A 72,089-nucleotide genomic window follows, 5' to 3' on the forward strand; every position below is an offset into this window, starting at 1 on the left:
AATTTCAAAAACTTTGATGCTCTAAGCTGAAGGATAAGGTTCCCCTTTGCCTTATTTATTTTGCAGCGGCTTGATGGGCACTCAAATAGAGGCATAAATACCCGAGCAGTCACTTCCTGATTTTGTTGCAATGAAGAAAGAATTAAGCATATAATACCAATGGACATTACATATTGATACAAAATATTTACGACATTAGAAATAAAGAGAATAAAAAATTTAGTAGGTCAGAACTAGAATATATACAGCAGATACTTGACTGGAATTGTATGACATGAGCCCTCAGTTTTATATAACTAATCATTGGGAACATATATGATGTGATTGTCATGAAAGATTGTTTCTCATATAGAGTGAAATGTCTGTGTTTCAACTTTCAAGCATGGCAAATTGCCAAATTTCCATAGAAAGAATGACATAGGAGTTTGATACATCTGTATATACATAGAGCATTCATATGATTTGAATTAGCTTTTGTTTTGTATTTGAGCAATAACTGAAGAAAAATAAAACCTGAGAAGAAACTATATAAGCAGCTATAGATTTTCTGGAGAGATGTTAGCAAGATTGACAATAACATTGAGACCACCAATGGGGATTATAATTCTTCCCATGAAAATAGAAATTAAAGACAAGGAAGAAAGAAAGAATCAAGTTCCAGTGGGAAATCCCAACAGACAAATTCCACTACAACATCTTGGCATATTGATGGCTCTAGTTGTTACTGTCACACTTCCTAGACGATAGGGGAAAACATCAAGATTGCTGCAAATTAAAAATATTGGTGCCTCCATAGTGTCACAGGTGCCATCTGTGAGATACACATTACAGACTACAATACTGATGCTAGTATTCAAAATATAGTTTAGAAAAATGAACAATAGAAAGGATCATTGCAATAGTCATTAAATACATCAAATCAAGGGGTAAGATGATGCAAAAGCATATTTTCCAAATTTACGATACCTGATAAATTTCAAAGCCACAGTCTTCGCATGTATAAACAGCAACTTGCATCAAGGGCTTAACATCTGAGCAGCGTGTAATAATGCCAGAAATCTTTACAAGTTGGCCAATACTGGATGCTTTAACTTGTCTTATGGTCAGTGGGGTTCCCTTGGAGAATGCCTTGATGTAGACTTCACTGAAAGCCAGAAAGGTTTTCTTGTTAACAATGGATGGAAACGAAAACAAAAGGAAATAAAAAGAACAGCCAGAGAAAGATAAGAGACCAAAAACTTTGCCTATAAAAATGAAACAGATTATCAATGGCATAATGATGACATTATCAATAATAATAAAACATAATCCCATAGAGGCAACCAATGAGACAAATAATTTACTATGCCGGTCAAACTATAAAAGAAAAAATTAAGCAGCATTCCACTTTTATAAACAAAATATTTGTCACATGTATCTGAACTGTGCAACCTACTTCAAGGGGAATTAGAAAAGCATAAATCTGCAGTAAGATTAGTTTCTTTGCAGAAATGTTACATTAGATTTAGTCGGCTCCTTTCAAATATGTCCCTCGCATACAGTTCAAAAACATTTATATTTGGTTAATTTGAGTGTTATAATATAACCTTGGATATTTCGTTGGGTTAGATGATCTTAACACACACCTCAAAGATCACCCCAAGTTTACTTCTAATTATGATATATTCTACTGAACGCAATCCTATATCATAAATGCTTGAAGGAGCAACACGAATCACGAGAAGCATTTGGAAAGAAACAGCCAAAAACAACACATCAAAGATAAAACCCGAGTCCTTCATCGTTCTAACATACTTACAAGAACCTCTTGATTTCCGAAGGCATCTTTTGAAGCGGATCAGTGTTATCAGCACCATCCGTCCCATCATCCACCCTCTGCGTCATCAAGATGTCCCGATCCTCATCCACCGGAAACACCTCGGTCGGCTCCGGCATGAGCTCGTCGATGGCCTCCGCGAAGATGCTGATGTAGCGCCTGGTATTCTCCGTGACCCTCTGCAAGAACTCCTCATCCAGATCCTTGAACTATCCCCAAAACCAAAAGCACCATTAGATCTAGGGCAACAAACAAAAAAAAGGAAAAAGTCGGACAGTTACATTGAAGATGTCGTCGAGTTCGATCTGAACGGCACGGAGCTTGCGGTTGGAGACATCTTGCTGAAATGCCGGTTAGGGTTAGGGTTAGAAGAAGAAGAAGAAAGGAGGGGAGAGAGGGGGGGCAAGGATACAGCTTACGAGGAGCTTGAGGTACTTGGGCTCGCCGAGGGCGTCAGCGAAGTTGGTGATGAAATCCTTGGCGAGGGCTGGGGATTCGAAGGAGAAGAGTGAGACCGAGGTCGAAATCGTCGGGAGAAATGACAGAAGTCGGGAATTTGGAAGTACCTTTGTCGGCATTGAAGTCCAGATTCTTCATGGCTGAGAGCTACCAATCGATCGCGAGAGAAAGATGGACGGGATTAGAGCAAGAGAAGGGAAGAAAGGGGGCTAGGGCTTTTGGCGGGCGCGAATGCTGGTTTTGGCGGGAAGAAGAGGAGGGAGCCGAATGGACGGCAGCGATTGTTTTCTAATGTGACCGTGACGGAGAAGCGCCGCCAACTTAAATGTGTCGAAGCGCTTTTAGTCTTCAGACCCGAGTTCAGCAATGAATGATGAAGTTCAGGTGCAACCGAGTCATCAAACAGAAGTGAACTGCACTTGCCGGTTCGAGCATGGTAACCATGTTTTATTATTTTCTTTTCAAAAAAAAAAATCCAACTCTTTTTGAGTTTTTCCTTACTGGATTCCCAGGGTTTTTCTGGATAAGAAAATGTCGAGAATTTTTATTCAATTACTCATGATTTGATTTTGAATTTTGTGGCTTATTAACTGATTGTTTGAAGTTTAATGATGCTAAATGTTATTATTAGTGATTTTTTGGTACTACTTGTTGTTCTACTTCTGTCATGCTTGTTTTCATAATTTAAAATACATCAATATTACATTCCTTACTTTTGTCATTATTTCTAATACCGTGCTTATCAAATTCTTTGAGAAATGAGAACTTTTACGCTATTCTCATAAATTCTAAATCTGTATCTATCACAGAGTTGTTCTCGAATGATAGCTTTCTAGTGATGATTGGTGAAAGAAATTTCCAATGATGGGCACATGTCTTCCTAACTTTAGGCTATCAAATGCTGACATTCTCGCAGCTTCAATGGACCCAAGCAAATGATCAGTGCTAAAATAGTTAGTTGCTTTTTACTAGCAAGAAATAACAATGTAGACAGACACTAAAATGCTACATGAAGCTCTAGGTAGAAAATTCATGCTACATGTGCATATGGATAAAATTACTTCTAAGCCAGGTTTGCTATGCCTAATTTAAAAAAAAAAAAAAAAGAATAAAGACAGAATATGTCAAGATATGCTTGAAGTAAGTTTCCTAAGTCAACAGAGAAGGAAAATTCCCTATCTTTGCTTTCGCAAAACCATGTTAATATCCTAGATAAGTAGAATGGTTCTATAAAAATTTTATTCTTTGGGATAATGCATAATTTTGAGAAATGAGCATTACCCATATTATATGTGTTTCTGTAGATGCATAATTACACTTATCAGCTAGATCAATAAAACCATGGTGAAGTGGTGGTGGATCAATCTTCAATAAGAACGTTCTTAATACACTAGAGCCACAATTAAATGTGATAGTTATCCCCCAAGGTATATCCTCAGCACCAGATCGGCTCAGAAACTGAAGGATTTTGAATCATGGTCTAAATCAGACATTTGCAGCTCCTCCACTCCTTGAAACCAAAGTCTGTTGCTACACCCACAAAGGCTGATCTCTTTACCATCTTTCATGCAGCCTTGGTCTACTTGTACAAGTTTCAGGCCTCTAAATTCCTTGCCACCAACAATTGCAAGCTGAGAGATTTCCTCAAGCCAAACGCTTTGATCATATTAACCTTTCTCCCTTAATATACTCTGTAAACTAGGATAGGCTGACGTGATCAAACAATATCAGTTATAAACCATTACCCAGTTCTCTTTTTCTAGCCCATAGTATTCATCAAGACCTATATCAGTTGCTTCTGAGAACTTCAAGTGGGATATCAACCAAAAAAGGTTTGGCATGATAATGCAAGTAATATTAGATTGAAGACAAACCAATAATGCGCAGTCCAGAGGAAGTATTAGATTGAAGACAAGAAAGAATGATTTATATAACAAAAATGATTACAAAAAGTGATCAATCTAATAACTTTCAACTCGAATAAGAAAGTGTTACAATGAATCTGCATTAAACTAGTAAAAAGTCTGGTTATCTGTTTGTATGCAGTAAGAAGAGTAGATAGCCGATGCCATGCCTGCATTTCCCCTTGAAAAAAAAGCCAGGCAAGTTGCGCTAGTTCAAGTCATCCTCCTGGAAATTCTTTGACAAACTTTTAAAGATTCTGATAAAACGCACATATAATATAAACAATAAGGGCACATGAACAGAGTGAATGCTGCATTTAATATGGTCGCCCATCCGACATTATCGGGAGATGCTTTACAAATAAACCAAAGGCCCCTTGGCCTTGATTAGGTTCTGGCATTCTGCCAACAAAATCAGAAGAAATTAGTATATGCACCAATAAATGCAGCAATGTTCTGCCAGATACAAGTATCTCCACAGTCAACAAGAAAAGAAGCATATGGTATATAATATGAATATTCCATTGAGCTTTATTACTATCCAGTCACCAACCAATTATTGGGTGATGAAAACTAACATGCTGCACCACCAAATGAGAATATGCACTTCTTGCCACTAGCCTTGCTTCTAAAAAGGTGTGAGCTCATGTTATCTTTATAACATATGGAAACTTCGCAAATCCAAACATTGTTGGTATTACAAACAAACACTTTCAAATGCTCATGTTGTCATCAGGTGAAACCAAGGATTGCTGAACCGGCGAGTTCAAGGCATATCGAACTGGATCGGTTGGTTATTGACATGGTTTGGCTCATATTTTTAACATAGTTTAGCAGTTTTTAACCCATTCTAGTTCATTTCTATGCTAATTCGATTTAGAGCTAATTTAGTCCAAGTCTTCGAGTCTTAAATTCACCCTCGTGATGGGAGAAAGCGATCTACACTTCAAGAGCAACACCCTTTGCCACCCCCTGATGGTTTTGGAGTGCGCTCCCTCTCTCTTTGCCACTCGCAACCCCCTCCACCACTCAAGGGTCAATCCAAATGCCACTCACTTACTCTCACCGATAAGCCCTTTCTCCCATATTCATCGTGCCGCCCAAACCATCCGATTTGGGGCATACCAAGGGTGAACCATTACGATTCCACCCCTTGGTTTGGAGAGGGAGAGGGAGGAGAGAGAAAGAGAGGGAGGAAGAGAAGAAGAGGGAGGGGAGAGAGAGGCCAAGAGAGGGGGAGAGAGGGTTTGAAGGTTCTCATCTCCTTCGCAAGCCATGGGGGGTCATCTCTATTTCAGCAAAGTCCTAATTTTTTCAAAAAATTCTTAAATGAAGTTGGCAAACTGTTTACTGACTTAAAAATTTTCAAATAAGAATTAGGACTCCACCCCTGTTTCATTTTGAATCAAGGGTGACCCCTATAGCCTGCAAAGGAGATGAGAGTTTCCGCATCCTCTCTCTCCCCCTCTCTTGGCCTCTTTCTTTCCTCCTCCCTCTCCAACTCCCTCCCTCCCTCTCTTTTCCTCTCTCCACTTCCCTCTCCAGCTCTCCCTTTGTTGGAGCAACATAGCAAGGTACCATACCATATCATACCACCGAGCAACTAGTATAGATCCTAGTATCAATAAAGCCAACCTTGCCTTCCTCCCTCCCTCTCTCTTTCTCTCATTTAGGGTTAGGGTTAGGGTTCCTCCCCCCCCCCCCCCCCCTCCTCTTCTCTTTGGGTTAGGGTTAGGGTTTAGAGAGCTCCTCCCTTCTTCCCTTTCCCTCCCCTCTCTTTCTTCCTCTCTCCTTTTATCCCTCTTCCCCTCCCTCTCCCTATTCTTAGTACACCCAGGAACGGCATAGTACAAACCGATATGATGCTGAACCGGTCACTGACTGGTATGCCTCCTAGTACCGATTCGGCAAACCTTGAATGAAACACATTTTGGCCTACCAAAATACTTGGTCTGCCAGATAAGAGCAGAGCAGCAATGAGGTCGGTTGGGCCGAGAGCAACTATAATTCAGACTCATAATTAGTTTACTCTGGATTGAGGGACACAACATCACCTAGATATGGAACGCTATATCTGGTGGAAAATCGGTATGTATTTGCAGCTCAAGTTCAATTGGGTTGAGCTTTGTGTCACCTGGTTTTTCTATATGAACCAATCAGATCACCCACCTTATGATGACAACCTGCTGGTTCAGTAGAGAGGTCGATTTAAGTCTAGACTACACCCGTGGCATGTAATAGGATCAGGTTAAACTTCAGCCTAGTTGTTTGCAATCTAACCTACAATAAGTAGAATGAAGCCAAGAGAATAAATTGAAAGCAAACTGCAACAGAATGGTCAATATATCCTACCTATTTTTCCAAGTTCAACGGGAATGGGAATTTGAGCTCAGCTCCCTGTTCTTGGCTAACTTGGCATTTATGAGCTTGTCCAATATCGGGGGCTCCAAGGGAATTGGGTCAAGGCACCTCTCATGAGAAGCACTGATTACCTACAGCAGAATAACAAAGTCTTTCATTTAATGCAAAACATTTTCACATTTAGATTTGTTTAATATTGTTTAAAAATACTGAAACAATTGCTCATAGAAAGGAAGATCATGTTGATTCTTGTGAGAAAACAAGTATCTCCAAATAATGCAAGTAAGATGTTACAGATCGGAAGGCAGTAAAACCTCAAGTCCAGAGCATTCCAGCCAAGTTGCGGCAATTCAAGAAAGGGTACGAACAACGTGGTAAAAACTAAAAAGAAAAGTCTATCCTCACCGTATCTTTTAGAATGCCTTGAAGATGTATGCTCATTGTTCATCATGTAGTAAAACATAACTTGCAACTATGATATAGGTTAGCTTGTGTTTGATTGATTTGACATATTGACTATCTGAACTCTAAAGCAACATTCTGACCAACTTGGGAAATCAAAAAAGAAAAAAGAACAACTAGCTAGCCGAAAAAAAGGCTCAAGCAATATGCTTGCAAAAGCCAGACAGCTATCTGAATTGTTTTTCAGTTAAAAGCAAAAATAAAAGCCCCACACATAACTTGAGTAAACCACAGAAAAAAAGGAAAAAAAAAGTTGGCATATTCATTTTTAAATAAAGCTGAATACCTGACTTCCATAGTAGCATAAAGCAGGTTTGAGCAAGAAAAATGGTGAAGTCAACATTGTAGTGACAAAACATGAGCCATCTTACCTCTTTTAGGAGGAAATCTATGGCTGCCTCATCATCAACAAACTCTTTCAAGGGATTCTTCAGGAATTCAATATCTAACTGAATCTGCTGGAATCCACTTCGATTGAATGTTTGGAGCCGTACAAACTCTTGCAAGCTTTTTAGGCAGAGTTTTACTATAGTTGATAGAACTGACTCCTGTAAGTCATGAGTAAAGTCAATGCACCTTTTTTAATATAATATTAGCACAAGACAACTGAAGTTTATATTGACTGTATTAACTGGCCAGCCTACTACTTACTGGCCAGTTTACAACCTTCTAAAAACAAAGTTTATAGATTTAAAAAGCTGAAGGTAACCTTCGGCGTTAAATCCGTTGGATTATTTTTCCTTTACTCAACCATGGAAATAAGTATATTTAGATAGAGAATAAATTGAAATTAAGCATTTTGGATGAGTTATTCTTCACAAAAGAATATGATAAGCTTCAGCTGATGATGTCTAAAATATAAGGCAAACAGCTATAAAGAAGAGGACAATTAAATGACAAGATTGTCCCAGCCACCCTTATCAGCAAGAGACTTGCATACAGACTGCCAAGATTGATGGAAGATTGCCATAGATTCCTGCTAACCAAGTATTAAAGCATCTTTTTGTCTTCAAGCCAAAATCGTTTTGCATTTTATCAAAAAAAAGAAGCAGTTGACCGTCAAAAAAGTTTACCGTTACTGTTGCTTCTCATTTTAGATAAATATAAAAAGCATTTGTTGGTCATTAAACAGAAAAGGCATTAATTTTCTGTCAAATCCAGGTTTTCTGACATCATTATATTGTTTTGTGCAACTGGCTCATTTTACTGATTATGTGCAAACATTAATTTGATCCACTTCTGGTTTTGAGTCTGAAATATCTCTTTATGATCACCTTTTATTCAATTAAGCTAATGCCAAAAGAAGGGGTGTGGGGGTGTGTGTTTGTGTGTGTGTTAATAAGTTGTGACTTACAATCAGTAGACTCTCACCTGTGTGTATTCAACTTTTGTAAAAATCTCCATTTTCTGCTCAAATAATTTTGCAAGATGACTTTCCAAAAATTGGCTTCTAGCACGTTGTGTATTTGACCGGGTTAATTTATCTTCACGCATTGGATTGCTTCGAGAGGAATTAGTACTTCCTGTGCTGTCAGAATGCCGATGCCTTCGAATAATCCCACGAGGTAAAATCTGTCTAACTTCAACTGCAACAGCTTCCAGCTATGATAAAAATACAGACAGTAAAGATCAGTTAACAAAAAGCCAATCATCATCACACAAACTAAGGGAACAAAACAACTCCCATATGATTCCTTGATTGTTTTCAGAGAAAACTACTTTATAAAATTTATAGCCATTTGGATATTTTATTTCTTGTTGACAAGATTCAAAGTTACATTAATATGTAAATCTAAAACAAGGCAACAATGAAGGATTTCAAAGACAAAAAATGCAGTACTTGAAAATAGACAACTAAGCACCAGTCACTTAGTTCTGCTTTCAATTACAGAGCGATATCGCCAAACCTGATGATTGTAACTAGCGAAGTTGCTAGTTTGATCCCAATTACTTGGTAAGCAAAAGATGATACTATGCTGCAATCCTGCTAATCCCAGCACAATGATAACTGTGTAAAAGATGGTTTCTGTCTCCTCCAATTCCATTCATATCTCCCTTTCCTTGTGTCCTCCACAACAGGGTAGGGATTTCACATGCACAGGGGAAATAAGCATCCAAAAAGCACCTTTCCTAGTTTGCTTTAAACTTACATTGAATATCTTTCATTTGATCATTTTCTGTTTTAGATTTTCGACTACTAATATTAACATATATTGCTTCATTGAGAACCTATGCACTACTGTAACAATAATCAAAGATTTCTATGCCAAAATTTGCATCACATGGAACAAGTATTAGGAATACATTACGCACGTGACATTTTAGTGTAAAGCAGATACTAAAATTCTTTTTCTGTTAATGGACCTCTGTGTGTGTGTGTGTGTAACACAATCATGGTAAAGTATAAGCAGAGATCAAGTTAAGGTATAGGTATCGAAATAGAGGATGCCTACCAAGGATATAGCCCTCACAGCAGCAATAATATACAGCCTGCATGTGACATAGGAATTCTAATTTTATACACTATAGGTACTACTGATGTTTGTCGATGTTCACTTCAGCACAAAAATAGCTGGTATAACCAGTTAAAGATCATGCAGCATACTTTTGAGTCTATAAGTAAATAGAAAGCCAGATTTTAGCCTATAATTTTATGATTTTGATGGTAACTGAAAGTGTCACATATTTGCTCAGTTACACTGTCATAAGTCCACTATGTTCTGAAGAGTAATAAGAACTTGAAAATTAGAAAAAAATAAAATAAAATTATATATATGTATATGTATGTATGTATGTATATGTGTGTGTGTGTGTGTGTGTGTGTGTGTGTATCTTAAGTGAAATCTATTTGATAATCATTGATCATTTTACTTTCAACATCTTACTAATAAAAAGATCAGCATTAACACAAAAGACACATTGTTTAACATGACAGTTGAATGTTTGTAGTAGAATAAATAAATATGTGCTTATGTAGAGGCATTCAATCCTTTGTTATTTGATGCAGAAGATTCCGATTTTTTCTCTTTTGAACTCGAGCAGTTGTTTCATTTTGGTCAGAGCATTCATCTTGTGATTATTTCAACCTATGAAAGAAATAAAGAAGGAAGACTTAGTAACATCTTTATGCTTTAAATGACTAAGTAAAGCAACAGTATAGTTATAACCTTTTGTTAGGTTGATCATATTGAGCAGTAAGTTGTAAAAGGGAATGATTCTTCAGCATTGTCTATTTGAAATATGCCACATATAGCCTAGTCGGACCTTGCAGATGAGGTGGTGTTGTTTGTTGTTAATTTTAAAATGAAGATGTAGTGTTTCCACAATATTTTCTTAACAACTTCTTTCAGCTTTGTTGGTTTGCCCTCCTACAATATAGACACAAAACACTATATTCATATATCTATTATCAGGAAACATTGCTTAATTGAAAGATATCATGGTTGTATTACCTCTATATATAGATCGTACAGTTCATTAACAGATTTTCTCAATAGGATTTCACTATTTTATTTAAAAATAGTTATAGCAACTTCTCCGGTATGATCATGTATTTTAATACATATGAGATACCTAGAACTGAAAAAAATAAAAACAATTATTGCGTACCTTTCAGTATTTATCAGATTCTAAACTTCTTACCTTAATGATATTGGTGGATTTTCCTTTTGCAATGTCATATACCTTCATATTCCAAGTTTTATAGGAGTTGTACTATAAATCCCCATCTAGATCAATGTGGATGACAGTCGCTATAATTCAATAGTGCAATCCTTGTAAATATAACCGAGGAGTTTGTTATTGTTTTAAAAATATATATATATATTCTTTTTTATTCAAATATTTGAGATGTACATATAATTAAAAATTTAAAATAAAGATCCAGATTAGCTATGAATATGATGTGTCGTCTATTAGCATAAATTATCAAATTTTGATTTGTTTTGATGAAGATGCAATAAGTTTGTTTAATTCATAAGAGAGAGTTTACAAGGATTGTACTATTGAATTTTAGCGATTGTTGTCCACATTGATCTGGACAGGGATTTATAATACAAACTCCTGTAAAATTTGGAATAGGAAGGTATATGACATTGCAAAAGGAAAATCCACCAATATCATTAAGGTAAGAAGTTTAGAATCTGCTAAATACTGAAAGGTACATACTAATCATTTTATTTTTCAGTTCTAGGTATCTCATACATATTAAAATACATGATCATACTGGAGAACTTGCTATAACTGTTTTTAAATAGAAATACTGAAATCCTAATGAGAAAACTGTTAATGAACTGTACAATCCATATATAGAGGTAGTACAACCATGATATCTTTTAATTAAGCAATGATTCCTGATAATAGACATATGAATACAGTGTTTTGTGTCTATATTGTAGGAGGGCGGACCAATAAAGCTGAAAAAATTTGTTAAGAAAATACTGTGGAAACACTACATCTACATCTTTGTTTTAACATCCATAACAAACAACACCTCCTCATTTGCAAGATCCAACTGGATTGTATGTGGCATATTTCAAATGGATATTGTTGAAGAAAGTCATTCCCTTTTACAACTTATTGCTCAGTATGATCACCTAACAAAAGGTTATAACCATAATATTTCGCTAATTATTCATTTAAAGCACATAAATGTTACTAATTTTTTTCTTTTCTGTTTTTCCATAGGTCGAAACAAGCACAAGATGAACGCTCCAACCGACATAAAAACAACTGCTCAAGTTCAAAAGACAAAGAATCGGACTCTTCTGCATCAAATCAAAAAGGATCGAATGTCACCACATAAGCACATATTTATTTATTCTACTACAAACATTCAACTATTATGTTAAACAATTTATCTTTTGCATTGGTGCTGATCATTTTATTAGTAAGATGCTAAAAGTAAAATGGTCAATAATTATCAAATACAATTCACTTATGGTATACTTTTTCGTTCTATTTTTCAAATTCTTATTATTCCCATCCCATTATTGTCCAAACAGTTTGTGCACTACTCTCTATAAAATTATTGCAAAATTGATGGCTAGTAGATGCAGCATACGCTTCATCCTCTGATAAATCTGGAATAGGGTATGTTTATTAAAGGAAGGAGTATTTCTGATAACAATCTTATAGCCCAGGAAATTATGTATGATTTCCAGAGAGCTCCCGTCAAACACAATTATATGGCAATCAAGCTGCATATGGAGAGGGCATAAATATAGAGTTTGATGGGATTTCCTTTTCACATATCTTTGACTGTTAGGCTTTCAAGCGGCATGGATTGATTGGATTAGGGGTTGTATTATATCCCCTTCCTTTGCTATTCTGATTAATAGCACCCTCTGAGACCTTCTATTCTTCCATTAGTTTGAGACAAGGTCGACCTCTATCTCCTTATTTATTTGTGTAGAAGCACTCTCAAGGATGAGACCAACTTCTTGTTTGTGTAGCAGCTAGTTAGAACAGGGGTAACTGTTTCTCGTCTTCTCTTTGCTGATGATTGTATATTGTTTGCCCAGGCAACTTTGGCAAATGTTAGGGCTTTGTCTACCGTCATTGGTGACTACCATAATGCCTCGGGTCAAAGAGTGAATTTTGAAAAGCTTGTGGTAAAACTCAGTCCAAAAGTAAACAACCCTACCAAGCAGCATATTAAGAATCATCTACATATTAAGGAATCAGATGGTACATGGCAGCACCTGGGGCTTCCTATTTATGGTAAGAGATCATCTTCCATTGACTAGTAGTCTGGTACAATAGTTTTTGGATAGAACAAAGGAATGGAAATGAAAGGTTCGTTCTATGATGCGTAGAGTCAATACTATTGGCTCCTCCTATATACTTTTGATGTCCAATTCGGTTATTCCTAGGGTTGTACTTATGAAATTGGGGTGTCTTATCAGAAATTTCTTATGGGGCTGATAATTCAAAAAAAAATACATTTGTTGTCCTAGGATCATGTATGTCAGCCTATTCGGAATGATGGTCTAGGAATTCACTCTCTGTATGCTAAGAGTGTGGCATTGATGGCTAAACATGCTGCAAGATTTCTTTTGGATGAGAATGGATTCTAGAGCTCTTTTTTAAGAGCGAAATATATGGTGCATCATCTGTTCTCTCCCCCAGTTTATACTCCAAGTCTCTCCCCAGTGTGGAGGAAGATCTACTCCTATGTTCCTCTTATTTTTGCAAATATTAAATGGAATATTGGTAATGGTGCATCTATTAATGTGATTCATGATCCACGGTTAGCTTCCACACCTCTAGCTTGGTGGCCAGCTCCTTTGAACATCAATTTGCTACGAGGCCTTATGATAAAGGATCTCTCAAAGGAAATGGAATCAACCACTTGTTTCCCAGCTTTTTTCAAAGAGTTAGCTCGGAAACTACTCACTGTTCCACTTCCAGGTGGTGACAATATCGACAGGCTTGCTTGGTGTCCATCTTCTAGTCTAACAATTAAGGCATCTGATTTTTCTAAACCTTTTTTATCTAAACCAAATCATAATATGACTAGGTGTGGATATTAGGTGATCATCCTAAAATTGCTCTATTTATGTGGAGGCTGCTTGGCACCAACTCCCATGTCGAGATATTTTACATCAACATGGTCTGCATATACCAAATCATTGTGATGTGGGCCCGGATGTATAGAAATCGATAGTTCATGTTATCCTGCAATGCAGATTAGCATCTCAGGTTTGGAGGCAAGCCCCCACTCCATACTTCACCAACTATCTCTTCTTTCTCCCTTGATGATTTTCTTTAGGCTGTTAGAGAGCAATCTACTAGTAATGACAGAAGATCTGAAGCAGTTATGACGTGTTATATTGCTTAGCATGTTTGGCTAACTAGAAATGACTGCATTTTCCAGGGTGTAAGACCAAGTCCAAGAGTGATTCTTCTTAGAGCATCTGCCCAAGCCAAGGAGCTTATACAAGTGCTGCCTTAGAGAAACCTTTGACAACAGGGGTAACTTGTGGCTCTTCCAATACAGTTTTTGCATCCCCCCAGAAAATTTATTTTTCTTAGAAGCCACCACCCCTACTTCCTCAAGGTCAACTCTGACAGCAGTGTACATGAGAGAGGTGCTTTCGGTGGAGAGGCTTTCATCATTAGCAGTGCTAGTGGCGCTTTATTAGCTGTAGGTGGTGCCAGGATTTTTGACACTACAGTTCCAATGACCAAACTACATGCTACATAGGAGGAGCTGATTTTTACTATATAGACATTGAGGGCCTCCTTTTGAGGGGGATTTGTCGACTGTTATCAGATGGCTTTCAGATCCTCCATCTTCTATTGTCAAACCGCATCTCCTTCTGCAAGACTGCTAGTGGATGATCAGCATCTTGCTTTTGATAGAGGTATCTCATATTTTTAGGGAGGCTAATAGTGTGGCTGACTGGATGGTGGCTTATGTGGCCAATCACACTAGGATCATTCTATGGGACTCTACATTAGATCTTCCAGCTCAATTTTTGAACATTTTGTTTTTTGATTCCCACAGACGTATTTATTCTAAACTGATTTAATTTAGCTGATTCAGCTATACTATCATAATTCCATTAAGTTCTGATATTCAGGCATTCAAGAGTAAATTAAAATAACATGTAACCTATTTTTCTAATTAGTTGGCCTAATAGAATAGAAATATAATAAAATGTTAGGACAAACAGATGCACCGATAAATTGAGGAAACGACAGAAACTAACAAACCTCTTGAAGAAGCAAATCAACAAACATGTGAACTTCTCGTGGCTCCTTGTGCTGTTTTATTATTGACAAGAAACACCAGATGACAAGTTGCAAAAAGTTAATGATTTCTGCAAAAGTTGTCAACCTTTAAGAAATTAATTATAATGAGCACAAAACAACATTTACCTTGATCCAATTTGGTGTTGTGAACCTCTTTTTAAGAAGGATGGATATCTTCTGAGTTTTCAAATTTATATACTGCACAGGAAGAGAAAGCAAATTAGTCATGAGTTTGGGTTCAGTTTAAGAACTTGAAGTCCGTTAGGGCAAAAAAATTAGATAACAGACTAATGATAATGGTGGTACAAAAATTATTCAAAATCAGAGCTAGAGTGCATCAGCTTGTAATAGTTGAGCAAATTTAAGATGACTGGATTGTTGTACTGCAGAGCAGTCCCTTTTTTTTCATGCATCCGGAAAAGAGTAAATGTCCTTCAGATCATTGGATAAAACAACTAAACTAGTTGCTGAGCTAGTTAATTTTTACTCTTGACTCTATTAACCAGTTTGATTTATCCCATTCTGACCAGTAAGCACAGCTTAAGGAGTTACACCATTTTCAACACAACAAGAAAATATTTTGCCTGGGATACTTGGTCACATTATTTTTTTGATAGGTAAGCTAGTGACTATGATATATAGCTGAGATGGCACCCCAGGATACTGCATAAATGATGTAGGAAGCAAAAATATATAGCATGGATGCATGAGGCCACAACATTTATATAATGACAGTAACATAAATAAATTCAATCACATAGTCAACAGCAAATCTTAAAATCATGCATACCAATGCATTCACTATGGAAACAATAATTTTAGCAATAAGATTGAGAGATTTGTACAAGATGCAAAAACTTTTCGCCCGCTGAACGAAATAGTCGACAGATCTCTCCTGGTACAAATGCCGGTCCATGTTCATAACCACGGACACCACCTCCAGAAAAAGAAGCGGCTATTTCCTGACAAATATATTTTTAATTACCATAATGTCCTTGGCGCAGTCTGTCAAACAATGATAAAACTAAAAACAAGAACACAAAAAACTGGATAGCATTTAAGTCGTCTGATTCATAAAAATTAAAAAGCATGTAAGGGTATTAGCTTCTTACCTCTGTGATTCTAGGAATTGCACTTTGTTCTATAAAAACAGAAAGTTGGGCCAGCACAAGAACCAGTCCTGTCTGAATTTTGTCCACTGGTATTGAATCTGTAATGCTTGAATCCTGATTTGTAATGTTACTTCTTCCAGAAAGCAAAAGGAAATGTCCATAAAGTTTCTGAAAGAAGTCTTGAAAACCTTCTTGCACCCAATCAATAATTAAGTCCCTCAGCTTTGCTAATAACTCTAGATCGCCATCAAGAAGCTGACGGAATTCCTAGAATTAAATACCAAGGTTAAAATATTTACACCAAAGTCAGAAGGATCACACACACACACACACATATATATATATATGTAAAAAACCAACTTTAAAATTAACAGATGCTAAGCCATGCAATTATTTAGTAAAGACATGGCCTTCCTTTTCTGAGTTTAATCTTTGTATTGATTAGAATTTTTTATTATATTGCCCTTCTGATTTTAATTTGCAAGGCTACTTGATTTAGTTTTATCATACTGCATCATGCCAATACCAAATTGTCTCACGTGATTAGGCATATGTCACCAAATGAGCTATGCAGCTAAAATAGATATATTTTTCTTGTCCACTCTAACAAGGCCAAGCTCAAAACCTTGTACCTTATCATCTGTCTCTCTAGAATTGGTTGCCTTGTGGGATGGAACACGTCATTTCCCACATATGATAATTATGCACTAATTATGAAAATTTTCTCAAAGGTGCCAACTCTAACAAAAAGGGCCTTCTATATCATCCTAGAAGTTCAGAGGTGTGGTGTTCCTGTCTTCATAATAAGAAGGAAATATCTTTATATGCTAATAGAAAGTACTTAACGCCATGCACGTTGTAGGAAGTGTCTTTGGATGTTCTCCGAGTAATGATTATTCATCATTTCTAACAGACAAGGCAGATGTATATTCCAAAAAAATGATGAGATATACATTATCCCCCAACATTACAGATATGAACAGTTTTATTTAAACATGGTTCAAATAGTGGAACCTTGAGTTTTTTCCATTTTGTTCGAGTAACTTTTGTAGTTACATGTTTGAAAAGTCTCTGCAAACAAGAAACTCATTACAGAACTCATACAATGACTAAATATGTTAAATCTATTTATAATTTTATATTATCTGAGCGTTTCTAATTCTAAATTTATTTTTGGATTCTACGAGAGATGATAACCTCCCACATCTACAAATGGATTCAACCATGCATGCATACAAGCTAGAAGCATGCATGCAGAGAAGTAATTCCATCATTTTCAAAGATCCTATGCAAGGAAAGAAATGTGAAGCTACATGTGCAAATTTCAACTCTTACAGTAAATTTAGGTCATATCTCCAACTATTCGACTTTACTGAATGGTAGTAAATTGATTTTGTCTTCCTTCCTAACAGAAAATAAAATTTATAAACTTTTGCTATTATCATTAAATGGTGACACAAGCTCAGTTGCCTTAAAAAAGTTTGGAAGCTTACCAGCAACAGATCCATGCTGCCCTGGATTACTGCTTTTTTGCTGCCTTCCAAGGCCATTTGCAATAAAGACTCTTCTAAAGCTTCCTTTGGCTTAGGTTGGATCTTTGTGAGTGCTTCTGTCAACTCAAAACAAAAAAAAAAAGGAAAATAAAAAAAAAAAAAAACATTTGCTTATCAGTAGACAATAATGAATCACCGGTGTTCCAATTTCTAAAGACACCTATCACACAGATTCCATAATTCAAATTAAAATAATTATTGAAGCGAACATCAAAGATGAACATCCTCACAAGAAAAAGCTTTGAATATACTTATAACAAAGATTCCAAGATTTAAAGTTAAATAAGTATTGAGGTGAACATAAAGTATTGTTGCTCATAAGGGAGTTAAATTATAGAATGAAAAACTCTAGGTTCAATTTGACATATTTGTAAAGATGGGACATCAAGAAGAAACAGAGGTCTCTATCAGCATAAAATATAGGTAGGCCCTCACATTAATAATGCACATTGAAGAGGAGAATAAGATAAAACTCTCAACAGAAAGTGTCAGAAACAACAGGAGGAAGGAACCCACCATCTCAGGTCAAAACATCCATAGATAGTTATTTACCATCAATATGCCAAGAAGAAGCAAAGACTGTTGGTATGAAATGCAGGTAAACTCATAATTATACAGCATATTGAAATAAAAGATGGAATGAAAAATAACAGGAGGGAACCCACCATCTCAAAGTTAAAGCTCCTTCAGTTATTTTCATCAGTAGCACACTATCATAGAGCAAGAAAAGAATATTCCATCTTGGATCTATCATCTATATTGATATTCAAACCTATATCTCAAGTTCTTGTCATTACCGAGCCACTCATTATTTTCCCAATGCTTTCTCTTTTAACTAGATATTTTTATTCCTATGTCAAAACCACCTCCTTAGCCACATGCTCTTTAAGGATGTCAGTCCACTTAGAGGTTTGGAAAAGTTTTGCCATTAATTTAGAGCCGCAAAGAGCACAAGTCACACTGGCATCCTGTTGAGCTTTGGCCTGGCTCTTGGGTGTTCAAATCAGGTTTAGGCCTCACAACGAGAGCTGAAATGAATCTTGGGCTAGATTCCGACAACCCTTAGCTTGGCCCATGCTTGGTTCGAAGCTTCAGCCGTAAAATCTCACAACCGAGCCCGAACCAAAATAACTGTAAATGGGCTAATATCCTACCCAAGGTATGCTGAACCGGTACTGCTGGCCGTATCGGCCGGCCGACGGTACGGTTCGGTACAGTTTCATACCATACCGACGAAGGCAAGTAGATCCGAATCGGAAGAAAAAAAGAGAGAAAGAGAGAGAAATAGAGAGAGAGGAAGAAGAAGAAAGAAAAAGAGGGAGGAGAAGGAGCCGGTGGGGCCTCCGGCTGGCCACCGTGGTCGCCGGAGGGCGCAGTCCACGCGCGCGGCTCCGCGGGCATGAAACAGGGGCGTCGCCCCTGTTTCGCAAATTTTTTTTAAAAATCTAGTTTTAAGTGAAGCCGACAAATAGTTTGCCGGCTTCACGATTTTTGTATTTTTTTTTTTAAATCCCTTAAGTCGGCAACCTAGTTGCCGACTTCATAAGTTTAAAACAAAAAAAAAATAAAAAATCAAAACAGACGATCGTCTATTTCGAAAAAGAAGGGGACGGAGCCGCAGAGGGGCTCCGCCCGCTCGACCGCCCTCAGGCCGTCGGCATTAGATCGCAGGCCATCGGGGGCCTCGCGACGGAGGCGCCGTCCGTCCGGTAGGCCCCTCCCCCCCTCCGAGCGCTCTCTCTCTCTTTCTCGCTCTCTTGAAAGCCCTATCGGGCGATACAGGGCTCGAAAGCCCTCCGGCAACTCCCACCTCCCTCCCTCTCCTCTCTCTCTCTTTCTCACTTTTTCTCTTTTTTCCTTCTGTACCGCCCGTGTACCGAATTTACCGGCCGAATCGTGCCGGTTCCCTGCTGGTTCGGTACGATACGGAGTGTACCGACTGGTTCGGCACAGTATAGAAAACCTTGATCCTACCCCTACCACATCTCACTCAAGTAACTAGGGTTTTCCCGATCCCTACTCACTCAAGCTCGTCTAACATAGTGAAGGCACCATTCTCACTTCAAACTTATCCTCACTTTCCCAACCTTTTCTAGCTACTATTGCAGTGAAGTGACTCTGTTCTTAAATATCTAATAGTAAGTCATCCACTAAGATAAAAATTTAGTCTCACTATTTCCTAATGCATGTTTACATGCTCTAACAATATATTGTTATTAACATGTATGTATAGGTAAATGATTTTGGTTTTCACTTTTCAGGTTCATAAATTACCTGCTTCACGTGTTTACTCCCATTTCCCATCTTTTCCACATGAAATTATGACAATAAAATTCTGATTGCACGAGTCTAATACTTGCAGGTCACAAATTGAGATCAGAGATTCACAACAATAGCGTCATAACATTCAGGGACAAGCTTCTTGTTTCCAATGATTTTGCTGGTCATGCAGCACACAAACTCTACAATTTTGTAAAGCAAGCAGCTTGTATGACCTTAATATCAACATATAGTCCCTTGGTACGTCCTTAAATGATTCATAATAATTACTTGTAGTAGCTAGTGTCATTTCCCACCAATAAAGCATCCTAAGTCATGGAAGCTGAATAACATAACTATCATGGTGTTCCCTGAGTTTAGGTCATGAGAATTGCTTTTCTGTATGGCATATTTATACAATCATCCCATACATTAGTCCATAATCTCAAAGAAATACATTAACCAATGAATCTGCTAGATCCACATGAACATGGAGATGAAAACGATGATGCAGAGTCCGCATCTCCAACTTTCTGTGGGTCCACACCTGGTGATAGCAGGTCACATGACCTCGCAAATGGCTCACAATAACAAGGAATGCATGTCTGTTGCAGACACCAAGGTGTTCCAAGTTTTATCTACACTATGTTATAAATTTGTCAATGTATTTTTGAAATATGGAAAGATATTTCACCTGAAACTTCAAGCAGAAGATAAGAGAAGGCAGTTGAGATGTACTGTCTGATAATGGACCTAACAGCCTGAAAGACAAAAAGATCTGTCAGCAGAGCAACATCACAGGCCCGTGAAGAAGAAAAAAAACTGCTTGCACACATAAAGTTTTTGCCTACAATATGACAACAAATAATCAAACTATAAAAGATAATGCTATGGAGATTTATGGTCATCTATAGTGGCATGAAGTTTCAATCTGTAATGAGTTTCTTATCGAACTTGAGCGCTTGATATTGTGACTAAAACTTTAAGGCCAGAGACTACTTGAACACTCAAAAATTGTTGCAATAGGCACTTTCAAACCACACCTCCCCAAGCCTTGCAGGGGCCTGCGCTGGCATGCATAATGTTTCTGGTGTATACTCGACCAAATTAGAATGCTACAAAATGATGTTAATAATCATGATTAATGCATATTTCCCCTTTTTGAAATTAAAAGGTATTGGGTATCTTTAGTACTTCTTTAACCAAAATGCATTCTATCTTTGTGTAAAATGACTCTAATCAATGGTAAGATCAGAGATCCACTGATTCTTAATTAGATCCATGAATTTAGGTCCAATCTGAATGAAGATTTTTAAAATTACAGAAAGTTAAATATTCTCTCTTAGGAATTAAACAAACTGATTGCATCTCCATCAAAACAAATCAAAATTTGATACTTTATGCTAATAGATGACATCATGTTCATAGCTAATGTAGATTTTTGTTTTAATTATATGTACATCTCAAATATTTGAATAAAAAAAGTATATATTTTTTTAAAACAATATCAAACTCCTAAGTTGATCCAAGTTAGAAATGTTAGCAACATGAATAGCAAAACAATAATTCATAAACAGAATATGATAGATATACATGTTAAGTACTTATCTTTAGAGCTTATAAATAACAACTTTGAAAGCTACTTACCAATATTTGTATAAGAAGTACATGCTACTTTACAAAAAAAGTACCTATCTAAAAAGTGCAAGTTACAATGTGTATATTAAACAGTCTAAAAAAGTTTGGAAATATTAAAGTTTACTTAAAAGATAACCTACAAATTGGAATTTTTTATTTTAAGTGTCTGCAGTCCAAATTCAACTACTAAAGAGTGTGAGTGAAACCTCCAAAGAAAAAGCAGGGAGAGCAGCCTCAGGCAATACATTGTCCATCAGAGTCACATCTTCCGCAATATTTCCTGCAATGTGTTAGTGAGAGATCAGGTAAAAATGATGCAATTAACTCCCACAGCAAGCTTCATGCCTCATTATCAAGGGCAATCTTCTTAGTGAAAAAATGGACAGTTTTAGAGTTTAGAAACAGAACACACTGTTAAACTTCAACAAACAAATAACAAGTCTAGATGGAATTAACAGGTGTGTCTGTCTTCTTACACGTCCCTAGCTCATGCCTGTCTTCTTACACGTGTATGTGTGTCTGTCTCCATATGTCATAAATCTTCCAGTATTTATTAATAACTAATAATTAGTTAATAAATGGCATTGCTGAGATATGCTATAAACATGGAGGAAGCAATGATAAAGCATAAAATGATAAAAGGCACTTCAGCTGTTTGAGCACATACAATGTAGGCCATAGTTGAGCAAGGTCTCTCAAGATTCAGGTTAAATAGTCAAAGAAGGAAAAAGAGGGGAAGAGGAGAGGAACAAAGAAGACTTGGATGGAAGTAAAGAGAAAACAACATGAAGACAATCAGTATTTTAGAGGCGTCATCCTTGGACAGGAGGAATAGTAAATTAAGATAGAACTGATGCTATTAGATGGCATAAGATTTGCTAATATTTATCAATTGCATAGTGATTCAAGTGGATATATGGATGGCTGGTACACCAACCAAACATAAAAAAATGCAGGCTGACAGAAGCTTTGCAAACCACAAAAATTACAAAGGAAACATAAGAAAAAGAAAGCGCAACTTGCATTTCAAAAAGCATATTATCAATGAAGCAAGAGCATAACAACGATGGCAATCATAATACAACATCAAGTCACAGGCTAAGTCCTTACGCAGCATTGCCAATAGGTCTGCTGATGGCATTCTTTTCTTTATGCTCTGTTGAATACTTTCATAACACCTTCATACACAATGATCAGTAACAATATGTAAGTACAGATACTCTACAATAAGCCTTAAATTCTTCATCCATAGGCAACCATCAACACCTGTTTGGAGATAAGTTTTGATTCATTCACGTCATAGATTTGATGACTTACCTGGTAAACAAGTCCTGGGCAAGTTCAATAAGGCGTTTTTCTGAGTCCGGAAAAATTATAAGATATGCACGGACTGTCTTAGAAATTTTGCCAATGGAAGCCTAAGCACAGACATATACAGGAAAAAATGCATATATTATATTTTTGTTAAGTAATACCATGAACGAACTTCCTTGCTAATTGAACAATGAAAACAAGATGAAACTATAGGATATAAGGAGATTACTGCATACTTAAACATTATGATGCATTAGGACAACAAGATATATTCAATAAAATTGCAGGAATCATAAAAAGAAAAAGGACAGCTTAAAACTGTATTATCACCTTGGTCTCTTAAAACATGTCAACCACACATTCCTTCAAGGAAAAAATATCTCCTTTGAAGTACATTAAAAAATCAGTCATTTGGCAACAAATTATAAATCAGAAGGCAAAACTAAACATGCAACTAAGTCTATTAAGCTGAAGAAAGCATCATGTTAACTAATTCATTGGTAAGATCAAATAAGCAAACAGACAAAACTGATGCCAACTTGGCATCCCCTATATCACCCACTAGGATGCTTGGAAGTACATGGACAACTAAAATATCTTAACTAAGGCATAAATTAAGGATTAACTCTTGAGTATCAGTACTTTATCAACAGAGAGCCAGTACAGTGTGAAACAATTGCATTCAGTACCAACAGTGTACACTTTGATATGGCAGCTATGCCCTTGGTATGGCCTATTTTGGCCACCAAAATTGGTTTTTCACCTTTTATTTCTTATGTTTTATTGTTTTAATCTCATGCTTTTGCAAAAACTGTAGTAAGAATTTTGATATAATTGCCCAAGTCATGTGTTAATGCATGTCAAAGTTTTGCTGTAGCTTCTATGTTACACAGCATCATATAATTTGCAATTAAAAATACATTGAAAAAATATGTGCGCTAAAACTAACAATTGAAATGCAATTAGGTTACCAAAAAAATCATTGAATTAATTAATGATGATGAAAATTACCAAGATTCGTGATGATATAGTGTACTATAACTGATAAGACAGTAAAAAGAAAGAATGCATTTATAAAATTAATAGCTCAATTTTTTTTTTCGAAACAATAGCTCATATTTGAAAAATTAATTCAGTAGGGTAGCCCCTCCTCAACAACCAATCTGAAAATCAACCCAGACAAGCATCATCTGTTCAGCTTATTTGCAGAATTCCATGAATTTTGAGGAAGCTTGATTTGGATCCCAAATTTCTAGGCCATGTATCTGATGATCAAACACTATTAAAGCCACCTACAAGATAAACATTAACAGTCTTATTAAATTTAACCATCATATGTCCTCTTGAAGGAATTTTTTGGGGGTGGAGGGAGGCATTACCAAGCTAGAGGCTTGTTCTAGCCCAAAAATGCACACACAGATCCAATCTCCAGCATTGTGAAATCCAACCATAGGCACCTCTCTCTCTCTCTCTCTCTCTCTGTGTGCTCGCGCGTGTGCATAGAGGTGTGCATTCGGTTTTTTCGGTTTAAACCGAACCGAAGTTTTGAAAAACTAAACTTCCGAACTTACATTTTGTAGAACCAAAAATCAAACCGAAATAGCTTAAAACCAAACAAACCAAACCAAAATAATTTTGGTTCAGTTCAATTCGGTAATTCGGTTTTGGGCTTCTTTATACTAGGCTTTTGGTTTTGATTTAGACTTATTAAATTCTTTAATAGTTTCATTATTTGGGTTGCAGAATTGCACTTGAGTTTAGTTTAGATGGACCATTATTTAGAAGGGACGTGATAAGTGAGTCTGATTCAAAATTAGACTAAATCAATCATAAAAGATAGTTTTTTTTTAAAAAAAAAACCCACTTTGAGATTTTGTCACACGTTCTCCTAAACCTAAATATCATCCAAAGAAATAACATCAATCTGACTCACCTAAATGAGGCATAAAAAAAAAAAGAAGCACAAAATCTATACAAATATGTTCTCAGAATATTAACATTTAAAAATGAACTACTCTAAACTCAAAGTAGGAACGTCCTCTCACAGAGCAGATGCACGGTGGATGGCGTGCAATCGGGAATTGGTCAAATACAAGGGGTAACGTAGCGTGTTATCTACAGTGGGATTTGGCATGGTCTAATTGGACCATCTGGTTCAAATAATATTTAGCACAAGCATAAATATTAAATCAAAAGGGATCAGATAATTTCGATTTTCGGTTAATCAAAATTATCAAATTAAATACCAAAAACCAAACCGATTAAAAAATTTTGGTTCGGTTTTAAACCAAAACCGAAATTTTCAAATTAAATACCAAAGACCGAACCGATTAAAAAATTTCAGTTCGGTTTTAAACCAAAACTGAAATTTTCAGACAAAACCAAACCAACACCGAAAGAATTAACGGTTTGGTTCGGTTTTCGGTTAACTGAACCATTTGCACACCCCTACGTGTGTGTGCGCGCGCGCGTGTGTGTGTGTTTGTTCTTACCTTGAAGTGGTGGAAAGCCAACAAAAATAGTGGTTTGAAGAACATCTCAAGTAGCATTGCTCTATTTGGTACCATCTGGTTGGAGGTATTAATATGGGCAATTTGTAACCTAGGACCACATCCAAAAAAGCTAGCTAGAAGGAATTAATTAGGATACTTGGCTTTGTTTAAGTACCTATGGCACACCAATGCACAACCGACACATGACTAAACATGTGCCTAGATGGGTCCTCACAAGCTCCCCCCATTTAAGCCCTAGCGTCCTTTCCAAGGAAAGGGTCCAATCAATCACAAACAAATCACAAAGACCATGGTCGGCCCATGGTCAGCCCTAAAAAGGCCCATTCTGCGGTTTTCCTTAGTCCACATGGGCCATTTTATGGTTGGCTCTGAGACAAGCTTTCCCAAAACCCTACCTAGCTAGTAGGATTTAGGTACATGACAGTCCAAAATTTCTCGAAGCATGGACAAGATCACAATTCGTAATTATCAAGACCACTAGGCATCAAAATTTCAAACCTTAGTGCAAGTATGTAGAAAGTGACTATGTAAATTTCTTCCAAAATCATTATCTTGCTTTGAACTACCAAACAAGTCATAATCTAAACTAACTGCTTAGGAAAAAAAATCTGAAGGAACTACAAAATCTTGAAGCTTCCCAAATTTGTCATATGGTGGCCACTGATCCATAGCTCTTCTTATCAATTTCAATACGTGTCAAGTGGGGGGAAAAATTAAAGGCAAATAATAGGATGAGACTACAATTGGTTGAATAGGTTACATATAAAATTAGGAGCAAAGTTGAATAGGTCATATATAACATTAGGGTCATTTGATAAATATAAATTTAAGTAAAAGCCTAAGCACCCATCATACTTGGACAATTCTTCTATTTCCTTGATGCATCAATGTTGGGAAAATTAACGGACCTCCACAATACCGTGACTTCATGGATAGTGCCTACTTCATCCATTCAAGAAGAAGTGAAACACATTGCCTATAATGGGCATTATAGGATACCCAAAAAAAAAAAAAAAGTCAGTAGCACAAGAACAGGCAATCGGGCATTATGGGATACCCAAAGGGTAAGTAGCATAAGCATAGTGCACCTGATGAATTCTTTTCAAAACATAGGACAGATGATGCATTTTTCAAGCACAGGTAGCAAAAAGAAGAAGTCAAGCATAAATTTGAAGCACATAAATTTCATAATCAGATAGGTGAAAATAAACAACAGAAGGGAGATGACACCACATATGCTTGTTGAAGCTGGTAGAGAAGGTATTGAATCTGATAGATTCCCTACCTTAGATGGTCCACTACTGTCTGGTTCTGAAGCCTCCACCTCTTTAGATTCATTCTGAAATTTTGACATATAGTCCTCCAACTTTTCAAGTAGGTTTGTCTTTAAGCTATCCACCTGTTAGAGCATAATAAGTTGGTTATTCAAGTAGGGGCATGCAAGATCAGAAGCACTTTCAAAACGTCGATCATGCAAAAACCTAGTTGCATGCAGAACTATTAATTGCATGACAGTGGAAAGCATATAAAATTATGTCATATCACAAAAGATGTAGAACTGCTCAACATTTTCATGTATATAATTCATGCTGTAAAAGTTATGCTGAGATACCAAGCACATGTTGTATTTTTTATATGATTTCATTTTTTTCTCCACAAACATGCATGGTTGATGTCCTCCCTTTCCAAAATTTAACATGGTTTTTCAAAAAGAATAATGACCTAGCAAAAAAATTACCGCAGCTTAGGAAAATGGAATGTATGTTTGATCTATGATTCGCTTTGTTAGAAAGGAATAGCAAAATCCATCCATCAAAATAACTTAGTGCAAACAACCATCAGTTCTTTTAATCCATCCATCAGACTCATTATCTTAATTGCAGTAATCATGAGGCTTTCTGTGTTTACATCAACAATATACGAGTTTTCTTTGAACTGGCAATGTCAGCGGTCGTCATTCTACTACTCTTGTAAAATTTGTATTAAGAAAGGAAATGAAAAGTCATGACACAATCTTTCCTTGCCACTTTAAAATGATTCCAATGATAAAGTAAAAATAGGAACCAAATCTAAAATTGTCATATGTTTTGTAGTCAGGGGAAAGGACAGGTTAATACCGTTCTCCAACATCATCCACCTAAACACCATGGCCTCATAGGCAAGTGAAAAAGAGACAAAGGAAGCTTGCCATATCTACTGTTATTCTACAAATTGCTAGCGCTCGCTAACGCTCGTATATCAAAACCATTGCATGCTTTCACTACTACAAGACAGCATAGCTCACCTAATTAAGCACACCAATGTAAAAGGTTCCTTCATGATCAAGAATTTAGGGATAAAGATACCATATATACATAGAGCACCCCTACAGATTTACAATGAATCATGCACCTGCATTGCTGTGATGCATAGTTCAGTTGATATATTAAAAAATAAAAAATAAAAAATAAATGAAGCCAAAAGGCAGTAACATATTTTAAATCAAAAGTAAAAAAAACTACTAAAGAAACAGGTAACAAAAAAGGGTGAAATACCAACAGGGAAGTTAAGCTGTTTTAAAAGTACAACAGCTTCAGCTCTTGCTTCAATAGGTTCAGAATCCGAATAAATCTTTGCCTGAAATTACATGTCATCAACAGTCAGCACGTAAAAACTCTCTTATGAAAATAAGTATTTCAAACTACTTCACTGAACACCTCCATAAGGAACATACTTCAATTAACTCACTTATGCTCCAAGACATAACAATGTATAAAGAGAATCTAATAATGATAACACGCACATTTTTCAGGACTTACTTTCACCATATGCAAATACTGTCAGCTCCTTGCAGAAATTTATCATTCTTTAAACACTAATAGTTTAATTGGGAGGTGGGTGAAAGGTACACATTACACCACTAGAAGGAAACAGGAATTATTAGCACCATGTATTGAATTCATTGAGCTTCATTATAACTACTGTAAGGCAAGAAATGCTGAGACAAATGAATAACGAGGTTGCTTAATTACATCTTTGCAGTACAAGAGCAAGTTAAAAAAGATCCAATGTCATTATTTTACAGTGAAAACCAAAAATACTTGATATAATTTTGGGATTTGCAGATTCAAGTGTTTTTGGACCCATCATTGTTTATGGCATATACAAGCTTATTTACATGATGAAAGATTAGATATTTTTAGCATGTTTGAGGAAAGAGAACAAAAGATAGTAGCTGCTCTACAATCAGCTTAACAACTTTCAGGGGGATGTGTCATATACAGCTTTAAATGATTATAATCAACTTGATGCTTAACCAAAAGAACCAGATCTTCTTGAGCTCAAGAAGAAAAGATCTACTGCAGTTTTTCATTATGAGAAGCTTACAAAAAATCTGGAACTAGTGTGCCATATTTTCTCTGTCATCAATTTGGTTCATGAGGTAGAGCATTATTGGCCTAAAAATCTTTTGAATTTAGCAGATTCTACAATTTGGTAAGAAGTCTCAAAGCTAACCTAGGTAAAGCATCCAAATTGGGTAACATGGCTAACCAGGTTCTGATCGTGCAAGCATTAAGACTTAAGATTCACAGCAAGAAAATCACATGTGAAATACCATGTTGTTCCTTTAGAGACTGGAAATAAGAAATAAAACTGGATTCAGTAGTAGAAAGATTTTCTGTAGATGCTTCATCTTCCACCAAAGCTCGTGTGATAGAGATATCCTATAAAGATAAATCTTATAGAACTTGTTAGATTATACATCTATCCTTTGGCAAGCAATAGTATGATAGATATTCTTCAATTACTCAATAATTAATATCTTCAACACATTATCAATCTACATGTTGACCCACTGATGAAACAGTTCAGACATTTACCAAGAGCCAGGACCATGCAAAGCCTAATCGTTTCCTTCAGTACATGGTTACATCACAGCACATTGTTAATGTATCATTATCAGTGTTTCAAAATACTCCACATGGTTTGTTGTGACAGTTCCAAGACATTTACCACCTAGCATGGGGCGTATTGTGCCAAACTGGTGGGTACTAAGTGTCAGTATGACCCAATACCCAGTGCCAATACCAAGATACGTCCCATAGCAGCATTCAGTATGGGTCTACAGATTACATCCTAGTATGCAATTCAATGTTGAGACTACAAAGTACAAACAATACTCCACACTTATTATCTATTTGTTTAGCTACTTAGTAATGTTGTATTGACTATTTTGCCACACCTAGGGAATTTACTTTTTAAGGTAAGCAACTCAACCCCAGTCAATGGGTCCACTCAGCTGTGCCAAACACAAGGGAGTTTAGAGGCATTAGGGAGGATGAAGACCAACATGAGTTTAAAATCAAGTTAATAAAAATTGAATTCAGTTTTATCAGGGTATTTGTGTTAGCACAGATGAGTGGTGGTACATGGAGGAGGAGACTAATTCTGCATATTAATTTACATTAGAATAATTCTGCATATTAATTTAGGAGGCCACTTTTAAATCAAGCCACATAAAGCTACCTGAAGGTTCTGAATGACTAAGTCCATTGCCTCTTCAGATGCCTTCTTACAATCTTGGAAGGATGAATCCCCATATGCCTACCGAAGAAAAAGCACATAGCAACACCATTAATAATTAGACTGACTACAATGGAAGTATAAGATAAGAGACAACCAAATTGGGAGAAGATCGGAAAATTGAAGGAACTGAACAGGAAAACTAACCTCAAAAATTGGCTTGGCTCCAGTGAAAAACCTCACTGCATCTGCATACGCTTCTGTTTTTATACATTTTCCAAGTCGAGTTGGAAGATCATAAATAAACTGTATTTCCAGAAACATAAAAATATTTTTAAATTAGCTGTATCTTACATGAGCTGCATTTAACGTCTTTCTTGAAAAACAATTCCTAGTGAATACAAAGACAATCTGCAAATGTTTAAGAAGTTATATTGAAGACATGAAACCACCTATTATGTGCATGTCATTTTTTTTTCCCAGCAGTGTAACTTCAAGTCCTGATTGACAACATAGGATACTGACATAAACCGTCCTAAGAATTTCATATCAACAGAAGTAATGCCGGAGTAACAAATATTGTGCATAATGAAACATATACATGGAAACCAATAAATAGCTGATGTTCTTGAATCACTGTCCAAAGCCATGCAAAAATATGATAGAAACAGTAAGCCATCTATGCAAGTGACAGAATGGTAAAGGTAGGAAACTAGGAATAAATACAATGAAGCACAAAAAATTAGGTGCTCTTTTTTTTTAAATTATGCTAATTAAAATTACATAATTTTTGCAAGAATCCCAAAGATCAAGTCAGTCAGAGGTGCCCTAGTAGAAAGATGTATCCAAGGCAGAGAAGCATTTTCAGTTTTAGGCATGACGAATCCATTAAGGAGAAGCAAAGAGCTTCACTTAAATTATTATGACCGCTTTGCAATTTCTAACGATCAGGGTTAAAGAACATATCCAGCAAGAATAATAGTGGAGTGTGACATACAGTGGCTTCTCAAACACTATACATCATCAAGTTAGGCATGACTTGTGCAAAGCTGATTGTTTTGATATTTTCTCATTTCAAATAAAAAGCATTAATATCATGATATCAGAACATAAACATTAAGGTTCAACTCCATACTTGAACTTTACGCAGAAGATTTCGAGTGCGATGCAACTTCTCTATGTGTTCCCTCTTCTCAAATAAAGATGTATTCACTATGTCACTCCTGGATTGAACAGATGTAATCTGAAAAGAGGGTATAAAGCAGGCAGAATCTTCGTTAGGCAAAATGCGAAGCAAAAAAAAATAAAAAGCTAAAACACAAATGAAGACATACCTTCGCAAGGAGTTGCCCCATATTTGCCTCCATTCCAACAATATTATTTTTCATCCTATAATAAATAAACAAAACTAACAACCTCAAAATCTGTTTCCTAATGCATAACCAATGTAACATGGCAGGTAATTACATCAAAAAACAATTATGCAAATGACATGAGACCATGAGTTAATCTTATTGATGTTAACTCAGAAATGAGAAAAGAGATGCCAACAATCTTTTTTCTTTTTCTTTTGTTCTAAGATGAAGAAAGGCATGCAACATGCCCTTGATAGTTTTGACCTTTAAGAAATTGTGGGTTGAACATATCTGCATTCTAAGCACTTTCACACATAAACTCCTTTTTGAGACTTAATCTTCCCTCCTTCAATTTCAACCTGATAGACTTCCTTCCATGGAGACACCGCACAATACAATAAAATGCACACACAATGTGCTAAAAAAGAGTCTTGCAGGACCAAAAAAATGAAAAGAATTCAATAGCAGCAACAAGGCAGGTGCAAAAAAGCATCATACAAAAGCAAAGCTAGGATTATAATAAGAACAACAAGTGATACAACCTTTTTATAGTGTCCGTGGCACTGATGAATTTATTATAATTTTCATAAACTAACATCTGTAAATCAGTATCCAGATTCTTGATCTCAGCTGCCATCTCAACATGCTTCTGAAGAAGCCCCTCCAAATTTGACTTTTGAACCTGTAAAAGGCACAGTAGAAATTATATCCCTGCTTAGCTACATGCAATATCCAAATTATCACAACACAAGAACTCCTCAACAAACATTGGATCAATCATTTTCAAAGCTTTCGTGTCAACCTATATTGCACAAGACACATACTGACACACATTAGCGATCATGCTTTCATATGCAATAAGGTCAATCCCAAACTGCATAAAAACAGGACACATGCCATTGGATTTCACTAATTCTCATAGTTCAAGAAACTCCACGAAAAGTCCAAGCTTACAAAGAACCTTTTTATCAAAATCCCACTCGTTTCAGTGGAATATGATTTAGAAATTGTCAGCAAGAAACAATCAGAAGAAAGAAGAGATCCAATCTCAGATGATTTCGACATCCTCAGATCCATAAACAGTGAACATGCAATTGGACTCCACCGATTCTTGCAATTCACACTATTTGTCATGAATTCACGATTAATAACATTCACAACATCAAAAACCCACCTGTTTCAACTGCTGTAACAAGGAATCTCCAAACAAAACAACGACCACAAGAAAGAACCAAAATGTTTGCAATTTAAAACAACCTCATCATCCCCGAATCAAGAAAACAGATCAAGATAACAGGAGCGGGATCGAAGATCCCCGCCCAAATTTTGAGAAGGGGAAGGAGGAGATCTGATACCAGAAGGCCCATGTAGATATCCGGATCGAAGGCAGGGGAATTGATGGAGTCGAGAGAGGCAGGCTTGGCGTGGGGGGAGGAGGCGGCGGCGGAGGAGGGATCGGGGGAATAGAAGCTCGCCAGCAGCTCCCGCGTCCGCTTCGCCTTCTCGTCCAGAGGAGGAACGTTGTCCGCCGCCATTCCTTCTTCCTCGTCCCTACTTCTCTTCTCCTTTCTGTTGGGTAGTCTCTCCGCGGAGGGACGACGCCGGTGTTCGATTTATACGTCACAAGAATTCAAGATCCGACGAGGTCTCCCTCTGAGTTGGTAACAAGAGGAGGAGAGGTTTTCCGAGGCTATGGCCCTTTCTTGGCATACAAATATAAAATAAAATATTTCATCAAAAAATATAAAATAAAATAAAATAAATATCTATATGTTAAGTCCGTGAAGCCGCTCGCATAAAAATTAAGTGCGCATATTTTACAAACATATTCTCGGCGAAAGAGACTCCGACTTTGATACAAAAATATGGAATCAGGACCTACGCGTGTAAAGTAGTTAACGATAAAGCTAATATGCTGTGGAGTTTGACATAACGATCTGAGTTTCTCTGGCATCTGGACGGAATTAAGCAGCAATAGTAAAACTGATAAACTACAGAAAACAACGCATAGGTTTTGCTATTTTGGTGAAAATGATGATGGTAATATTGAAATAATAATGTCATTGATAGAAGGTTCAAACTATGCTGATTATGCGGCTAAGGAAGCCTACTGAATAATATTATCGATCTTTTTTAAACTCCAATTGATATTAATTGTAATTTTTTTAGAGAGATATGTGCTATCATATAGATTCATTATGCGTTTATTAAGAGGCTAATCAATCCATTAATTGGTTAGAGAAGGATTCTATTTTTAGATGAATGATTTTTTTGTTCAGCAGTATAGTTTGTAAAAAGAGGAGGAAAAAAAATGAGGAAGACAAAATAGTTTATATTTAATTAAAAATTTTAAAATAGAAGGATGAAAAAATTATATTTTTATAAGAATAAATTTTTTATTTTTTATAAAAAATAAAAATCATGATCGGAATCAATCATTTCATGTGCAAGATATTTTTTTTTCTAAAAAATATTTTTACATAATTTTTAAAAAAATAAATTCTTAAATAAACATAAATTACTTCGAAAAATATGTTTATCAACCAAATATGTGAAAATTATTTTTTTGAATATAATATATTTATGTATTAGCTTTTCAAAAAACATACTCCAATAAGATAAGATTCTTTCCATGAAGCAGCGAGTTCTTTAACTCCAGATATGAATTTTCATTCTACAGTAAAAAAATAAACTTTAAAATTGCTGTAATTAAAAACAAAGGAAATATCAGCAAAGAAGATAGCATAGATTAGCGCAAATATCTGAAATCTTGGTTGTGGCAAATTGATCATACACGTGATATCGGTAAGAGTTGCCGCAATTAACACAAAAGCCTGAACTTGAACTCGCACCGGAGTCGCACAGAAATACTAAAGCTCACAACGGCGTTTGCGTTGCCGGCATTAGTTTTCTTGGGACTCACACGACTAGAAACGAACGCCTCCTTCTGCAGTTATCACCGTCCTCGAGTCCTTCTCCTTCCACCACACCGTCGGCTCCATCCACTGGACTTGATCTCACCCCGAAGCTCCACAGAAATCTTCCTCTGGACGGTATAAGGTCAACATTTTCGTCATCTTTGCTTTCTTTTGAGGCAAAAAAAACCTCTTTTTAGGGATTCCGTCACGCTTCAGAAGTTTATTTTTGTGACATAAGTTCAGAGATTTGATACCGCAATTTCTTTTATCTCATTTTTGTTGCATCCTTTTATCTTACCATTCCTTTGGATTGATTCTTTTTGGTGAGGCTGGTCAGTGAGAAAGCAATATATAACGTTGAAAAAATTCATGATGCATATTATGTTTTGCTTTGGTAGCTTGTCATGTTATTTGGCTGACATCAAATATGGGAAGATGAAATGAGAATTATGTACTTTTTTCTTTATGAGAGAATCATGTACTTATGCTGATTTCTGTAACAATTCTTTGATCATAAGTTTCAATCTTTCCATATGAACCCAATGTTGCAACCACTAGGTAGAATACAATCTGGTCTGTGAATAGCTGTTGAGTATATGGTAATTTTATAAGTGATAGATGCTAATTAAAATGCTAGCCTTGGATAGAAGACTGGAAGTGAGAAATTATGTAGTTTCGATATGGCATTGGTGCTCTATATTACACTAATATCCAAGATTAAGAAGGTGCAAACTGCAAACTAGAAACATGGGGAACAGATACGTGGAGGTCACTGCATTGCATTTGGAAGACAGTCTAGCCTGTTGAATACATTTCCCTTTTATAAGCTCTGGTGAATCGAGAAGCCAATGGAGTTTGGAACTAACTTGTGAAATTGGATAAAAATAATATACAATAAAGATTCCTTGAGAATTTGTAGAACTGGTCTACAGGGAAGCAATATAGGCATTGTTTCTTAAAAGTCATCCCTAGTGTATTCTAAGCCTTTGACTCATGTTGCTGGCATGGGCCAAAATAGATTCGATTTTTTTTTTTTTTCCAACCATGAACCACATATCAAAGATGAGTTATATTCTCTTCTTCTTCTTCTTCTTCTTCTTCTTCTTCTTCTTCTTCTGCTTTTTTTTTTTTTTTTTGTTGGAAACATTCCAAGTAGTTAGGACAGCAAGGTGGCACTGCTGCAACTGGCCAAAGTAGGAATATGATGCTCCTCCACTTCCAGCTCCTTGGTTGTTGCAAATATGCTCAGGTAGTTCATACATGGCAAAACATAGTCCTGTTAGCATAATAGAAGCCAGCAGTCTCCTTCTAGTACATGAATTGCTTCATCCACCATGCAGAGGACCATGCTCTGATTCACTAATCTACCCAATGATCATACTGTAGATTTTCCAACTCCAGCATTGGGTAAAAGGTGTAAATGAAGCAGTGAGGCAGAAAAATGGAAAGAAATATCGATCTAGACCGTAAAAAACACATTTAAATTAAATCCAAAACCCAAAATTGTAGTCCTACAAATCAAATCTTCTGAAGGTGAGAATAAGCAATCAAATACCTATAATAAAATATTTTTAATTTCTTGTGATAAATAAACAAGAAATCCAAAACATGTCATGCTTGTAGGGCAAAGGCTGTTAGCATGGGAACATGTGGTGAAGTCATGGTAAGGGAAGATCGCAAAGTCTTCCTCCTCGCCACCATAACTTGGGTCTGCATTGGCCTTTGTGATATTTTTAGATATCTATAAAAATTGGTGAGCTTTAGATACTATCAATAAACAGGCAAGAAATCCAACACTCCCAGATGGTCAGACAATATAAGGAGTCGAAGTTAAGATGGAGGTTCTTCACCATACTCCTGAAGGACATTATCTAAAGGCAGATTACCAATGACGATGATGAAATAAGTCGCAAAGGTGGAGACAAAAGATACGACATATAAAAACAAAGGTCAACCATTAGGTGGAGTGTGAAGTCTAATGCAAATTCCAAGAATGAGAAACTAACACTATATTTGTCAATGATAATTTAAGAAAACTTGAATCAAATCTAATAGGAATCATTTGGGGATGAACTCTAGCTATTTTTGTAAAAAATGATTAATTTAAGATAGGACCAAATCAAATTAAAAAGGCTTTGGGTACTTCTGGAACAAGTGCATTGAATAACATATGCGAGTTGATTATAAATTGAAGGGGATAGAGGAAAGGCTCACAAACACAAGATAAATTGATGAGTACATTCCAACCATGCCTATCAGAGAAAATGACTATGGATGATTACATGTTGTTCAGGTTTTGGATGGAGATGTTCATGCTTGCTGCAGCAGCAGCCTTGGCTGCTCATGGTGATCTTGATGTTCATTTTGCAACATTCGTAAAGACCAACTATTGTTTGAGTTCCAGAGTTTGATCCGGTACGCCTTTTGGGCATTGCCCTGGTAGGTCTCCTCTGGTCCTTTTTTCCTATTCTTCTTCGCAAGCAGCAGCAGCCTTGGCTGCTCATGGTGATCTTGATGTTCATTTTGCAACATTCGTAAAGACCAACTATTGTTTGAGTTCCAGAGTTTGATCCGGTATGCCTTTTGGGCATTGCCCTGGTAGGTCTCCTCTGGTCCTTTTTTCCTATTCTTATTCGCATTCTTCTCATCCTTAAACTTTTTTTTTTTTTTCGTTCCCCTGATTTTTGCCTTTTTATTGACAGAAAAAGGTGCTTGCTCCCAACTGGTTGAAGGCAACTCAGTGCAACCCCCAGGGAGGTCGTGCATGAGTTGCCATGTACATTTCTGCATAACTGATTGGATTATGCATGAACGCCCCCTGGCTTTCTGTATAACAATTTGGTTGTGCATCCTTAGTCATTTGGTTGTTCTTGTACCCAGATTGGGTTATGCATGAACGGCTAAATGGTTCTCCACCTAACTACAAAAGGTGAAAAGTATGAACTTACACTGAACCCGTGTACATGCTTTCAATTTTCCTTTCATTTTCTAACATGTTTACATTCTAATATAATCTATCGTGATTGCATACGGTTTATAGTGATGGTTTTGTGCAAGAAAACCTGAAGAGTTGGGGGAGTGTTGACTGATAGTCCAAAACTCCTCCCAGTGCTTGAGGTCAGGGAGCATAGCAAAAGAGGCATGGATGTGCATTGATTATTTTTTTCCCTTTTTTTTTTCCAGCTCATCTTCTTTGTAATATTTATCAAGAATTTTTAATGGGTTTTCCTTTTGTTTGGAATGAAATATTCTTTTGTTATGGACCCTTTTCAGTTATAAGCCTTTAATTTATCGTTGTAGGCTTCCTGCTATTCTATGACTGATGTCATGGACTTTGGTTCTTGTTTCAGGGATGACCTTTTTCATCATCACCTTTCTTTTGCCAGCATGATCGATGTGTTGTTTGGCTGTTTGCTGAGAATTAGTTTGGTTAGACATAGCAGATCAGTTATATGTTTAGCTGAGAATTGGTTGGTGGAAATAAAAATGCTTTAATGATATATGTTTTTGTGAATACATTTGTTCATCTCCTTGGAGATCTTTTCTGCTGCTTTCAGACATTAATGTGTCCAAATCTGGCAGACCATCTGCACCAACTCTGCTGATTTTGCTCTCATAAACTGCAAATCTGGGATGTCTTTGGAATGTTCGCTTGATTGCTGAAATCTCTTGCTGAATTTTCGATTCAGCATTAGATGTAAATTGATTGTTGTGACAGCTTGTTTGCTCCCATAGATTGATTCAATGAACATGCTTTGGGACACCTGTGAATTGAACACAGAAAAAGTTTCATTAGCCCTACATTCGCTGGCTTGGCAACTCCACAATCAACCGACCAGCAGTGGTTGTCAACAAATCTATGAGTTGCACCAACCCTCTCTTGCCACCTGGTAAGAGGATTGTCCCTGTGACTTCCATGAATATTGCATTGTAAAGTTCTTTTAACTGGAAGGTCCATGTATAGAGCTCCTCCCTGGTTTAAACAGATACATATGGACTTATCAAATTCCATTGACGCAAATTGAAGGAGAGTAGTAAGTAGACCATATATTCCCTCATTTATTTTATTATTAAATAAAATTATCTACTGCTTAAAAGAGTGATATATCAGCCTATTTCTGAGGCATATCAAACAACATCTCACTATCTCTAGGTTCTTTATTATTCTCATGAACATGTTGGATTTTTTCCCTTTTTCTGGCAATTTGTTAAGTTATGGATTGTTCCTCAAAAAGCTCAAAAGAGCCATGCTGTTATTGCAATCAATTATAGCTTTTCACTAAAGCTATGGCTGGTATGTTATCATTAATATAAAATTGCAGCAGCAAATGCATGGACCAATCACCGTGCAGCCATACAGTGGAGGCCGCATGGGAAACCACTGTAATTTGCAAGAACTCAGTGTCAACAATGGTTGGATGAAGCCTCAAGAGTGAGAAAACAGAGAACTTGCGTCAAAGTAGACAGGAAACTTGAAAGAATCATGTAAGAAAATCCTATAGACAGACACCACTAAGAACTCTGCTGTAACGTCCACCTTTTTTCTTTAATAAATTATCTGCTTTATTTGCCTGTTCATTTTCTATTTCTCTTATACTCTCAACAACAAATGGGTGAAATATAACAGCCATAATAGTTTTGCTTTGTCTAACCCTATCTTGCACAAAATGTGTTTCAAAGATTCCTGTTTGTCTAAAAGGCAAATAAATCTTTTGATGTTTGGTAGTAAATTTTTATTTATGAAAAAACAACGCATGCAAGTAAATCTTTTGATGTTTGGTCGTGTACGTTTAAAAAAAAAAAAGGCATTCCTTGTGATAATGCCCTTCGTAACCCTTTCTGCAAACCTGCAAGCTCTTCAACAATTTTACCCAGGCTTACAAAACAAACGAGGGTTACAAGGCACAGGCTGACTTGTGGGTAGAGATTTATACAACCAAACGTGTTCATAAAGTTCAGATTAATGGAGATCAACTAAATCTATAAGCTTGTGTACAAGAAACCAGTTTCTACCCTCATGCGAACACCAACAGTTAACCTCTCTCTCTCTCTCTCTCTCTCTCTCTCTGTGTGCGTGTGTTCCTACATTACACTGAACTCATAAGCATCAAAGTTTACATATCAATTTTTTTTTTAAAAAAAAAAGAACACACCAGAACATTAAAAGCTATATGCACAAATCCCTCGATAAGTCTCCTTCTCTTCAACAGATTACAAACACTCGAAATTCTAAAATAAGTTTGCAAAGCAGACCAACACCATCTAAGATGACTAGATAAGCATTGTTTAATGGAAAACAATGAAGTTCATGCATATATCAATGTCTATGTTTGACTATTAACATTTGACCACCTGCAAATAGTATTAAAAGAAAAAGGCTGGCGGTTTATCACCTCACATGGGAAGAATGCTATAAATAACCAGATTTCATAAAGGCAACAGCCATAATTTGAGAGCATTGAGACCACGATGTAGTAGTATTAAGAAGCTCGAAAATAATTGACTCAATCATGGGTCGGTTTTAGATTGTCAACAACAGGTTATCAGAACTCCACCATCATGGCAAACCCATCAAAGTTTACATTTTGAAAATAAAGGAAAAATATCATACGAAACCCAAGGAGTGAGTTGATATTAAACCAGAATGTGAGAAGCCATATATGTAAATCCCTGGATAAACATCCATTTTTTTCTCAACAGGATTACAAATAAGCAAACTTTTGAAAGAAGTTTACGTGGGAGATGAAGACTTCATCAAAAAAAATTATGGCTAGTGAAGCCTTTATTTAATGTAAAAATGATGAAACCCATGTCTATATTAATATTTGTATTTTGGCTGTAACTTTTGACCACCTCCAAATAATAGTACATAGGATGATGATAGGCTGGTAGTATGTAATTTTACATAGGATGAATAATATAAATAACCAGAAACTCTAAAGGCAGCAGTCATAATTCGTGAGTTCCTGAGAGCATGTTATTATGCCATTAAGAAGCTCAAAAATAAATGATCTCCAACAAAATAGTGCAAAATTGTAGTCTTATGATTGCCGATGACAGCTTGTCAGAACTCCACAATCAAAGGACTTTGTACTTGCTAAGATAATTCTGATCAACAAAGGGAAGTTCCATATAAGTGGTTACTTTTGGGACTCCTGATTGCTTCCAAAAGACAGCTCAAATATTTGGTTATAATCATCTACAAAGTGGACTTCGAGACCTTCTTTTACATTTGCAGCAAGCTCGTCAAAGTCTCTTCTGTTAGCTGAGGGAAATATGATTGTCTTCACCTCACTCCTCCTTGCTGCAATGGTCTTCTCCTTGACCTGTTCTCATATATGCATAACAATGAGTAAAATAGCAGCTTTAAAGAGGGAATCCAAAAACATAGTGAGATTATTGTGATCTGGGACACCTCAAGGAATTTATTAAGCAAGTTGTATTAAAAGGGGAAAATTATGAAGCCTAATGATTACTGCCAGAAATATGAAGAATAGACCAAGAAATTGATTGAATTGAGGGAAATTTGATGCAGACTGAAAAATAATAAAACGATACAATGCTGTATGAGATGGTTTTGGCATATGCTCCATTTAGGCCATGAAAGGCCCAATGAAGAAGGGGTCTGCAATATAGGTTGACAGATGTGAAGGAAAAAAGGGGGCTGGAAGACAGAAGACAAAGTAACCAGAGATAATGTTAACACTGAACACATATCAGAGCATTTGATGGTTGATTGGAATCATTAATAAACTATGATAATGAATTAACGAATTTCTTAGCAAAAGGCAAATAAAACTTGCTATATATATTCATGTTCATGATTGTACCAAAAAAATATATAATTTTCTTTTGGTGACTCTAAACAAATGTGAAATGAACAGATAAAATCTTGTTAGAGTTGCATACCCCTCCAATTGGAAGAATCCGCCCGGTCAATGTTACTTCACCAGTCATTGCAAGGTCCTTCTTTACAGGCTTATTCATGGCAAGAGAGAGCATCGACGTGATCATAGTGCACCCAGCACTTGGTCCATCCTTTGGAGTAGCACCTGCTGGAACATGCAAATGGAGCCTCGAGTTTGCAAAGAATAGATTCTCTGGCTCTTTCTCAAGTAATATTGCTCTTGCAACTGTATGAGCTATTTGGGCACTCTCCTTCATTACATCTCCAAGCTGACCTGTCAGATGAAGCGCACCTTTCCCTTCTCCTTGCTCCACCTGGGTGGTCTCAATATATAAAGTTGAACCACCCAAGGCAGTCCAAGCTAGACCCATGACGACTCCTACTGGAGTCTGATCATATATCCGTTCAGCATGGAATACCGGTTTCCCTACAAAATCAGCTAGATTCGATACATCAACTACAACCTTTTCAACCACCTCACTAGCTGCTGCTTCACTGACACTGCCCATCACCTTATCACCCTGTCAATCAGATATTCAAGAGTAACATGACCTTAGAACACGTGGGGCACCTTTCTTGCTCAATTCTATTTAAACTGGATATAAACATATCACAGTCGTGGTTAGAAATATGATTTGCTTTGGACAAAAATGTGTTATATTTATAACATAATTAGCAACAATACTTTGACAACTACCACACATTACTTTGCCGAAATTTGGCTGGAAGTACTCACTGCACCCTGACATGATAGAAGCAACCCATCATTTTTGGTCCACATTATACGCATGCTATATGTTGATAAAATCGTATATGTATCCACAAATAACAGTGATATTTATTAAAATCACTCCAGTAATCACCTTCCTAATCCTCCTGCTAATGCACATCGATTCAGTCACAACAAAAATGGAGACCAAGTGAACCATTTCCTAGTGATATGGTGTAAACTATCGACTTAAACATCATTAAGAAAGAAGAAGAATGTCAAATGTATTATAACAGTTTGAAAGAATATGCATCCCAGCTTATTTACCTCCAAGATAGTGGGCTGTTCACTTGATGAATTTGTTTCCACCTGATCAGTTTCTGCCAAAGGTTCAACAGCAAGGTTTTGGGCACTTGACTCATCTGCTTCTTTGGATGCAGTTTCATTTGCCTTCTTACATGAGGCAGAATCCTGCACATTCGTCCCCACTTGTTCATCACCCATGATTTCACCGGATTCTTTAGATGTGTCACCTGATCTTTGGACTTCTGCTTGCTGAATGCCGACATCTGAAGATGGCCCATTTGTCACTCCCCGACGGACAAGTTGCAGAGCAATCTATCAAAAATTTAAATCATCAATGAGAGATGTATCATCATTTAAACAGCAGATCATCACTGATTCCCATTTTCAAGATTTTTTTTTAATTCATGCATATAGAAGCAGCTAAGCAAGACGTGTGGCCCCGGAAAAGATTAGTGCTCACAACATTGGGATGGTGAAGAAAACTGCAGGCATGTTCTAACGTTAGTGGTTACCAACCTCTGCAAAGCAATTACATTTTCCATATGAGATGTATTTTCTAATTTATTTTCCCTTCCTTTCTTCTATTATTTCATCTCCACATTTATATATATGATATGTGGCATGAACATATATGCTTACTTACATTATATTATTAATTACACATTCCAGCAGAAGCTAAACAGAAAATTTTGCAGTGTCTATTTTCAAAGTAAAATCTCATTATTACCAAATATGCCAAAGTATTTGGTTGAGGCAGTAGATTCAGAAACAATAAGATAATACAAAAGATCACTACTGGGTATATTTATATCATTGCTTCCAGATAATATGTCACTGAACTGATGAACTCCCATTTCGACTTTCCATATATAAACTGATAACATTAGTGGTTACCAACCTCTGCAAAGCAATTACATTTTCCGTACGAGATGTATTTTCAAATTTATTTTCCCTTCCTTTCTTCTATTATTTCATCTCCACATTTATATATATGATACGTGGCATGAACATATATGCTTACTTATATTATATTATTAATTACATATTCAAGCAGAAGCTAAACAGAAAATTTTGCGGTGTCTATTTTCAAAGTAAAATCTCATTATTACCGAATATGCCAAAGTATTTGGTTGAGGCAGTAGATTCAGAAACAATAAGATAATACAAAAGATCACTACTGGATATATTTATATCATTGCTTCGAGATAATATGTCACTGAACTCCCATTTCAACTTTCCACATATTGTTTTATCCAAAAAAAAAAAAAAAAAGAATAAACTGATAATGCGAACTCAAAATATTTAGAGATAATTGACAATGTGCATTTTGTGATGTAAAGTGTAAACTCCTCTGAGTTTCTGATATATTTTGAAGTTAAACATTAGAACATTCTAATCGAGAAAAGTCAAAAAGAAATAATCAGTGACTCGATGACTGAATATGAGAAATTGCTAACATTGCAAAATCTTTTCTTCAAAGAAATATAACTAAACTTTTTAAAAAAAAAAAAGAACTTAGTGTACTTCTCTTGAGTTTATGAATCCTGAAATGTATACCTTGCGATATATCTTCTCAATTTGTTTTTGCAGATTCCGAACACCAGCTTCTCGGCAATAATTTTCAATAAGTGCAAGTAGAGCCGCATCAGTTACTTGTACCTGTATATAATATCATATGAACTATTAGAGCCAAACTGTTGGACACATGAGACTACGAACTATCATAAGACAGTCTCAAATGAACTCTTAAGCTTTCTCTAATGCACATTATAATTTTGTCCACAGCAGTGTCCTTGTCATAGGATGTGTTTACAAAATGTTAAGCAGATTCTCTGGAGCATAATAAGAAGGTATGAACGATATGATGCAGAAATTTGCAATCAGACAAGCAGAAAACTGATATTCTATATCAATCGTTAGATCTATTTAAAATTGTGGCAAGCTTCTATCCATTATGATAATGCTTTTGAGTTGAACGTCAAAGAAAACCAGCAATTTGAGCAGGAAAACTAAAAAATTACTCCACTTCCAAGCTGCATTAAAAATATAAGAGAACAAAAATAAGCAATGGAAAACTTTCAAACCTGATCAGGCTTGATACCACAAGCTTCACGAGTACTTTTCTCTAAATAGTCCCTTGCAATATGCATCTTCTCATCAGTGATATAGCCAGCAAGAGCAATAACTTCCATTCTATCCAACAGAGGGTTTGGTATCATCTCAATGACATTTGCAGTGCAAACAAATAGAACCTACGTTATATGCAGAAACATTTGCATCAGAAGACCTCTAATAGGGAAAGTATCTACGTAATCACAGATCACATTTAAGGATGAAAATATACAACTCAATATTGCAACCATTACCTGAATATAATAATGAAAGAACACCACAGGATAAAAGAACTGCAAAGATCTCATAAGTTTAAGAGAGATATAAGTGCAAAATGTACGTAAATTTTATGTATTTTACTACTGTATGGCCAACATGCTCAACACATATACTTATATATGCCATGGAGTCATAATCATCAAAAGGACCTGGATTTTGCAACATTTCCAAATCAGAAGGGAACTTGGTGTGTTAATCCATGCTCTTAAGGCACATCACCAGTTGTCATTGAGCGACCAGTCTCTGTCCAAACACACACATGGACATGCATTTTGATTCTTTTATCACACATTGTTGAGCTAATACATATACATGTACACATATTCAGAAACTAGGAAAAAACAGCAAATGGTATTTGTCAAATTCACCTTTCTTTTATTTTTCCTCCCGGGTTGGTTTCATGAAAGGGGATTTTTTAGTCACATAAGTAGGCCCGGCAAAAACCAATTCAGACCTGCCAACCTGCCCAAAGCTGCCCTAACCAAAGGCTTTGCACAGTTTTTTTTAAAAGCTTTGAGTGAGACTTCCAGGCAAAATAGCAAAATTCACCTTTATTCTATCTTTCCTCTCAGGTTGGCTTCATGTAAGGGGACTTAGAAGTCACATTAGTAGGACTGGCAAAAACTGGCCCAGACATGGTAACCCAGCCAAACCTGCCTGGACCAAAGGCTTTACATGGGAGTAGTCCTAAAAACCATATAGTTTCACATCACCAAAAGGGCCAAACCCAACCAGAATTGATTTTGTGTTTAGTCCCCAGACCTAAAAGGTCACCAAGGATGAATCAGCTATGAAACCCAGTCGGCTAGGACTCTAGATCACCACCGATGGTATAAGATTCTATGCTTGACCAGCTCATTTCGGTTCAGAGTTCAGTCAGAAAAGGAAATAATATCCAAGACATCTCAAGGGACATGTAGGCAAGGAGACAAGGAAAAGCCAAGCAAGAGATTACTTTTTTGGTTCTTTTTCACCCTAAATCTCCCTGTTATCTCTGTTGCCATTAGAGAGTCTGAGAGAGCATCCCAGGCCATCTGTATGGGATCAAACTGAGGACTTGAAGCAGAGGAGCTGAGTGCATCTTTCCTCAGGATCAGACTCAAATGGCCAGCTCTCACATGCCTGACCAAGTACCATAGCCTCCCAACCTTGGTTGCCATCCTCTCTCTCTCAATTTGAAGCCAAGGAACATGATTCTAAAGCTAAAACTAGAACTAGGGTTATGCTTTTCTGAACGACAAAATGTGGGCACTGATTCTGATTGGGATTAGAAAGACCATTTCAGATTTCTGGAAGTGGGTCACTTCTGTGATAGTTATGCAAGAATAGAGATTCTTGTTCTTAAATTGATGAAGCTTATTTATTTATTTCTTATTGCTTTTTGCAAGTAATTATTTGAGGTATACTGGGCCTCATTGCATGTCATTTACATGTGATAGTTACATTGATTTATTTGTTAAGGAATGTGATTAACTTTGATTATTTGCTTAGCACAATGAACAGTCTGGGTCTCATTAGATTCAATTACTCCGTCAATATTTCTATGTTTCCTTTGTCTTATTATAATCCTCATATATTATTTATCCTGAAAAAATTATATTTTGGTTTGTCATTTTCATTAATCTTACTATTATAGTTGCAATTAAGTTAATCTTATTCTTTGTTAGTTGATTGCTTTGTTATATATTGTAAATAAATTGCAACTGTGACAATATATGCACGGCGGAAATCAACTTGCTTGTCTGTGATTTTGCACACCATGCTTTCATTTTCAATAACATATTTGATTCAGAATTGAAGCATTAATTTGTATTGGCAAGTGGTTATGGACCTATCTAAATAAATGAATTGTGTTTGGATGTACTTTGCCCACCCTATTACATATCTGTCAATTTTGGATTAAGAGTTTATGTTTTTGACCTGACCAGAACCTGACTAAACCAACCCAGTGCATCTCTGCCCCCAAGTCATGCAAAAAGTCCACTTCCAGATACCAGAATGTACGTAAGAAAAGTGTTTCAAGCACCGAGCAATGACCAGTTGCACCGAGTGATGACCAGTTACACAAGAATTCCCATCATGTCGATTAAAGTGTGAACTAGAGAACTACTTGACTATGAGTCCTGTACACATGGATACATAACTACATATGTGTGTACATATATATGTGTTTGTGTGTACATATTTATGAAGCTATTCTGATTTTCTTGCAATCCATGGTCTAATTTCAGGATGACTGTTGAATGCAGGCTGCAGCACAGGTACCAAGAAGCCCACCTCTTACCAATTCAAATAGCATTTCCACAAATAATTTGTTTAAAAATATTAATCCTCAAAAGAGAAATTGTCACTAAAGCACGAGATTTTTACAGGAGAACAATTAAAAATTTATTTTTACAAAAGAAATGAAGACGAGCGAGTATCTTTTTTCTTTCACTTCAAGAAATAATACATAACTGGCACCCTACTTAACGTTGGTTATACTTAACAGACGTGTATGCATAGCATCTCGTTCTAATACATCTACAATCAAGGTTTCAAACACCAGCATCAGACCTCATATGGTTTTTTGCCAAAATGATACAGTATCAGGTGCCAACACGCAGGACGGGGCTGCATCCCATATCCACACACTATGTATTGGTGCCAAAAAAAACTGCCAGAACAGTACAGTACTACATGTACCATCACAGTTTGGCGGTATTTGAAACTTTGTCTACAATGATGCATGTATTATAAACACCTATGTTTCATCTCCATCTCTGTTCTTCATTTCATGCCCCACAAAGTATGAGCCCTAGTCAAGATCCACAAAACTGGTCCAGGAACCATATCAATACATTACCAGTACATATGGTACATATCCCATACCAAGATAAGCCTCCAACACTTTTTTCTCACACCTAACCCTGGTATTTACTCAAAACTGAGAAGTACGAGTCGATAACAGATGACACGGAGCAGATATTCAAACTGTTATAGACTGGTTCAGCTCATATACTCAACTGAACTTTGGTACCTTACCAGTATAGTATGGGTCTGTACAGCAGACCTTGGCTGCAGTGCATGAGAAGGTTACTTGCTTCTATCCATAACATTACATATAATCCTTCATGAACTTTGTTTTGCTAATAACTGAACTTCCTAAAGGTCAAACACACTACACCAGTGATAAGCAAGACTTCATAAATTGCAAATTAATCAAATATCCTACATTAGTAAGCACCACAATTCATCAAGAAAAATCAAATTTAAATTCTGAAATACTGGCAAACAACCGATGACTCACCTTCGATAGGTCGATTGGAACATCAAGATAATGATCAAGGAAATTTGCATTTTGCTCAGGGTCAAGCAGCTCTAACAAAGCACTAGCTGGATCACCAGCATGTCCCCTCCCCAACTGTTGCAAGATTTATTATCAATAAAGGATGTTATATCAAAAAGACGTACAAAGCAACAAAATTCTTTGCAAAGATACCTTGTCAATTTCATCAATAAGAACCAAAGGGTTAGCTGTCCCCACATTTTTCAGACATTGCACCATCTTTCCTGGCATGGCACCAATATACGTACGACGATGACCCTGGGGAAAAGTCACCATACAAATGAGTTATATTCAGAGCACGCTGTTGCATATTAAAACTGTTACCGCTGACTGGCTGAGATTTCTCATTAGAGAATTTTTCTTTTATTTACCTTGATTTCAGCCACATCTGCCAAGCCTCCTACAGAGAATCTGTAGAATTTCCGGTTTAAAGCACGTGCAATTGAGCGACCAATGCTAGTTTTACCAACACCAGGAGGCCCAGAGAGACATATAATTTTGCCTGCAATTGGAAAATAAAATCTAATAACATGCAATGGATAACAAATTTGGGATCAAGCAACAAAATAGCCCAACCACCGAGCAGCTTCAGTGTCCAGATTTCTGTTCAGCAAACATGTATTTAACAAACTATGAATTTTATACAGCAATGAACAAAGAAAAAAAGGAACTAAGTCTAAGCATATTGAATATATGGTCTCTCAATAAAAGAAATTTGTATTCTTGTGCCATTCTAACATGGATGGCTGTTGCTGAAAAGATTAGATTCCATGCAGTAATTTGGCACTTGGTGTTCCTAGCAATCAAGGTTCCCACAAAGATAAGGGGTAGAGTTATTATGGTCTAGTAAAAGCATAATCAATAATGATATGAATTTAAATACAGTTTCAAAAAAAAAAAAAAGAAGACTAGAACATCTGCATGAACCATCAAACATGCAATTTAGATTGTCAGAATTGGATATGTATCCCATGCCAACTATCGATGCAAGATCAAAAATGACGACTTAGAAGCCCTATGTATATTATCAGATTCATAATTTTTTTTTTCTGCAGAAGACCAAATATTAGCAAGAAGCATCCTTCATAACCAGTCAAATGTTACAAGAACACAAACAAGAAGATCGTTTCAAATAGATATGTAGTCAATAGCAAAAAACATGACATTTACTGGTTCATATTAGTTAGCATCATACTAGAAGCACAAGTAATAATACATAAATCAGGTACTTATCATGAAAGGCAGAATCCTGAAACTAGCATATCCTTAATGCATAGCCAACTCCAAGCAGTTGGAGAAAAGCATGTTGGTTATGGGCTGTTGGTTAAGTGAACTTGTTGCAAAGAAGATACATAATAGTTATCAAAGCAAGGAACAACTAGCTTTTTTCATTAGCTAGTTATGTTGCCGGCAATATGGGTCCTTGGAGGGGCAAACTAGGGACAGACCTAAATTTTAGCCCTTTTTATGCACAAAGTGGCTGCCCCAAGACTCAAACATGCACCATTGCACATGTCAGCATAAGTCTTTTACCACTGCACTGATCAATGGCCCTAAAAATCAATTAGCATGATTAATGAATATTAAAGCCAAATATGATAAGAAAAAACTTGCCTTGTGATGTTCCTCTTAATTTTCCAACAGCTATAAACTCCATTATCCTTTCCTTCACATCAGATAAACCATAATGGTCCTCGTCTAAAATCTTTTGAGCATGATGGACATCAAAGTTTTCAGCACTGCAGCAAATAGAAGAAAACAATGATGAAAATAAGGTTCTCCAAAAGTATACAAGTCAAAAGCTGATAAACCAGCAACAGAACATTGGAAAATCATAAGCAAACATACAGATCAGTTGATAACTAGGTTTATACCACCAATAGGGAGTTAAGAGTCTTAATTAAATAGAAAAGAAATTAGAAAGCATAAAAAACAAACTGTAAACATGTAAAGAAACTTAAATAGCAACTAGCAAGTGCCCAAAGCCAATGCAGAAGCATATAGATAGCTAGCAGCTATACAAGATCCCATTTCACTAATTAAAAATTTTGCTTTATGATCCATGCATGAAGACCACATAAGACAATGAAGCCTCTGAAAAAATAAACAAATTGCACTGTGCATGATCAAGTAATCCTGTAGAACATTGACTCAACCACAAATAACTACAAACCATTGACTTTGGCAACAGACTGGCCAAACAGTGGATTAAGATAAAAGCTTGCCTGCTAGCAGACTATGGTAGAACTGAAAGAAAGGTATGGAGAAGAAATGCAAAGTAGCAAGCAAATGACAGAAGTTATAACCAATAGATTCGGATGGGTGCAAAACCAACAAAAGTGACCTCTCACAAAAAATGATGGTCCGGTCAAAGCACAATAGATGAAGATCAAATAAACGAAGTTACAAGACACATGTGAACCAAAAGAAATATAATTGAAGCTACATGGAACTCCAGGCAACAGAGCCAAAATAAAATGCCTACTTGGTGATCAAACACCTTAGGCAATGGCAACTGAAGTAAGGTCACCAAGTATGAAGACTGAAAGCATCACAAGAGCCTCCAGGAAAAACAGAATGTATCAAGGAAGAAGAAAATAACAGCATGAACAACCAAAAATCAAGACAAAATAGAAGGGCAATCTAGCAATCTGTCATCAGATGACTAAACAAGAGCAAGAATGCTGGAGATACACTGAAAAACATGGAAAGGTAATTATTTTTTACTACTGAAAGTACAACAGATGATAACTCATTGACATTTACATGAAATGATTAGAAGCAAAACATTTGCCAGTAAAACCTGTAGTTTCCCCAAGGCAACGAGGTCAGCCAATCAAGATAATTACGAGTTACATTGAACTCGCTAGAACTGGCTTCCAACAGCTGCAACTTTGTCAGCTCCTCTTCTATAACTTGCAAGACATGAGGAGGACATCTCTCCCTATTTGGTTCAAGCCTTTCTCTAAACTTTGCTGCAAGAAAAGAAGAAAATACAAGTACCTTGTATCAAATATATGTCTTAAAGCACTAATATAACCAATATTGCACTACCCTTCTAAGTTCTAACATTACTTATTCATAAGATATAACTAACCAGAGAGTGCTGTTTTGTCATCAGTCTCCAAACCCAACTCCTGGAAAAAGGTAAATAAGTTACAGACTTTCATAATGCCGGTGAACCAACTTTCCTACGAAATCAACTTAACAAACAACAGCCCCATGTTACACCAACATGCTACTAACGCAGTCTATTTAAAGGCCATCATCCTGATATCAAAAGGGGAAAAGGTAAAATATTTCTAATGCAGAAAGGGGCCCGATTCAACTTCCTGTTTGCCCATGAATATACTCTCAATTTCAGTGAACCCCATGGAATAAGAATCAAAATGACATACCTTCTTTATTGCTTTTAACTGCTCATTTAACAAATAGCGCCGCTGCTCACCGCTTATTTTTTCCTCAATTGCTTTTGCAATTGATTCCTAGCATGAAACCAAATGGAGATGAGACTGCAACTCTCCTTTGAGACTGAATCAGAGAATGCAAAAACCCAAGTAAAAACAACCTGAATCTTACTGATCTCCATCTCTTTTTTGACCAATTCCAGAGTTAACTTCAAGCGCTTGTACACCTGGTCAGAAAATAATGATAAGGATATTGTGACTCAGAAGAATTTGATCTATGAAATACATTGTAACAGCACAGAAAGCTGCCATAGCCCAACACCCACCCAACAAGAAATTGAGTGAGAAACCTTAAGCACAGTGTAGCCTGAAATATACAAATTAAAATATGGGCACAGTTATATCTGATATGTGCAGAAACATATTTTTTCTTCAAACAAAAACCATTTTTGTTGAGCATACGTGACTATAATATATAACTCAGGAAGCCCTTGCTGACAACATGTATACTGTTCCAGTGAAAGAAATAATAAATACTAGTTAGGAGAGAGAACCTATTTCTGTAATTAGTTAATGAAATGGTGATACCCCATAAGAAGAGGCACGAAGAGAATATGTCCATTTACGGGATGCTACACCACTACAACTAATCACTTATCAGTAAAATAAACAATTAACATAAAAAAAAATAATAAAATCAATAAAGAATGACTGGAAAAGGCTGCCACTAGAAGGCATTTGTAAGACCTTATTGATTCAACCAGCCAAAAGATTTCCATGATCAGTATGCTGCCAGTCCAATCCAGATATTCTTATAAGGCATCATGAATATGATGTTTCATGACCTCTTTGAGTAGATCTGAAGAAGCACGCATAGGGACATGTAAAATGTGAAGCACATCCAGGTAGACACCCTGATTTTTTTTTTTTGCAACACCTGATGAGGGTTTGTCCGGATAAGTTCATAATTTCACAATCAAATAACATCATGATATTGCTCAGAGCAAAAGGTTATGATAAACAAGTATCATTACACCTGCTGAGGATTAAATTTTGTGAAGATGCAGATCTTGAGCTTTGTGCTTACAGAAAAGGTAATATAGGAGTGTGTGATAAAACACTCTCAAAAAGCGACTAATTTCTCTTTATAACACCCCGTTGATGCTACAGTATGTGGACATGAGGCGACCAAAAAAGCTACATGACCTATCTTCAAGTATATCTACTCATAAAGACTATTTCAGGGTTAAAAGCAAATTCTTAGGTAGTAAGTGCAGTTCAGTGATCAATATAAAATAGTGATTCTCCAAGAAGCTATAAAGTATCACGACATCTACATGAGTAATAAATTTAATTTTAACTGAGCAATGAAGATAAAGATAATACAATAATAACTTAACATAAATTGATGAAAATAGTGCTTGCAATTAAGGTTTCAAGTACCAGTACCAGTGCCATGCAGGTACATAAAATATGCCGCATCATGTTGGGAGAGCAAAATATAGGTAAATTACCATGCATAAGTACAGTAATGGTACAGGAGGTGTACTGTCACCATACCTTATCTGTATGACCAGGACAAAATGGCATGTACTGGTGCTTAAATCCTTATTTGCAGCATATTGACATATTGTAAATCACAAGTTTTTACTTACATCTAGTTCTTCAAGCACTTGCTGGCAAAGCAACTTGTTAGCCCCGGATATAGCAGCTCCAAAATCTGCTAGCCTGGATAATTGAAATCACCAATATGCTGAGGTTGGGAAGAAAAGTTAAACATGAGAAGTAACTTCTTTTACAGCAAAAATTTAGTTGCAACTTGCAACATTTCAATCATAATATTTGAAAAGCATGAGATGGTATAAACTAATAATCAAGTCACAAAGTTACAAGCCAAGCATTTCAGGCTTGAAATCTCAACTCAAAAAAGAAAGCTTAATATTAACAATAGATGTGATATAAACTATAATCTATGCATACAAATGATCCTTATCTTATCAAGATAACGTTAGTTGTTGAGCAAATTCTAGCGAAGAATGCACCAACAAAAACTTGTCAACCGAACACCAAAAATGCCAAGCATCCATGGTTGTGGACAGTGACTTTCAAACGCATGAATCATTGACTATATAGAATTGCATGTACAAGTCATCTTCATTCTGCTATTGTAACTTAGGCTTTAATATTGGTGAGAAATTTTAACTTTTTTCCTTCAATCATTTGTAAATTTGGGAGGTCAGATATCACAATGTCTTATAAAGGGTCAAAACAGTTATTCAGCTAATACAAATAACTGGAAAAATAGGAGGACTTCTCCATGGACAAAACTGAAGCCAATGTGTAAAATAATAGAAGAATTGGACAAAACTCAATTGATTTAAAAAGATCACCTGAGTATAAGTTTGGACATGATCTCTCCAAAGGGAACTGGTCTTTAAAACATCTCTCAATGTAGATATAACTTCAAAAGAGGTTGCCTTTATAACGTCATCATCTTTATTATAGGGCTTTTCCTGCAAAATTAGCAGCTATTAAGTGTAGACAAATTGAAAGAATCTTCTCAAGTAAGAGATATTGTATATGAACCTCAAGTCTGACTGAACATCAATAAATCATAATCACTGTCAAACATTGAAAATTGGCATCTAGTTCCAATCTCAAACTTGGCATTATTGGATAAATCATCTGAGAAAATTTTTAAGTAACAAAAGAGCAATCAAAAATATCAGATGAGATATAGTCATCCATTCCAGTGATTCCAAATGTTATATGCATTAACCTAACAACAACTTGAAGAGCTTGATCATCAGCAGAAGAAACAGATTCACAGAAGTAGCTGGAAGTAGCTGGAACAAAATAAAAAAGGAATGTCTAGAGACAAATTGCAATACCAATAATAATTTCGATGTTGTCTGTTCACGTCGCCCTTCCTGGCAATAGAGTAAAATTAAAACCTGCCTTTCTTTCCAAAGAAGCATGAGCTTCCGGTTTTTCCAGGCAAGGTAAAGGTAAATGTGCTGCAAATATCATGCATAATCTGCAAAACCAACATGCCCTCCTTTTTGGTGGCTTTCATTTCAAATACATTCCAGGCGTATCAATCTTTCAGTCAGTATATGTAAACTTTAGTTCTGACAACTGGCATAACCTAATTATGGCCTGCTTGTGCAAGGACCAAGGATGGGCCCCTACAAATCAATAATAAAGAACTACAAGAGACAAAGATCTGCTAGAATCTGTTTAAGTTGTGCAGAAGTACACCATTCTCTAGTTTATATCAAACGTAGCATTAACAGAGGTAGAAGGACTATATGAATAGCAAACTCCAACTATTGTAAGATGACTCGGAAATAGAGAAGAAAACAGAAAATGTACCTTTAGGTGATCAACTTTTACAGTAAGCGGATCCTCATCAACCTGCATAATGTAGGTTATTATGCAAGTCGCAGACATGAATACTGCCAAAAAAAATCAAATAGAAGCAGCAAATCATCTTTCACGAAGCAACTTACCATCTCAGTTATTCTCAAACGCCGGTGACCAATGAGCACTACTTGATCCCCTTGTATGCTTGTTATCTAACATAAACAAATGCTAGACAGCAAAACTGTTAGCAAATGACTCATTCTAAACATCAATATATATTTGCATATGCATATGAAAATTATTTACACACTACATCGCCAAAAGGTTACCTGGGCTAGAGTTCCAACTTCATGAAGGCGTTTGAACAATTCTTTCCCTTTGAGATCATAAATATTCTTCTCTGTTTCTGAACCAGATACAAGATTTGGATCAGCCCCTGGCTCATCCTTAAGAAGAAAAGCACCAGCATATGCAACTGATCTTTTACGATTTTCCACCAAAGCTGCCAACAATTTGGGATCCTGCAAGGAAATTTAGAATTGATCTTGTGAACAGATCATATGATATATCACCCTCTACATGTGTTCAAGCCCATATATACTTGCCACCATATTGATGTGATTTAACAACAAGGATATGCAGCTTCACAAAATATATCCACTTGCATATATATAAGAAAAGGGACTAAAATCACAACAAAAAATGGTGACATTTCAAGCTAGAAAATGTAATAACAAGCCTGCAATCAAGCTGACCACCATATAGATACCTTACTGGTATGGTAAGGTCGAGCAAGATACGAATACTGTAAGACAGCATTTTCATCTGTCTAACCATGGTACTTTCCAAAACCAGGCGGTATGGTTGGTACAACATTAAATTGGGTGGTATGAGATTGTTCCACTAGTTCAAACTGGTTTTGCTCATATACCAAACCAAAACTTGATACCATACCAGCATGGTACATCCAATACAGGGTGGTATGGGTTGATATAGCAAACCTTGACCATGATCCTTTTTGTCTTGCAAGCATGACAAATGAGTAATAGTCGATAAGTTTATAGATTATTTGAAAATCACCTTTGACAATTTCTTTGCCCTAAGTTTTTTTGCAAGAGTTGCATCCTTTGTAACAGCTAGCATTTCCTAATCATTCCTCACACCTTTCATCTAGTATATTGACTTGTTTTGACCTTTGGCTAAAATCTAAATTGTTTGCTTAACCAAGGATTCAAGTCCCACAGGACGTCCCACGGGACACCGGGACGAAGTACCATCCATGTGTCAAACAAAGCCATCCCGCAAACGTCCCAACGTCCCGATCGGGATGCTTTGGACATCCTCTATCCCAAGTGCCGGGACAGGACGGGACGATGCACAGCCCATTCTATGAAAAAAACCAGAACAGCCCCATCCCACATGATTTAAAATCTTGCACTTAACCAAGACAAGCAAGATATTTGCACCAAATACATCATACCATCTCAATCATTAATGCAACTATTCATCAATAAATATGGCAGCTTCGACATTCTTTAACAATCTTATGTCCAACCCTATCCTCATTCATTACATAACAACCAAACCTTACCTAAAACTTGCTTGTAGACTCCTTTGTTTGTCAACCATCATGATTTATCCAATATTGCAGATCTTACTGCTATTTTATAAAACTCCACCCTTTTTTTGCCTCAAAGGTACACGCAGTAATACAACAAGTGAAACATATGCTTTTGCTTATCTATCTATAGAAATGAATAATGTATCCAATATAATAAAATGATCATATAGGGTAACTATCAGTCATCAATTTTAAGTGCATTTACTTATATTTGAACAAAAAACACATGATATCATCTTCATGTTAGTTTTACCGAACATAGTCTATCACCCAGAAACGAAAGTACCATGCATCACAACAGCAATGATCACAGGTTTGCAATGGTAAAGTATCAGCGATATTATGCATGTTGTGCCGTAGAAGCAATGTGTTGAGGCTCACAGACAAAAAAAAAAGACAAAACAAAAAAACAAAACAAAAGTAGCAAGCATGCAACAGTAGTAACTAGGAAGTGCTGCATAGATTACAAGGTATATCATACCCATACCTAACCAGCATAGTATATGGTATACAATGTAGAATGCTATGTATCCTTACCTTCAAATCTCTTTCATAGTTCCAATTTTGCAATCAATCCTTTTCTAAAATTATCAAGTAACACTTCATTAAAAGGAAAAAGAAGAAGAAGAAGAAAAACTATGCTAATATAATGCAAATGGCCTTTGAAACTTTATGTGTGAGACTTAAGTCAAGCAACCCTGTCTTCTTTGTAAACATACTCTTTTGGATAACATGTTCACTCTCTCTATCGGATATGGAACAAAAGGTAAATAAATCAAAAGAAAGTGTATATTTATCAAATCCCCTCAAAAAAAAATAACTGATAAGACCTCTTGAAAATCACATGCATTGCACATGCCAAAATTAGTAGCATGTACCCTCCTTTCAAAATAGCAATGATGAAATCATAAGTTGAATGTGATAAGAGGTCTAGGCTTCAGGTCGACTATTGGCATGGGCCCAATTTAATTAATACTCACTTGCTAGCAACTATAACTACTCTTATCACTAGTGCTTCATAAATATCATCTATGAGACAAGCTCTCAGATAACCAAGCCTACATCAAGAACAACATTTTTCCTCCATACCTATACAGAATGTTACACCACCACATTTCCAATATTATCTCAGAACTAGCAAATTCAAGTTTAATCTGGAGCCTGTCCTCCCTAACAACCAAGTAAATGAAGAATAGCAAAATATAGCATAAATAGCCCATAAGTACAGTAACTTGGGCCTGTTAGTTACGTTGTGAGAAAACTCCAAAACCAACCCTACTTTGGATTTCTTCCAAAAGAAATTGAAACATCGTAGTTTCTTTCAGATCAAACTCCAAACCATAGTCGGCACAAAAAAGTGGCATATTTAAAAAACAATAAAATAAATTGTGAGCAACAGAGATATTATTTTTTTTTTCCAGAAAAGCTTAAATTCCAGACTTGCATAGAAAAGGAGGCATACCTTCACATATATTGGCATGTAAAAACCAGGAAATAAGGGTCTATGTGGCAATGGCAATGCTATAACCTGCTTCAATTATCAAACAGGACGAAAGAAAAATTAGTTAAGACAAGACACACAAAAAGTGATTAGATGGAAGAATGAAACAGATGAATAAACATGGCAAGTGATAACTATCTTAAGAACTGACTAGATAGATTAGAATTCTAGTTCAGGAGATAAAAGAGACCACGTTCCAGTGCTGACATTTGTCAAACTACTAGAACAAAAGTATGACCGATATCTTCCTACATGCTCTAACATCTCTGTAAGCACTTAGGAATTGAATTTTATATATACTTTTTTTTAAGTCTACCTCGTTAATTAGAGACGAAGCCTTGTAAAAGCAATAAAAAGGCATCATCTTGCAGCCATCTTCCTTTCTCCCTCTCATGTTCAAGAATTATAACTTTAACAGCACACTCCACCAGAGCTTTCAAGATACACGAAATGCTAATACCTTGGTCACATTATTGTGATACTTTTAAGATAGGGGCCCAAAATTCAAAAGCAAACATCCAACAACCACTTGTGCACAAGAAAAATGAAATCTGAACGGTGAAATCCCAGGCATGCTTAAAATCTCTCAAAGATTTTTTTTTTTTAACGGAAAAACCAAATGAGGTTGTCTGTATTACCAAACCGACCAACTGAAGAAAACTGGAAGAAGCTGACAGCACCATCTCTACACTATCGTGTCCCTACCAGAATACTTTTTGTGCTAAACACTCTCAGAAAGTGTAAATTGTTGAGAAAGATAATCTTCCCCATCTCAACTAACCCAAGATAACAATCCCATCAAAATTCTATAACTACCATAGCACTGACAATAAATTCCCACATAAATAAACAAAGGCCTACGAATCTTTACCTACACTGCCAAAATATTAGTGAAAATAACTGCAAAGATTCGATTTTTAATCGAGGAATACCGACCGTCAAGTAATCCTCAGGCCGGGGATTCGTTGGAATGATGGCCGAGGACGCCTTAGACTCAGCCTCCTCGGTCCCACCACCTTCTGCAGCGGAGGCGGACGCATCCTCCGCCGGCGGCGGATCGGAACCATCGCCGGCTTCCGAGCAGAAGAACACCCTCCTCCCAAAAACCGGGCTTCCGCCGCTCGGATTCCTCAAAGATCCCAGGACACGGACCAAGGGGGACTTCCCTTCTCCGCCATGGCCGACAGCCGCCGGCAACCTCGCGGAGAGGCTCTGCAATCGGCCCTGGAAGCAGGAAGTCGAGAGAACCTTCAGCATTGATTCCGGGAGATCGATAGAACCCGATGGCAAGAACGGATCTTTGGCAGTTTTCTAGGGTTTTCTTGCCGGATTTCCTCGTTTATCCAAGGGTTTCGCGAAGAATCGTCGTGCGATAAGAAACGGAGAGAGGGTCTTATGGACCCTCTGGTCCTTGCGGAGAAAGAAACCCTCCTAAAACCCTCGCCTCCGCTATTTGTAACGGCCGATATATCGGCATCGACGCTATTATTTTTCATCATTTTCCCATTATAGCGATAAGGACCAGCCGTTTTAACAGCAAATACATTTTCCGAAATTTTTTGACATTATCCGATGGGATTTTGGAGAAAATAACCATAATTTGCGAAAAAGTTCGCTAATATTTCTTGAAAAGAAAATGATTAATTTATTTTTTCATGAAAACAAATTTTCCTGACTACATACAAGAACAACTCTGACCCCATCAATCTATGTTAATTCAATTTTGGGCTAGATTGTAAAAAAAAAAGAAAAAAAAACATAGCCCATCATTCTAAATATATGAAAATATTTTTTATCGAAATTCTCTGTTGGAGTGGCGAGTGATGATCATTGAAATGGTTGTTTTGGAGAGTATCAATTATTTGGCATCATAAATTGTACTCAGATCCACATCATTTCGAGTTATGCACGTGGAAAGAGTTGAATGATAAAACATGCATCGAAACTAAAATTCCATTTAAACATATATGTTACATATCACATACTAACTACTACCACTTCATCCATGGTCTAATATAGTGTTGACATGGCACTTGATGCATCCAATCTATCATGACTCACAACTATTTCTACAAACTACACCAATCCCCCTCATTTCACATTCAGTGATGATTCTAGCAAAAAATATAGCAGTGTTGCATAACATTATTATTGCTTTACAAAATAATTAGGTCCCAGCCAATGAACTTCTAGTCACATATTGCCTGACATGTAGACCATTGCCATCGGAATGGTTTCAAGTTCCAACATGCGCATTTAGAAACCAATAGGTTAAATCATGCATGCCAATGATCCAAGTTGGCCTGTATTGGGCCTCAACTCAAATGTTATCCCAGACTAATAAGCTCATGCAGCCATGCTGGGGCTTGATCCAATCTAAAGAGATATTCTTAGTGCACCGCGTGCGGTGCGCAAATGCGCCCACCACATGCGTGCAGTGATTGACTCATGCACGAAATCGATTAAAATAAATTTTTTTTCATGCACTATCTGATCTCGCACGTGAGCCAATCATCACGTGCATACATGCATTCCGCATCATTCAGTGTACAAAGAATTTCTCTCAATCTAAATTGGATCTTGTATTTCTCAATGTAGAGCAAATATGTAAATATGAGACCAAGCTTTAGTTGGCCAATTGAGACCCATCATCCTTAAAAAAAAGAAAAGAAAGAAACATTCATGAAAAATTCAGCATAAAAAAGATAGGACTCATGTTGTATCTTTCATGCGAAAAAAACTCAACTTTTTTTCGCAAGGTATACTATTGGACCATGCAATAGCTTCTACAAGATCTATGCAGCAGATGAAAAAGAGATTTCGAAATGCTTTAAGAGCCGTACAAAACATGATCCTATAATTGATGTCGTGAAAGAAGACCAACCATTCTTCCATATAAAAGATACAATTCAAACCTTGAACGATAGACCTTAGATTGAAATATTAATAAAATTATGGTATGCAATATAGCATATGATAAATGTCAACTAACAAGCAGTCATGGCAACAATTCTTCTGCAGAGTCTGTAATCTTTAATCTTTCTCATCTTTTCTTCTGGGGAAAAAACACTCCACTCGGTCCATAACCCTCTCATACATTGTACTTGGAAGAAGCCTGAATATTCTTTCCCGTTCGTTCTATGCCGCGGCCTTGACCACTAGGAAGGTGGCAGCCAAGGTATATCTGCTGTTCCAATAGAAACATGATACACCAAAACCATGTCCGTCCATGCTCCAGCACGTGTCCAATATCTGGTCCAGCATCCATTATTACTAAGTCATGGACTTGCTCAAAACCAATTTGCCCAAATTTATCTCTGAGTCAATTTCCTTGAAAGTTAAAATATGATGTATTATCAAATCTTTAGAAATTATGATGAGAAATACCATAAAGTAATAACAAAATCATAATATCATTTAAGTAACAATTAACATGGTGGAAATATTTTTTTTAAACTAACCAGAAATTTGATTTTAGAAATATTTTATCCAGATAAACACTATTAAGTGGAGATTTGGATGTTTTGTGTTGGAGGTGGAGCAGCAAGCAGCATATTGGATAGCCGTACGGACAAACAACTGAAAAAGATGGTAGGCCCGCCAAGAAAGAAGAAATGGAGGGGTAGGTTGTGGCAAGGTTTGCTTAGTTTAATCATGACTGCAAATAAAATAAAATAAAAAAATCAAAAGGAATCAAAACATGTGGGAGGTGGCTACCGGACTGCCCACGTTATTTTTGTGCCTTTTTGACAGGAGATGGAGGACCAAGGACCAGAAATTATTTTGTAATTGTTGCACTCTAGAACATGGATGGTATACAATCGTGGAGTTTAACTTTGACATAATATACAAAATTATTTTGGCGTTATGCCCAAAAGTGATGCTAATTCATGAACTCCCCAGCCATGCCCTCATAGAGTGTGAGCATTTTTTATTGGTTGAGACTTAACCAAGGTGATGGGCTATCAAGTAGACCAAATCAAGCTCCTACTTAGCAAGTAATTGGCGGGTCCTACGATGGATTAATCTGATTTCAAGTCCCACAGCACTTACTTGATTTGAAGACCATATGGTTATAAATTACCACAATTATGATTATAATCATAGCCATCATAAATCGCACTAATATACGATATAATTTGGTCCAAAGGAATGGCTGGCATGTAGATCAATAAAATTTATAACAATTGTAAGATTTATATTAGATGATTTAGCAGATTACATTATCTATCATATAAGTCCTCTCAAAAAAAAAAAAAAAAAAAGCTAAGATGGATGATTTTTTTTTTAATTGTGAAGAATAAATATATGTTTAATATAGTCTTCTATATTTCCATCCAAAGCATTATTATGATTATTGTATTTACAAAGTAAAACCAATATGTATCCAAACTGATGACTGTTTAATGTATTATTAGAGAAATTTTTCGTGTTCTATTTCTTAAATTTATCAAAAAAAAAATGATTATCATGCTTTGCACGCATGCAATCCATCACAAAATGTTTAGACTTAAAAATGTGCTCAGAATCGTACTTTTTTAAGTCATCTGTATGAGTGGATAAAACTTTATAATACCTTTTGGCCATCACTACTGGCCGTCTTTGTGCTCATCTTGTTTTCGTTCTTTCATGCTTTTGCTGGATTCATTTGATCAGCTGAGAAGAGTAATGGAGAGCTAATTGAAGATGTCAACTTAAAAAAATATTAAAATAAAATCTAAAGGGTTTGCTTTTAGAGCTCATCCTCCGGTGATGACATTATCTTTTTAGGTTTGGATTGATTTTTTTGTAAAAAATAATGATTCATTTTCTTTCGTGATGTTAACCGTTGAATCACATATTAACTACTTCAATCAAGACAACTATTGCACAATCCAACGATTGATTTGCAGGACAAGGATGGCTATCCTTTCATGCGAAGGATGCAATCTAGCCATAGCTTTTTTTGGCTAATATAATAACTGTTCCCTAGGTGCTTCCACAGAATTTTACAGGCCCAAGCTACTTAGCCTTGGTGTTGCTTCTAGATATTAACTTGCAATTTATCACCTTAAACTTACAGGAATTCTAAAGGGAATCAATCAGCTATCGAATTCTTATCACAAATGTTGGTATTCGGTACATCAAACTTGACATGTAAACACACTTGATAGGGATGTATGTCATGCATTACATCAGCATTACATAAAAAAATTTGACATGGGAGTCTTGCAATCATCTTTTAGGTTATTGAAAATAATTCGATGGCAGACTTGAGATTGAGGGCCCTATGCATAATCCAGATAAGCTCTCCAAGTTTTCATGTCATGTATCAACTAGCAAAGGTAAGAAAGAGATACTAAGAATCAGAAGATCAAATTTCCGATGCTAACCAAAAAAACATTGATGTCCACTGAATGGATGATTTAACGAATCTGTAAATAATATGAAAAATTGTGTACGTGTGTTTAAAAAAAAAATGGGCTCGCAAACTTCTTTCATGATCACAATGAGAGCAAACAAAGTATATTGTTGCAGGCTCAACGGTAGCACTTGATAAAAGCTTCATCCCGTGTGGCATGCGAGATTGGTCCTATACAACAGGATTATAATTTGAATTTTGCAGCATCTTTCCATGGATGATAAAAATAGTGATTTCTTTAAAGTAGATTTTTTTTTTTTTTTGAGAAAAAGAACTGGTATAAAAACTAATCATGCATGGACCAAATATATATATATATATATATATATGTGTGTGTGTGTGGTGTGTGTTTGTGTAAAATTCTTATTCGTGCTCCATGTTTTGGAGGCTAACCGGCCGCTTGATATTTTCTTAGAAAATATGATTTTTTTTTTTTTGTACATGCAGGTAATCACACCATCTTAGTATAAGTATATCTCCAATAGTCAGAAAATAAAAAGTTCCTATAGGATCCTCGGGCAAGCCTCGCCCTATTATCGGATTCAATCTCCGATGTACTCGATAATGTATGATGCAACCCAATATGCTATGTTGTTCGTCTTTCAAAAAATATGTCGAATAGACACCACAATAAAATTATGTAAGAAACTCCAGATACCACGAAAAAGTAGATGGACCTTCAATTGCCTCGTCTCGTCTCAGATCCAACCAATAAAGATGGCAGAATCTCATTCTATGAATGATGTCTATCTAAGTGGCTTAAAGTTTAACACATGAGATAGAAGGCTTAAATAGACATGAGCTTTCATTGTCAGCAACTTGATATCTGGACCTCAGATGATATAGGCAGCACCATCCCTCCATCCTTAACACTATCATCAAAGTTAATCTTATCAGATCTCGGAGAAAAGAATTTTTAGTAAATGAAAAGAATCCTCCGATTCGCTATAGAAGGAGTACGAAAGCCTCAAATATCTGAAATGTTAAGGGATGGATTAGCAACATCGAAATGAGTCATACCCATATTTTTAAGTAGTGCATACATCAAAAGTCGATCCCAGAGGATCTTCAAAAAAAAAAAAAGCCTCACAAGAAATTATTCAAAAACATTGGATTAAAAATATATAATATTTTTATGTTCATAATATACTTCCATTCTTTCTAGAAAATGACCATCTGCAAACTTCTTTTTTTTTTTTTTTAAGTAGTTCTTGGATATTATCACAGATTCAAACCCTATCTCTGTAACCATTTTTTGTCAAAAGAAATTATATTTTTAGATGTATTTATGCTACTGGATAATTAATGATCATTTCTCTCAGGGGACGATAAAACTACCATTACTTCACCGTGGGCGGTTTCAACCCGCACATTCTCATGGTTTAGCTTACAACGCGTTTGGAAGTCTACAGCCAATCGAGTATTTCACTGAACGCTCACCAGGAATTTCGTTGATGACAGGCTGTTTTGACTCGTTGGAACATCCGAATAAAACGAAAGAAGCATTCCACATGCTGTGATCGCAAAAAAATTCAGCGAATTGATTTTTTTAACCTTTTTTTTGGGGGCCGGGGATTTGAAGCTTTTCTTTGGGGGCACCAAACCCATCTCCCGTTGGACACCGGAGCAAGGGCTATCAGAGAGGGCCACGGAGGATATTATTGGAATCTCATCTCCCTCGTGGCTCCACCGACAGGTGGTTTTTCCGTACACACGCAAGCAACGGTCATCCATGGCCTAACGGCCGTTACATCCTCATGACTGCTGTTATAGGCTGTTCCAGCCTCTGGTAAATAAAATAGTGACAATAATAATAATTTTGTAGGAAAAAAAACGAGACCTGTTAAAATTTTGTTGAGATCATCATATTTGATGTAGGAATACTTATAATGAGACTTCTCTAGAGCGTGTAAGAAGAAATAAGGATGTTCAGGGTCTATTATTTTTTTAGTTTAGTTTTCCTAAAATTATCTATGTATACTTTTATCTTATCTCGAGTATATTATTTTATTCTTTTGAAAAAACTTTGCAATGCTTGTAAATTATATATGGAAAATTCATCACGCTCCCAACTATTGATCCGGTAACTCTAAAAATTATTTGATTTGCTATATTTGATGATAAATTCGTAAAATATAACTACTCTTCCTTACTATATAGTAAGAGAATTATTCTTATGCACTTTATGTGAACCACCTTGCAATATTTTTTTATGTATATATATTATATAAATAAAGTTAGAATAAGGTATGAAATAAGTCATGTACTTCAATTAAATATATTGTAAAAAATTAAATTAACAAAGTAATCTTCTTTTTAAATAACAATATCAAGAGAAGGTTAGAATATCTTTGAATACGGAACAACAAAAGCACATCCAACTTATATTTATTTTATAGCCAAACAACAACAAAAGCAACATATGAAATTATTATTCAAAGAGGATTCTTTCCACTCCATATACTTTTATTTGTAAACCAAATGAAATAAGATAAAATCAAGTCAAATAATTTTTCAATTTAGGTATTAAGTGTTCAATAACAAATGTATCAAATAGTTTGCACGGCAATACTCTAGATTAAAGGTAACTAATCATTATATTCACTTATTATATTATGATAATATTTATATTATTCAATAATTATATATAAAATATATTTCTCTGAAAATATATATTAATATTTAATCAATGATATTATGGTAATACTTAATAATAAACATTATCCGTTTTAGCAAAAAAAAAAAAAAATCATCTTTCACCATGAGTTAAGGAGTCAATAACGATAAATCCAAGAGCCGCTCCAAACCATAACTTTACTATTTCAAGAAACATCACTCATAAAAATGGGCTATTATGGGAAAGAAGTGAAAAAATCCCAGATACAATGCAGCTGGTCATTTCTCATATTAAAAACGCGCCCCCCACCACCTCCCCGGGAAGATTCCTCCTCACCTTTTATGCAAAAAGTTATTCCATTTAATCCATAATAAAATTAGTAAAATTTTACCATTTGTAATCCCAAAATGTCCCTATGTCCATCTCTATAAATAGTCCATTTCACTCCCCCGTCCGATCTCTCCTTCCTTTTCGCTTGCTTGCTCTCTTGGCGTTCTTCTCTTCCTCTTGGGCGTCTCCGTTTGTGTCTCCAAAGCTGAGTATTATCTCTCTCTTGCTTCTCTTTTTTTTGGGTAATTTGAGAGATTCTGGTCTTTTAGGTTGTTTTCTTTTGTGGTGGATGCCTTGTTCCGGAGGGAAGTTCATTAAAAAATATCAGATTTTTGTGTCCTGATTCGTCTGATTTATCTTCGATCTCTTGGTGCTTGGGGATTTTTACGGCATATTTCGGTTATTATCTTGTCGTGGAAACGATTTCCTGTTCCAAAATCCGATCTTTTTGGTGGTAAATTATACTAAAGATTGGGATTTTTGGTCGCTGTTTGGGCTGATTTCTCCCAGATTTCTGGATTTTCCGGAGGTTTTGTTGCATCTTTGGGCTGTTATCTCTTCTGGGAGTTCCAAAATCCGATCTTTCTGAAGGTGGGTTTGGTCTGTGGTTCGAGGGTTGTCCCGTTAGATCTTTCGTCTGGCACGAATCCCTGTTTCAGAATCTCTTCTTCTGGGGTCCTCCACTACGAATTCCACATTCTATTAGACAGCAATTGTTTAAAGATCCCATTTTCAAGCTACTTTCTTGCTGTTTTTGCCCCAATTCCAGCTTCTGTCCCCTCAAATTTGGCGTTCCATAGATCAATTCAGCTCCATTCATCTCCAATCAAAACCCTCCTTTCTACTCTTAGGAATCTGTCTCGCTGATTGCACTGGAGCTCCCTATTCATGATATCGATGGTTTCGTGCCGAAGTCCATTAAGAGGACCTCTCTAGCCTTTATGAACTTCGCTCCACACCGCCGCCGGATCTGCTTCCTGCACTCCTTCTCTGTGGTGTTCCTTTACCATTTCTACGTGATCTCATGAATTAAATTTCTCAACTTTGATCACGTCGGTCCGATATAGACTGTGAATTCTCGATCAATTTGACTCCTGGAGATATCAGGCTAAGTAGATTAGGATGTCGTCAGTGCCGGCCCCCCAGACATCTGGTTCCGAGGAAGATGCACAGCTCATAGTGGATGAGAGGAAGCGCAAGAGGATGCTCTCGAACCGGGAATCAGCAAGGAGGTCCCGGATGAGGAAGCAGCAGCACCTAGATGATTTGCTGAGCCAAGTTGCTCAGCTGAAGGAGGAGAACGGCCAGATCTTAATGCAGGTCAATCTGTTCACCGAGCAATATGTGAGGCTGGAGTCAGAGAATACAGTTCTGAGGACTCAGGTGATGGAATTGACTGATAGGCTTCGGTCGCTGAATTCGGTTCTCCACCTTGTGGAGGAGCTCAGTGGGATGGCCATGGATATACCTGAGATACCTGATCCAATCCTTAAGCCATGGCAGCTCCCTTGCCCTGCCCAGCCAATCATTGGCATCGGCGAATGTGTTCCAGTGCTGAAGGTTCAATTTATTGTGTGAGAGCTGTGATGGAATCAATGAGCATTTGATACAGGGGTTTGCTGCATGATCCTTTGTTAGTTTCCATATGTTGAGTAGTTCTTTTTATCCTTGATGTTAAATTGAGTAATGCGATATATGTTCCTGTAGACTTTGAATGTAAGAGATTACCTTTTATTTGAACCTGTTGATCGAGATGAAACTTTTAATTGCTATTTGGCCTGCACCTACCAATTTGAATGGTATTATAATTTGTGTCAAGTGGTGGTCAATCTCAAATGCATTTGGAAAAGTTCTGCAATTCGTAATTGGGGTATTTTGGAAGTTAGATCTCTGAGTTGTATTTGAAACATTTTGCTGGTGAATTAAGTTATAAATCAACATCTTAAAGAACTCTGGAATCAACATTTATAGAATGGGAACACTAGGATGGTAACAATACAATTTATTCAAAATGATGCTTTTCTTGAGTTTGACTTTAGTTGTTGGTGGCATAAGGTTGGAATGGTTCAAGGCATTTACATATACTATTCCTAGAGTCAATCTTACGAGATTTTAGGTTATTTTTTATTCCATTTAGAATCATTTGATTGTGTTTGCTGTGGTAAGTACTTAGTCATTGGAATATAAAGATCCATCCGGTTAGGATGAATATAATGTTTAATCATCGTGACCATGGAAGTAAAATGAGCTGAGGAAGAAGAGGCTAAGGTTGGCAATATAAGATGTTTACTTGGATTAAGATAATGTAATTGAAAAATTGGATGAGTTAATGATCATAAGCTTTACATTTATTGCTTTCTGATTAAATTTTTATGAGATGTCTCTACTTCTGATTTCTCATATGTCCCCATCTGTTCTAAGGTTTTTCTGGGGAAGAGATTTGAGATGGTAAGAGGTAGGGATTCAGTTATCTCAAGCCATTTGGTAAACTATGTTAAGAAACACATCACATTTTGATTTTTGTTATAGTTTCCTTGTAAAAGTAGTTGTCTTCTTGTGTGCTTTGAAAGATCTGACATGGATTCCACCATGTGGCTTGCCTTTAGTTGTACTGGAATGAGTAAATAAATAGTACAGATTTGGTCCTAACCTCTAAAGACACCTTTCAATTTCGATCTGCTGCAACGTACAGCAAAGGAGTTGGTGATCGATTTCCATTCTGAAAGCTGATTTGTCTCATTCCTAGCTGGTCCTATTCTTTTGGATGCACAAAGCAAGCAACCCCACTAGTGATTCATATTATGTGATCTCTATAGTACTGCTTCAACACCTAAATATTGTCTTGGAGTTTAACGATAGTAGTTTTCTTTTCTCAAAAAATGATGTGACTGATTTGGCTTTATATTGAAGAATCAGTCTGCATGACCCTGGCAGGGGAACGAGGAAATCATTTCTTATTCATTTGAAGAAATAAAAAAATTATTCCGCATCATTGTGGTGATTGATGCAAGTGGTTGTGTATGCTCGAGAACTTTGTAAAATAATCTGCAAAAAAAAGGGGAATGAACTTGGAAAGCATTGTCACTATTTAATGATCTTCCATGTGGTATTATAGCAGCCTTGTAAAATTTTTTCCCTTCTGCTAATTATGCTTGTGGTTTAAATGACGAAATTTCACCCTGGACTGGATCTGAGGAGGTTGGCATACTTAAGCACTGCTAGGAATAGGATCTAATTTGGTGACAACCCATGGTTTGAAGCACAGGCAAAAGATTTTCTGAATTATTTGTATATCTAATCAGTTTGGGAAAAAGAATTGAAAATGAGAAGATGATAACCTGGGGTATATATGCCTCACTTGACATGTTTATGTTTTGTTCCTTTTCCTGGCTGCTTTTTTGTTTCCTCTTCTTGACTTGGGCACAGTAGAAAGAGAAGTGCTTGTGAATTTATAACTGAAAACCAAATGATCCACTAACTATTCAAATAAGTTTTCAAATAGCAGAGTTATTTTTCATTTTTGGTTTATGTAGTAAGTGATCCTAAAACTTGGCTTCATCCACATGGAACTATCAATTTTTTTAACCTCTTCATTTTCTTAAAGATTTTATTTTATTTTATTTATTTTAGGAAATTTTGATTTTTCTGATTGTAGCTAATATTGGAAATGTTTTATTTTTAGTGGACCAATCTTTTAGTTGCCCCTTTCCTATACAAGTATCACAGTGATTTTATGGAGGTACCTACCTCCACCCTGGATTTCTGAACTTTATTGTATTCACTATGTTATTTAAATTGTGAATTTTAAGCATTGAAATCAAACAAAATGCAATCTTGCGCACCTTTAAGCACAGCCTGTATTCTTCCATGCCAAAATTCCAATATCCTTCCCCTGCAGAGGACCAGGTTCCTGTGCACTGATCTCAAGCTTGTAACTAACTGCAACTGTACTACTAATAGAGCTATGTTAGGATTTCTAGAAATAATGATGGATTACAATAATATCAAATACTGCTATTTTTAATGCAAATTTTTTACATGCATCATCATGACTTTGTTCCAAAAAAGTGAATATTTTATATTACTTTATGTTGTCATTTCCCCATCATGCTTTTTCTCATCTCACTCATTTCCCTTCCCCCCTTATATTATCTATATGGTTATATATTATATCACGTCATCTATACTACTATAAAATGCAAACACTCGTGCACTGTATGCGGTTTTTCCCCTCCTTGCGCGTTACCTCTCTCCGCTCATTTTAACCATCAAATAAAAAATTCAAGTCCTCATTCTAGCATTTATTTAATATTTTTTTTGTATCTTGACTAAGAATAGATAGAAGATAAAAATTTGAGACATTCTTTTAGTATTTATTTATTATTTATATAATTTTTTAAAATTAAATAACATATGCGTCACATGTATCATGTTTTTTTTCTTCTTTTTTTGGTAAGAGGTTTAGTTTAATTTTAAATTGAACTTGAGAAGAACTTAATATATGACTATAGGGATTGGAGTTGTCTCTTTCATGCAAAAGAAGGATACACTTTCTTTCGAATGAATCTATCATTGTATCATGCAATGGTTATTTTGAGATTCGTGGAGACAGATGTATGAAAAAGTCTAAAGTGTTTTAAGATCTATGTAAGATATAATTAACGGTTGATATCGTGAAACAAGATAAATCAATCTTTCATATGAAAGATACAATTCAAACCCTGGCTGTAGTCCTTTACACCCTTGGTAAGGTGGCCAGTCTGTACACATCTACCATGTTCAATCTATAAACACAACAATATGGATAGAACCTAAATTATATCAAAGTGATATGGCTTCGGTTTCTTCCAATCCAAAGACCATTGAGTTATTAACCAACGTGTTCCATTTTGGTCGTTGGTGGGCATTGCCTGCGTCCAGCTGTGCAACCGTGGTACGTCTCTCAGCAGAAGCTACAAAAAATTTGTCACACCATGTCAAAGTGGAAGACACATATACTACTATTTCAGCAGACTCCCACACGACTCCTCACCCCGACTCAATCACGGAATTATGCATGGCCTCTCCTTTTTCTCGTTCTTCCAATCTTCCAAATTAGGCGACTCCATTCTCTGAAATCGGCATCCATTTTGAAGGCAACGATGATAACCGATGCCAAGTGAGGTCCCTCGGATTTTACTGAAAAACAAAAACAGCTAGTTAGCGACATATGATTGGATATGGAAATTTTTAAAAGTATCATGGAGGACACCACCGCACCAAATTTGTTGCAAGCTGAGAGGGGTGCCCATCAATTGAGCTCATGATGATTAGCCAAGATCTGAAATTTTTGTCATTGGAATGCATAGTTAGTGTTGCGGCCAATCCCTCCGTCGTCCGATCGCCGAGGCCGCACACCTGCAAGAGAAGTCCTCACAGACCGGAGATGTCTCCGATGGGGACCCTCCGATGGTCAAGTCAGAGAGGAGACTAGGCAAAAGTGAAAAATCAGAGGTCAGCTCGAGAGGGCTAGAGAAAGCTCGAGAAAGCTCGAGAGGGCTAGAGAAAGTTCGAGAAAGCTTGAGACTTGAGAGAGCTTACCAAGACTGTTGTCTTATCCCTTTTTATAGTAGAATGCGATATGATCCCGCCATTAATGGTGCAGACAACTGGAGAGTTGTCACATCGTCAGGAGCTGTCAAATCGCCGTGGGCTATCAAATCGCCGTGGGTTGTCATGATCAACCCATGTCCTTGGTAGGACAATACCCCAGGACGATCGCACAGCATGTCCTTGACAGGACAACAGCCCATAGCGATCGTACGGCGTTTGGATGGGCTGGCCGACTATACGTCGGTATTCGGCTGCCGGGACGTCGGGTGATGACCCGGAGACACCGTCGGCTGGTCTGGTACCTCGCTGAAGTCGGATGTCGGCTGCCACCCCCGACAGTGAGTCGGTGATTCAGGCTCGACCGCTCGGTCGGTCGAAAATAGTATGGGTCTATTCGGCCGACATACCTCTGGTCGGATATTGTCGGCAGCTATTGTCGGCAGTCGTCCGTCGGTCCGGTCGGTAGAGTCGGACGTCGGTCGGACCGGCCCGAGGGTAAGTCGGTGTAGAGGGGTCGGTCGGTATACCCTAACAGTTGTCCCTCACTCCTGAGTCGGATGTCGTGTTGGCCAGCGTCTCCACGTGGGCGACGGCTTCGGGCGAAAGGAGTGGTTATCCATCACGTCATGCTCCGACTCTGACGACCGTACCAACGAACGATCCAGTGTCAGACGTCCCATTGGGAACG

At 36.5% G+C, this 72,089-nt stretch overlaps 4 protein-coding genes and 1 long non-coding RNA gene across 6 annotated transcripts in view; 2 read left to right on the forward strand and 3 right to left on the reverse strand.

The window, feature by feature from the left end:
* The window catches only part of LOC105039933 (DNA replication licensing factor MCM7), a 106,654-nt gene extending 104,101 nt beyond the window's left edge, over positions 1-2,553 (reverse strand). The window contains exons 1-6 of the mRNA XM_010916261.4: positions 2,383-2,553; positions 2,236-2,303; positions 2,098-2,157; positions 1,799-2,025; positions 967-1,144; positions 1-116 (exon numbers count right to left, since the gene is read on the reverse strand). The exon at positions 1-116 is cut by the window's left edge and continues 7 nt beyond it. Of these exons, the coding sequence (XP_010914563.2) occupies positions 1-116; positions 967-1,144; positions 1,799-2,025; positions 2,098-2,157; positions 2,236-2,303; positions 2,383-2,413 (680 nt within the window). The 5' untranslated portion in view covers positions 2,414-2,553. The remainder of the gene's footprint in view (positions 117-966; positions 1,145-1,798; positions 2,026-2,097; positions 2,158-2,235; positions 2,304-2,382) is intronic.
* A 1,627-nt stretch (positions 2,554-4,180) lies between these two features.
* On the reverse strand, positions 4,181-32,679 carry LOC105040050 (vacuolar protein sorting-associated protein 51 homolog). Of its 2 annotated transcripts, none has more exons than XM_073250605.1 (21): positions 32,363-32,679; positions 31,550-31,689; positions 30,987-31,041; positions 30,788-30,895; positions 29,860-29,958; positions 29,656-29,733; positions 27,688-27,765; positions 26,435-26,548; positions 22,640-22,740; positions 22,433-22,500; positions 21,529-21,602; positions 20,379-20,445; positions 17,366-17,481; positions 15,873-16,139; positions 15,606-15,722; positions 14,887-14,958; positions 14,722-14,772; positions 8,374-8,604; positions 7,374-7,550; positions 6,532-6,671; positions 4,181-4,405 (listed from the first exon to the last, which is right to left on the reverse strand). In XM_073250605.1, the coding sequence occupies exons 1-20, from the start codon at positions 32,540-32,542 to the stop codon at positions 6,546-6,548; spliced, it is 2,319 nt and encodes a 772-aa protein (XP_073106706.1). In that variant the 5' UTR covers positions 32,543-32,679; the 3' UTR covers positions 4,181-4,405; positions 6,532-6,545. The 2 variants fall into 2 exon arrangements, with proteins under 2 accessions (XP_073106706.1, XP_073106705.1); XM_073250604.1 differs by having other exon boundaries at positions 4,181-4,581.
* A 1,250-nt stretch (positions 32,680-33,929) lies between these two features.
* Positions 33,930-36,364, forward strand: LOC109505504 (uncharacterized). The gene is made up of 2 exons (XR_002163936.3): positions 33,930-34,067; positions 36,219-36,364. It is a non-coding gene; the product is annotated as an uncharacterized lncRNA (long non-coding RNA).
* Positions 36,365-39,877: 3,513 nt separating this feature from the next.
* LOC105039934 (lon protease homolog, mitochondrial) lies at positions 39,878-58,863 on the reverse strand. Its single transcript, XM_019848656.3, is given in 21 exon segments — positions 39,878-40,251; positions 40,835-41,353; positions 41,869-42,159; positions 43,405-43,506; positions 43,932-44,099; positions 47,528-47,641; positions 47,720-47,824; positions 47,938-48,068; positions 49,181-49,305; positions 50,370-50,541; positions 50,664-50,703; positions 50,965-51,051; positions 51,135-51,200; positions 52,629-52,702; positions 52,705-52,726; positions 53,364-53,486; positions 54,349-54,390; positions 54,486-54,551; positions 54,669-54,860; positions 57,423-57,488; positions 58,398-58,863. Coding segments are annotated over 21 exon segments (3,012 nt in total). The 5' UTR covers positions 58,719-58,863; the 3' UTR covers positions 39,878-40,065.
* A 7,069-nt stretch (positions 58,864-65,932) lies between these two features.
* LOC105039935 (bZIP transcription factor 53) lies at positions 65,933-67,579 on the forward strand. Its single transcript, XM_010916264.4, has one exon. The coding sequence runs from the start codon at positions 66,932-66,934 to the stop codon at positions 67,385-67,387; it is 456 nt and encodes a 151-aa protein (XP_010914566.2). The 5' UTR covers positions 65,933-66,931; the 3' UTR covers positions 67,388-67,579.
* The last annotated feature ends 4,510 nt before the right edge of the window (positions 67,580-72,089 follow it).

Source organism: Elaeis guineensis, chromosome 1 (assembly GCF_000442705.2).
Source record: "Elaeis guineensis isolate ETL-2024a chromosome 1, EG11, whole genome shotgun sequence".
In the NCBI taxonomy this organism is placed as follows: Eukaryota; Viridiplantae; Streptophyta; class Magnoliopsida; order Arecales; family Arecaceae; genus Elaeis; species Elaeis guineensis.

What these genes read in the sequence shown, in the direction of transcription:
- LOC105040050 (XM_073250605.1), bottom strand. Translation starts at nt 32,542, where the DNA reads ATGGCGGCGGACAACGTTCCTCCTCTGGACGAGAAGGCGAAGCGGACG. An exon ending in ATCTTCTGCGTAAAGTTCAA is followed by an intron (nt 29,959 to 30,787) that starts GTATGGAGTTGA and finishes CTGGAAATACAG; the next exon opens with TTTATTTATGATCTTCCAAC. An exon ending in ACAGTAGTGGACCATCTAAG is followed by an intron (nt 22,741 to 26,434) that starts GTAGGGAATCTA and finishes GTCTGTGCTTAG; the next exon opens with GCTTCCATTGGCAAAATTTC.
- LOC105039935 (XM_010916264.4), top strand. Translation starts at nt 66,932, where the DNA reads ATGTCGTCAGTGCCGGCCCCCCAGACATCTGGTTCCGAGGAAGATGCA.